The 72,089-nt window shown below is 37.2% G+C and overlaps 1 protein-coding gene and 1 pseudogene across 1 annotated transcript; one reads left to right on the top strand and one right to left on the bottom strand.

The window, feature by feature from the left end:
* Positions 1 to 27,233: 27,233 nt before the first annotated feature.
* On the bottom strand, positions 27,234 to 62,262 carry LOC132108472 (prostacyclin receptor-like). The gene is made up of 3 exons (XM_059515175.1): positions 62,150 to 62,262; positions 60,220 to 61,146; positions 27,234 to 27,717 (listed from the first exon to the last, which is right to left on the bottom strand). The coding sequence occupies exons 2-3, from the start codon at positions 61,042 to 61,044 to the stop codon at positions 27,424 to 27,426; spliced, it is 1,119 nt and encodes a 372-aa protein (XP_059371158.1). The 5' UTR covers positions 61,045 to 61,146; positions 62,150 to 62,262; the 3' UTR covers positions 27,234 to 27,423.
* Positions 62,263 to 65,135: 2,873 nt separating this feature from the next.
* LOC132107622 (uncharacterized) lies at positions 65,136 to 70,180 on the top strand (annotated as a pseudogene).
* Positions 70,181 to 72,089: the final 1,909 nt, after the last annotated feature.

Below are 72,089 nucleotides of genomic sequence, written 5' to 3'. Positions count from 1 at the left end.
GTGGCGCATCCACAAAACTTCTTGAATCATTTTATTAAGAAGCATCTCCAGTCTTCCACCAGATTCCAGAATTTGATTCCAAAATAAAATGCTAAATTTACTTTTATCTGAAAAGAGGACTTTGTGCCACTGGGCAACAGTCCAGTTCTTCTTCTCCTTAGCACTAAGATGTAAGATGCTTCTGACATTGCTTGTGTTTCAGAAGAGGCTTGATAGCCCTTTTCCTGAAGACATCTGAGCATGGTGACTCCAGCTTCAGTCCACTCCTTGTGAAGTGTTTGGATTAGCTTTGCTTGACAGTATTCTCAAGCTTGCAGTCATCCCTGTTGCTTGTGCCTTTTCCTACACAATTTCTTCCTTCCAGTCAACTTTGCACTTAAAATGCTTTGATACAGCATTCTGTGAACAACCACCCCATTCAGTAATCAGCTTCTGTGACTTACCCTCTTTGTGGATGGTATCAATGATTTTCTTCTGGACCATTGCCAAGTCAGTAATGATGGGAAGTTCGGATCATTTTACCGACTAAAGTGTTACGTGTTACTTCCCCAACACATCTACTTACGCAAATGTTGATCACACTACAAACAATACAAAACTAAAATGCTATAAAAAAACAGAAAAGATTCATTAATTCTTTACCTGGGTCTTCAGTCTGTGATTAGCTCACCTCACCTCTTATCTGACAAGTCTTCGGGTTTAAGTCATTCCTTAATCAAGTGACAGCCCCATCCACTAAACCAATGCAGTCTGAGCCGGAAAGTGAATTGATTAGTTAATCTTTCGGGTTTTTGACTCCTTCCTTAATCACATGACAGTAACAAAAACATAGTGACAGAGATGTCAGAAATAGCGTATGGGTCTGTTACTTGAGGATCTGTGGTGTGTTATTATTTTATAAATAAATAAAACCCTGTTATAAATAAAATATTGATGAATTTGTCTTTTGACTGTCTATCAGTAAATAAACACTAGGCTATATAGCTAATAATATAATAATCCAAGCCTAAAATGCAAAGTATTTTTAGCCTAGTTTGTTCTTTTTTTACTCCAATTTTGAGTTTGCTGGTATATAATGTATTTTCTGAGGCAGACTTGACATATTGGTCTAAGATGACTGCTCAAAAAGGACATAATGACATAAATTAAAAGCAAATAACATTTTGAATCCTAAACAAGTAACACTACAGTTCTGTAGTCTAATCTGAAGCAATTTTGGACAAGTGGTGGTGCTATCTGTAAGCCAAATTTCTATGGGCCGCTATAGACTTCCAGAGAAGCAGCAGCAGAAGAAGATTAACAAATACAAAAGGGAAAGAAATCGTGAGAACTGACCTATCGGTAAGCCCCTCCCCTCGAACACTATGAGCCAATGGCAGTTGAGTATCAGTTGTTCGGGGAGTGGAACTCTTGACTTCTGTAGGTTTCAGTGTCATAGAGAAACATTGGAAGAGCCAAAGCTCACATTGTTTTTACAGGGTTTATGCTTCAAAAATAGACGTGCCTGGGGTACTTGTAAGAGTTATTCCAGGTATGCTCAGAGTATAGGCAATGTAATTTATTGTATTCTATTTCCTAAACCCAAACAAAACGAAGCGAAATGTCCCAAAGCATTCACCCCAATTGATTATTTGCACAGCCCTATTTCTTATTTAGCATTGTTTAAGTGTCGAAGGTTTGGGTGAGTTGTGCTTCATCAGTGTTGCCATGAATTCTCACTCCTTCTTGCCTCCCTGTAACTGCTACAGTTTGGTTCAGGCTTGTTTCAGTTTGAGTGAGATAGACACTTTTTCTATTAGTAAACATTGTGACGTTTTACTGTTTTATATATATACTCACCTAAAGGATTATTAGGAACACCAGGGGCGCTGCACAAGATCCCGGGCCCTATTGTAACGGATATGAAGGTCATTGATTCATGGGTTCTGAACTAATGAATCATGGTTCGTTGAATCTAAAACAATGCAAACCCAACGCTTGTAGATTTTGAATATATATTGCAAACCCAACTCTTTCTAAACTAAATGCCTGGCCTGGCGCCAGCCTGGCTGGATTTAAATTTTACGACACAGGATGAGACATTCCAAAGTCACGTGAGCAGCCTCAAAGGAGAAACAAAACACCCACATTCCTAAACACACACACACCCACAAATGTTTTATCTTACACTCATCATGTAAGTCATTATTAAGATGTATTGATAGGCATTGCAGTGTTAGCCTGTTGTGCGATGGTTATGATTTTCTGATTTGTAACTTCTGATTTGGAAATGTTCATCCTAATTGATGTTCCCAAATAGAGCCCTGTTGGTAACCCTTCCCTTCCCCCAAGTCATAAAAACTTTACGGCCTCATCTGGGAGAAACAGGGAAGCCAGCTCTCGCTGGGATTTTTGTAAAGAAAAAAAAAGTACCTTTTAAAGGTATTGAATGTATCTCTTTTTGTGCTTAGATGTCTCCCCATATCAAATTGGAGTATCTGCAATTTTATCATGTGTTAATCGAATTTTAAATGTGTGTAGTTCTACACAGAAATGTAACTTTGTGTTCTGTATACTTTTATCTGTCGTGTTTGGTATCTACTTAACCGTTTTGCTTTGAATCAAACATTCATAAATAGGAAATTACAGTAAAATGTATTATTCTGGAATTACCAACTTGCTGGAATAAAACTGCTGAACTCGACTGTACCATAACTCACTCGAAGTGGGTGTTTCCCCAGAGACAAAGGAACTTTTTCCGCTTCAGAATGCGGACGTTCATTGGTTGTTCACGCGAACAGAGGCGTGAACCAGTCAAGCTATAAAGGACTGACCCAGGAAGCACCGCACGTTCATCTTTCGCATACACAAAGAGAACCAAATGGAGAAGGACTCTGAATCACTTCTTTAAAACTTTGCGCGAGTCTGCTCGCCCGGAAGACACGGAAGAACATGCCCAGTCACAAAGATACCACATGCAAGTATCATTCTCTATGGAGATTTAAATGCTGCTTAAAGTTTGTCTATGATTTGATTCGTTGTTGTCTTTCAAGGGTTACTGTCTGGGAGTTTGCATAACTGAGCACGTGATTCTGTGATCACGCCTATTCTCTCATTCATCCTATCTCACTCAATCTCTCTCTCTCTCTCTCTTTCTCTCTCTCTCTCTCTCTCTCTCTCCCTCTCCCTCATTTGGATTCCGTTATATCTTGTACAAAGTTTACTGTCTATATTGTCGTACGCGTATTTACTCTGTATAAATCGTAGTTTGATGTATTATTAGTTTAATTATTAAATTCCATATACTCCAGATTGTCTGTCTAAGTTGCTCATGTTACGAAGTCAATGAAATGTCGATCTTAGCTACAAAGCTCATTTGTTACTTTTAAGTAATCTAAATTTTATAAGGACAGGAGAATGGTTTCATGGCCAGAAACTATTTGTCCTGGAATTATAAGAAGTGATAGCGTTACTGAGAGTTAATAAGTTAATCTTACGGCCGTTTGCTGGACGAACCACGTTTGATTTACATTAATTTCTAGTAAAAGATATCACAATAATTGATATGAAGAATAGAATATTGAAATATTAATGAGTAAATTACAGTGCCTTGTGATGAGTTATTAATATATACAATTGACCTATTTTTCATCTTTAATAATTTTAATGCAACCGTAATATGATATATATACAACCTGAATTCCGGAAAAGTTGGGACGTTTTTTAAATTGTAATAAAATGAAAACTAAAGGAATTTCAAATCACATGAGCCAATATTTTATTCACAATAGAACATAGATATGTATATAGATCTATATATATAGACAATGACATTACTAAATTGGCCCAGGAATACTTTCAGAAACCACTGTCGGTAAACACAATCCGCCGTGCCATCAGCAGATGCCAACTAAAGCTCTATCATGCAAAAAGGAAGCCATATGTGAACATGGTCCAGAAGCGCCGTAAAATGGACTATTTCAAAGTGGGATAGTGTTTTATGGTCAGACGAGTCCAAATTTGACATTCTTGTTGGAAATCACGGACGCTGTGTCCTCCGGGCTAAAGAGGAGGGAGACCTTCCAGCATGTTATCAGCGTTCAGTTCAAAAGCCAGAATCTCTGATGGTATGGGGGTGCATAAGTGCATATGGTATGGGCAGCTTGCATGTTTTGGAAGGCTCTGTGAATGCTGAAAGGTATATAAAGGTTTTAGAGCAACATATGCTTCCCTCCAAACAACGTCTATTTCAGGGAAGGCCTTGTTTATTTCAGCAGGACAATGCAAAACCACATACTGCAGCTATAACAACAGCATGGCTTCGTCGTAGAAGAGTCCGGGTGCTAACCTGTAAATGATGCCAGTTTACAGTGACATTATATATAACAGAAACTACTATTTTTGAACTGTCTGTATTTGATTATACTTTCTTACCAGGTTCTTAAAAAGTCTGGACTCAATCAGTTACAACAATGTATATACAATTATGGATGATTAAGCATATGAATTCTTAGTTTGTTGTTTTACACACATGCACACAGACATTATTTCATACACAACATAGTCGTGAGATGCATAAAAAATCTTTAGATGCGTAACACAAACAATAATAATCTATAACAAAAAAGGACAATACTTTATTTAAACTTTTCCGATAAGAATTAGAGCTGTAATCGGGCCTTAAAAGTTAGGCCCGACAGGACCCGAGCCCGACAGATTTCGACCCGAGCCCGGCAAGTACATTTTGATTAACAGCTTTTCAAAAGCCCAAACACGTTTACAGCCCGACATTATTTTACTCTTTTGCCTTTTGAGTCATTTATACATGTTTTAACATAATTTATTCATGACTAATGTAGGCTATATGCCCCTTGGAAGTTGGAACAAATAAAATAAGTCCTCTGTAACATCGTAACATCTCAGCACTCTACGTAAAGAGGCATAGGCATAGGCTCATTTAGCCTATAAACAGGACAACGCACCAATAAAAACGAGTCTTAAGATAAATTCTAAATTACGATGGGTATTTGGCAATAGCGAAATTAAGATAAAGGCTCCGCTGGATTTGCTTCACGACTAGCAGCTGAAATAAGAATAATGCCAACATTAGCCTATATACTCTGTCTACATTATGCATTTAAGACTTAATTAATATTTAGTTATAAATTGAAAAACCTTTACTAACCAAGGTTAGGCTACATGTTTTTGTGGAGGAAAATTATTGAATCCACTGTAGATGGCTTGCGTTCACTGATGGTGCATCCAGCAATATAACCCACTGGATAATTATTCTCATTATAAACATGGTCAAAACTTTTCCACACCTCAGACTTTGCTTTAGTTGCTGTTGCAACCAAAACTTAATCACCAGAGGCAAGCCTCTGTTTCACCTACTCAGCACCTTTTCGCATCTTTCTCGAGCTAATCGAAACACATCATATGACCGCTCATTTACCTCGCAGACCGGAGCGCAAGCACGAGCCTGGGCCGAGCTCGGCCCGTGTAAAATTATATAAATTAAGCCCGAACCCATCGGGTCCCGTTCAGGCAAAGATCTTCAGCTCTAATAAGAAGTGTGTGCTGCAAACGCAAGTATTCAGGTATGTAGTAAAATTTCTAACTGGAGTCTGTACTCTGTTGATTCTTGCATCCAACATCACAACAAGATGATATTTTAAGCTTCTTTTGTATCCCAATAATAGACAGTTTGTATTGGCCACCTCCAGTTTTCAATTTGTTTTGACTCCAGCTAGCACTGTGACATAGGCCCTAAAAGGGTCTATACTCTTGTGGAAAGGTTTGTATACAAGTATTATTCTCTTCAGAGCTCCATGTTATCATGTTGAAGGATTCTTTTTGAAGTGTCTTTGATTAGCAGACCTCCATCTTTGTTAATGGTGGGTGGTGATTGCTGTTTCAATTGTAATTTCTCTTTATTTGAACACCTTTACTGTCTGTCGAGTCAGAAATTCTGCCTCAGCCAGACAGATCATTGACTACCCTATGGACTCACTGGGAGATTTAGGGTAGACATACAAGTCCACTTGGGTGACATGCCAGGGTTTGTTAAAATAGTGAAATCTAGATGCCTGGCCATATCCACTTAAAGGAATCAAATTTTATATATCTGATTCCAAGCCTTTTGAGCTCTGCTATTGGAACAAGCTCCCTTCTGCTCAGTACATGCGTCCGAGAGGCAACTCAAACACTGACCCTGTGAAGTTGGTGCTTAGTGCTTGCTGGAATAGCATGCACTCCCCTCATCATGCCAGAGTGGGTATGTCCGCATAACATCCACTAGAGGATGCAGCATGAGGTCCCTTGAAAGGGAACGTTTCAAGTTTACACATGTAAACATGGTTCACTGAGATGGAATGAAATGTTCCTCTGGTGTCCTTTTATACTATGGTCGCACAGGTAGTGTTTTCATTGGCTGTCAAGCCTGTCTCAGGGAACCATAGATGGCAACAGAAAATGAAGTCAGCAATAAAGGCTTTTGCAATGAGACTGAAAAAAGGGTTGTAAACAAGTTATCATTTATTTTACTTTCAACACCACCTTGTAAGACGTAGCCAACAAATGCACTGAGCAGAAATGTCATCGGAAATCACCTCAGCAGTGTCAGCAAATGGAAGGAGATCATTAGGAGACAAACAGGTAAGTTTTAAGAAGCTTAGTCATAGGATTAACAGTAGATATGGGAGGCAGGCAAGCAACAAGTAAGCAGTTCAAATGAAGATCAGTTCAATAGGCTAAGCTTCAGACTATTAATTATTTGTCCCTTTTCTTTGCAGGAAACACAGATGAAGATGACCAAAGACACATGATGACTGGGCAAATGCAGGTAAGTAGCTTGTAGTAACAACAGCATGTAGGAGTTGGCACCAACAAGACCAGACAGTAAGGGAGTGTAGGGCGACTGATTATGCAACCTCAGGCAAGTTATGCCTAATTTTTATCAACATGTATCCTGTCCAACCAGAGGACTGAATACACTGGATCATTGCTACACTCAGTTTAAGAATGCCTACAAAGCTTGCTCATTACCGGCTTTCGGCAAATCTGACGATGCCGCCATTTTCCTCACACCTAAACAAAGTCTCGTTTAAGATCCCCCAGTGCAGAGGGTGGTGTCACGATGGACCACCCACTCAGAAGCCATGCTACAGGCGGCTCTTGATGACGTAGACTGGGACATGTTTTGGGCAAGTTCATCTGACATCAGCGAGTTCACGGATGTAGCATTAAGCTTTGTAAACATGCTAGCCAAACAAGCTATGGATACAATAACTATAAGGACCTTCTCTAATTAGAAACCGTAGGTGGACAGAACAATCCGTGCAGCAGTAAATAAACGCACTGCTGCTTACAACGCCAGTCTTCTGTTGGGAAACATGAGCGAGTACAAAGCATTGTGTTATGCTCTCCGACACACAGTAAGAGTCACCAAACACAGATACAGGGAACGCATAGAGTCACATTTCCAGCTAAATGACTCCTGACGCATGTGGCAGGGACTAAAAACCATCTGTGCCTTTGGAAACAAATCTCTGCAGAGGTGAGAGCAGATCTGTCGCTGGCTGATGAGCTAAACACTTTCTACGCAGTCTGCCGATCAGCATGTCAGGAAGCAGCAACCAGAGCAGCGATCATCATGTGATCACCTTGTCGGAGGACGAGGTTCGGAGGGCACTAAAGTGAGTGAATGTAAGGAAAGCAGCTGGACCTGATGGGATTTCTGGTCGTGTTCTGTGGTCCTGTGCTGATCAGCTCACTGGTATGTTTACATCCATTTTTAATGAGTCAACAGTAAGGCAAGTTCAAGTATTAGTTATTCCTCTAGCATAGCATTACTAATGTAACCTCGGTTAGCTGAGATACGGAACGCATACTGCATACTTTGCCATGCTATGTAGCTGCAAGACTCAGTTTTCGCTTCAGTCAACGTAATCTGAGGTTCCTACGGTGGAATTCCCGATTTTAAAGCCAGATGACCCCACCCATTCTGGCAGGCTATGTCGCCACAGGCTTGTGCAGCTCCGCTGCTGAACCATTGGTTCGTTTTTTATTCACTGCATGAACCAATGGTCGTGCAGTTTCATGGGTTATTGGAAGGCTTCAGTCATCAGAGAAAAATTAGTTTTTTTCCCAAAGCATCTTAACAGACACAGTACTTATTCAGTATCTCAGCGAACCAAGGTTAGGTTTGTAACCAAGTACAGTTCCACATCTGTCATTCTAGAAAATGCTACTTGTGCTGAATAAATTAATAATAAAATATTTATATAATATTATTGCTAAAATAATACATTCAATTGCATTCTTTCAGCTCAGTTACTATGCATGTACTATCAAGCCTCTGCAACTGATCCAGAATGCAGCAGCGAGGTTGTCTTCAATGAGCCAAAAAAAGCTCACGTTACTCCTCTCCTCATCAGGTTACACTGGCTACCAGTAGCCGCTCACATCAAATTCAAGGTCCTGATGCTTGCCTACAAGACGACCACTGGCACGGCACCAACATACCTAGACTCACTAGTCTTACTTATCTTAACTAATCTTATGTGCCCTCCAGAAGTTTGCACTCTGCAAGTGAACAACGCTTTGTGGTGCCATCCCAAAGAGGTTAAAAATCACTCTCACTGACCTTTTCCTGGACTGTGCCCAGCTGGTGGAATGACCTCCCAATCTCAATTCGAACAGCTGAGTCTTTACTCATTTTCAAAATACATCTAAAGTCTCATTTTTTTTCACTAGCACTTAACCAACTAATACTAGCACTTACCTTACATTTTCTTTTCTTGTCTATCATATTCTTGAAAAAAAAAATACCTGGCTACGTGCTCTGTACTAGATTAACTGTGACTTGTCATGGCACTTGTATACTGTTGTTGTTCTCTTGTTGATCTGACTGCTTCTATTGTTCTCATTAGTAAGTCGCTTTGGATAAAAGCGCCTGCTAAATGATTAAATGTAAATGTGATGTAAATGTAAAACTGAAATTGTCAAATACTAAATCGGTTGCACTTTATTTTACAGTACATGTACTTACATGTACTTATAGTGTACTTATAGTGTACTTATCTAAGAAAGTTCTGGTAATACAAGGTAACTACATGGGGTAGGGTTAGGTTTAGGGGTAGGTTTAGGGTAAGTACCTAGTTATTACGTAGTTATTGTAATTACTATAATAAGTACATAGTATGTACATAAGGAACAGGACTATAAAATAAAGTGCTACCACTAAATCTTAGGTATTATGATGTTATGCAAATATTATATCAACATTTGCAGCGGTTGATTTGGGGAACAAGAATATCCAACAACAGTTTTAGAATTTGGAAGAATTGCTATTTCTTAATTAGATTTTTCCTTTGACATTTGCTTAATGTACATTACTAGACTTACTGTGAATGATTCACCTGAATTGTGATTTTATTTCCTGCCCAAAACCCTGTTCCCTATCATCCCAAAAATCTGGCAAGCATTTTTCTTTACTTTAAAAGTGGTTGTGTTCAGTGCATGTCACTCCTAGGTTGCATTGCCCAGAAACATTATGGGACTAATCAGAGATATATATAAACTTAATGTAATAACATCTGTAATTAATTTCCATAATAACATTTATAGTTATACTTTTGACCCATCCCTTACACCTTAAACCAATACACACTTAAACCTACCCATTCCACCAAACCTGAAAACCAGAAAGACTTGATTTTAAGGTGTCCTTATTACACATTACATGTACTTACTACTATAATACCAACAAATTATGCTTTACATGCAAGTAACCCTAAAACAAACTGTAATCCTAAACATAACCATATAGTAAGTATCCATCCATCCATCCATCCATCATCTTCCGCTTATCCGGGGCCGGGTCACGGGGGCAACAGTCTAAGCAGAGACGCCCAGACTTCCCTCTCCCTAGCCACTTCCTTCAGCTCTTCCGGGGGAACCCTGAGGCGTTCCCAGGCCAGCCGGGAGACATAGTCCCTCCAGCGTGTCCTAGGTCTTCCCCAGGGCCTCCTCCCGGTGGGACGTGCCTGGAACACCTCCCTGGGAAGGCGTATAGAAAGTACTTGTAGTTAATTAATATTACTCATTACTTGCTTGATTGTAATTACACTGTAACAAGGACAACTGTTAAAATAACTTCCCTGTCCCTAACCTTACCCATATCCCACATCAGTAGCTTTTTATATATACATTATTATATTATTAGATTTTTATATTTACTTTATTTAAAAATAAAAAGAACAGTTTCATGTCTGTGCTTGTATTGTTCAACTGTTGGTTTGGGATTAAAAAGTAATTAGTAACAAGTAATGCAATACTATTTAGAGAGTGCAATTAGTGCAGTAATCTAATTACATTGTTGAAGAAGTAATTAGCTTATTCATTTGTTTTAAGTAAATTAACACTGCTGGTTATAAATATTGCTGGTTCTAAAACGTATTATCACAGTACACTGGTTCATATACAGTAAAATAATTTAATAGCAAGCTCATTAAAAAAATAAAAAATAATAATGTTAGCCATTTTAGAATTACTGCAAAATATATTTAATATTGTCAAAGGCTGTGTCATGGCAATTTTCCATTTTAATAAAGGTGTTCCGTACCCCTTTTAAAAAAAAGGTCTAGGGGTGAAAGGGGTGTAACAACGGTGGGGAGAGACTGAGAGAACTGTCGTCTCCACGTTCCAGGGCTGACACACAAGAAAGCTCAGTTACACCAGTTTGAGCAAACAAACAGGTATTTTATTTAACAGAATGGAAAAATACGTAAGGCTTCAGGAGGGGAAAAGGCCAAAACAATAAACAAAAATTTTCCTCTAACTAAGTTTTTAAGTATTAACTTGCATATCAAAAGAAAGAAAAAAGAAACAGAGATACTTCCCTGACTTCCTCTCTAACTGTCACGGTTGGTAAACCGTGATCTCTGGGTGTTTGCACCTTGTGGTGAAGTCTGTGTGTTTTGCATCGGCACTGATTAGTTTGTGGGCGTCTCCGTTAATTATCATCAGCAACAGCTGTCACTCATTACTCATCTCCTATATATTGGCTTGTCTCACGTCTTGTGTTTGTGAGATCGTTGTTTAAATGTCGTTTATCATGTTTGTCGGCTTCAGTGTTGTCTGCGTTGGATGTCTGTGCTTTCCCAGAACCTCATCCACTCTACGCACTTCCACTCAGCTACAAACACTTACCTTCGGCTCTATTCCCCGCAGTTCCTGTGCCATCCTCTCCTGCTGCCTTCTCACCGTCATCATCCGGATTCCTAACCTCCTCACCACCACCTTGGATATTCGTCTTCCCAGCCTCATTGTTCCCTCGTGTTTGTTTGTTTGTTTAATCTCATTAAAAACTGTTAACTTGCATTTGCTTCCAGCCTTTCCTTCACCCCACCGTCACAGAACGATCTCACCCATCATGGAAGCAGCAAGCACCAACATTCTCACAGACTTCATGCACCACAGCGTTAAACGCATGGATCACCAGCAGGAAAGCATCTCTAACACCGGACGCGCTATCCGAGCGCTGGTGGCACAGGTGTCCGAGCTCACCCAGCGGATCCATCAGCTCACCTCACCCACTGCGCCCATCGCACTGCCTGCGCTGCCCGTCCCCCGGGAGACCACCCAGGATCACTTCCGGCCAGAGCTGCGACTTCCGGCGCCTGAAAACTATTCTGGTGAGCCAGCAATTTGCAGAACTTTCTTAACCAAGTGTTCAATGCATTTCGCTCTACAGCCCCGCACCTTCGCCACCGAGGAATCAAAGGTGGCATTCACCCTAACGTTATTGTTGGGCAAGGCTGCCCTATGAGGGACGGCGGTGTGGGAGAATCAAGATCAGTGTTGTGCCTCGTTCCACACCCTCTCAGCGGAAATGAGAAGGGTATTCGACCGAGCCGCGGCCGGCAGGGAAGCCGCTCATCAACTCTCGGAACTCCGTCAAGGCTCATCGTCAGTTACTGAGTATTCCATCGAGTTCCGCACCCTGGCGGCCTCGTGCCAGTGGAACGAGGCCGCGCAGTGGGATCGATTCCTGCATGGGTTATCCGACCGTGTTCAGAAGGAGATCTACCTCCTCGAGTTGCCCCCAACACTTAACGGACTTATAGACTTGGCTTTACGAGTGGATGCAAGGATTAACCGCCTGGGTCGCCAGCCTAGTCCCACACGCCATACCACCACTCCTGCCAGGGGGCGCTCGAGTCGAGAGAACACGGTCGGTCCCGTCGATGACCACGAGCCCATGCAGGTGGGTATAGCTCGGCTGTCCCGGAGGGAGAGGGAACGGCGGAGGTCCCAAGGACTGTGCTTATACTGCGGAGGATCAGCTCATAACATCGACTCATGCCCAGTTAAAAGAGCCAGCCCGGTAGTAAACTTGAGGCTACTATCGGGTGGGATCTCCGCTGGGAAGTCCTCAACTACATCAATCGACCCTCCTTCCGGTGAAACTGCGGTGGAGGAATCAATCTCATGAATGTCTCGCCCTTCTGGACTCCGGAGCCGAAGGTAATTTCATTGATTCTTCACTGGCACATCACTTGAACATTCCTGTCCTTCCTGTGTCTCTCCCCATCCATGTCACCGCACTCAACGGCCAGGAACTGCCTCACGTCACTCACCATACTGAACCCATCACACTGCTCACGTCTGGAAACCATCGCGAAACCATATCCTTTTTTCTCATGGACTCCCCTGTTGCTCCCATTGTGTTAGGTCACCCCTGGTTAACCAAACATAATCCTCGAGTGGAATGGGGTTCAAACACTGTCACATTGTAGAGTGAAAGTTCTCATGAGTCTTGTCTGGTTTCTGCTTGTCCTGTTGTCCCTGTTTCTGTCTTTCAGAAGGAGAACATGGTTTTGCCAAACATGCCTGTAGAGTATCTGGACCTGAAGGAAGTGTTCAGTAAGTCCCATGCTGCTTCTCTTCCTCCGCATCGTCCCTACGACTGTGCCATAGATTTAGTGTCAGGTAAGTCTCTGCCTAAGGGCAAGTTATATTCTGTCTATTCCTGAGAGGGAGGCCATGGAGAAATACATTTCTGATTCCTTAGCCTCTGGGTTCATCTGTCCTTCCTCTTCTCCAGCGGGGGCGGGATTCTTTTTTGTGGGTAAGAAGGATGGTTCCCTGTGACCTTGCATTGATTACCGAGAGCTGAACAACATCACGATAAAGAACACCTATCCTTTACCACTCATGTCTTCAGCTTTCGTGAGGTTGCAGGGAGCATCCATATTCACAAAACTGAATTTACGTAATGCTTATCATTTGGTCCGCATCAGGAAGGGGGATGAATGGAAAACCGCCTTTAATACCCCTAGAGGGCACTTTGAATACTTGGTGATGCCGTTCGGGCTCTCCAACTCGCCCGGGGTTTTCCAAGCGCTCGTTAATGACATGTTGAGAGATATGGTAGATCAGTTTATATATGTTTACCTGGATGACATACTGATTTTTTCTTCATCTCTCCAGGAACAGGTTTCAATACTTCAGACGAGTGCTCCAGAGGCTACTTGAAAATGGGCGGCTTTTTTTCAAGGCGGAGAAATGCGTATTCCATGCACAGTCTGTTCCCTTCCTAGGATATATCGTCTTGTCCGAGGGAATAAGTATGGACCCTGACAAGGTTAAGGCTGTGATAGATTGGCCATCCCCAGATTCCCGTAAGGCCCTACAGCGGTTTCTGGGGTTCGCCAATTTCTATCGGTGGTTCATTCGCAATTTCAGCCAACTAGCCTCACCTCTGACAGCCTTGACCTCCCCTAGTACTCCGTTCAGGTGGTCGGACGCAGCTGAGGCTGCGTTCGCTAACCTCAAGACCCGCTCATTTCAGCTCCCATCCTTGTGGCCTCTGATCCCACACGGCAGTTCGTGGTGGAGGTCGACGCGTCAGAGGTGGGGGTAGGAGCAGTGTTGTCCCAACGTGCTGCTTCGGACGATAAGGTACATCCTTGCGCGTTTTTCTCTCATCGACTATCTCCTGCCGAACGTAATTATGACATTGGCAATAGAGAGTTGTTGTCTGTCAAATTAGCATTAGAGGAGTTGCGTCACTGGCTGGAAGGTTCAGGGGTTCCTTTTATTGTTTGGACCGATCATAAGAATTTAGAGTACATTAGAACTGCCAAAAGACTCAATTCCAGGCAGGCTCGGTGGGCACTTTTTTTCGGTCGTTTTGAGTTTACTTTATCGTACCGCCCGGGTTCCAAGAATGTAAAACATAACTCTTAACATGTCTTTTTGATCCCTCCGCCCGCCCGGTGACTCCCGAGTGTATTTTACCTGAGAAGTTAGTGGTCTCAGCACTCATATGGGAGGTCGAGTCGAAGGTCAAGACGGCCTTACAAGGGCTAACGCCTCCGTCCGGTTGCCCACCCAACTGTTTATTTGTGCCGGAGGAGCTAAGGTCCGAGGTTGTCCAGTGGGGTCATTGTTCTAATGTAGCTTGTCACCCAGGGATAAGTAGAACTAATGGGTTGGTTAGACAATGATTCTGGTGGCCACGTATGGCTCGTGACGTCCGCGATTTTGTTTTGGCTTGCTCCGATTGCGCCAGGGGTAAGTCATCTAACCGACCTTCTGATGGGCTTCTTCAACCGCTGTCTGTCCCTTTGAGACCCTGGTCCCACATCGCTCTAGATTTTGTTACCGCCCTCCCGCCCTCTAATGGCATGATGGTCGTTTTGACCGTAGTGGACCGGTTCTCGAAGGCGGAGCATTTCATTCATTTGCCCAAATTACCCACAGCCAAGGAGACAGCGGTCACTGTCCTAGATCACGTCTTTCGGCTTCATGGCCTCCCGGTAGACGTGGTTTCTGACAGGGGATCTCAGTTCATATCCAAATTTTGGAAAGAGTTTTGCAAATTGTTAGGAGCGTCAGTTAGCTTGTCTTCGGGTTATCATCCCCAAAGTAACGGACAACCTGAGCGAGCCAACCAAGATTTAGAGACGACGTTGCGATGTCTGGTCTCCAAGAATCTTTCTTCCTGGAGTCAACAACTCTCTATGGTGGAGTACGCCAACAATTCGTTGCCAGTGTCAGCTACGGGCCTTTCTCCGTTTCAGTGTAGTGTAGGGTACCAGCCACCAGTCTTTCCCAGTCTGGAATCTGAAGTCGCGGTCCCCTCCGCTCACGCATTTGTCCAGAGGTGCCACTGTACCTGGACCAGAGCCCACGAGACTCTGCTCCGGGTGAAGGAGCACACTAAGGCCAAGGCCGATCGTCACCGGTCAAAGCTTCCCGTTTACGTCGTGGGACAAAAGGTGTGGCTTTCTACTAGTAACATTCCTCTGCGTTCCGTTTCTAATAAATTAGCTTTCAAATTTATCGGCCCGTTTACTATCACCAAGATCATTAGTCCGGTGACAGTCCGCCTCAAACTACCTCCTGCGTACAAGAGGATACACCCCGCCTTTCATGTGTCCAAAATTAAACCCGTGTTTTATGCACGTATTAATCCGCACGTATTAAATGAGACAAAAGTCTTTTGAATATACCAAGAAAAGGTGACAGTCACACAGTCATTCAAGCTGACTACAGAGTAAGACCAAAATGGGAACAACTCAACATTTATACCTTCATCAAAAGTGGATGCTCTGATCTCATCCAATTACAACATATTCATCATATATTTCCCTTTAAGGTGTTCAACTATGTCATCCAGATGAGTTTCTAAGAATTTAATGCAAATCATTTTCTAAGTAGCCAGGACGTCTATGAAACTAAAATAAATTTTTTGTCTCACACTTGTCTTGCACACATACACAAATAGAGTTCCTGTTATCTCTCAGCTCATCACAAACTCAAACATATTAAAGCAAACTGAAGCACTCAGAGACAGTATAAAGATCACTCTTTAGTACAGTGAAGCGAATAATATTACTATTTCAGATATAAATAACATTTTCTCAACAGCTGTAAAGTATATTTTATTATTATTATTTTGAAAGGCAGGCAGTCAGGTATATGCACATAGAGAAATGTCAACATGATATCAAAATGAAGTTTATTTACATGTTCCTGCTCTTATTGTCAATCATCAATTAGTGAAAAAAATTGTCCACAGACTTTTATTAAATATGTATGACATTATTTTTTTTTCTCTTTTCCATTATCCTGGCTCAAATTTCCCCATCTAACCAACTGCCAGTTAATAAAGTTTGTTTCGTTCTGAATTGCATCACATCGTAGAAGAACAATGATTTGTAAATGTCAGTTTGTTAGTTACAGGTTGGTAATTGTGTACAGTTGGGTTCTTGAGGTTGTATGGGCTCACTAAGTGAAAATGATGCCAAATATCACATGGAAGTTGTGTCCTAATGGTTAGAGAGTTTGACTCCCAACACTAAGGTTGTGGGTTCGAGTCTTGGGTCGGCAATACCACGACTGAGGTGCCCTTGGGCAAGGCACTAAACCCCCAACTGGTCCCCACTCCACTGCTGTGTGTGTGCACTTTGGATGGGTTAAATGCAGAGCATGAATTCTGAGTATGGGTCACCATACTTAGCTGTATGTCACATCACTTCATATGGTGATATTTAGTACAGTGTTTTTAAAATTGCAATTACCATGCTTTAATTACAGAGTTACTTCCCATAATTTTCAGGTGTAAGGACATTTGTAACTACATTTACAGTTTTTCTCACTAGCTTTATTAAATTTTCTGATCATCTTTAACTTTTGCTAACCAGTAAGCGAATCTGTCAAAACTATTTGTGCAAACAGCAGAACACAATGCATTACTGTATCTTGCTTAAAATCCTTAGTTCATCTTTTAAAAGTATTTGTCATCCAACATACCGCTCCCATCAAAAGGACCAGTCTTTTTGTCATTGTTCACAAACAAAATAATATAATAGTCATAATAGCCATATTGTTAATATAACAATGTAATCTGTCTGGATTTCCTAATGTAAACTATGACCAGAGCTGGGTAGTAACGGATTATAGTACAGGTAATATGGATTACGTAATCAAAAAGAATAATAATAATAATAAGTACTTGTATTTAGGTTCAATTAAATTGTAAAATTTTCTGAATAGAATAGTTACTTTTTTTATTTTTACTTTTTTTTTTATTCATGCAATAGCAATATTTTTTTTAAATAAATTATTGATTCTTCCCAATTCCCTTTTTCCATCTTTTAAATGCTCCTTTCTTAAATACCACTTAAACACTCAAAAAGTCTTCCGGTTTTGCAGACATTCACACAAAGACCATACACTAGTCAGGTGACCACTGGTTTCACTTACATTTTAAGGCGTGTTCATTGCTTCAACTGATGAACATGTTCATTTTTATTTGAATGATCATTTAGTCTATTTTTTATTTACATGTAATGCAGGGATTTACAAACTTTTTTTTATCAGCCAAACCACTTTCACCTAATATATTTACTTGTACCCTTTAAGACTTTAAGGCAATAAATTAAGGTATCTCTAGTTACTGTACTTGTACTCTGCCTTTGCACTGTCTGCAAAAAGTGAGAAATCACACCAAGACAAAAGGCAGTAACTTCCACATTATCAATATGTGGTTGCTGATCACCTTTTACAAAATCATTTTACAATAGTAGTAACACCTGTATAAAATCTAGTGATCATGGGCTGACTCACAGGCAATTGCATATTGTAATTTGACTGTATTAATTGTTTTTTGACCATAACAAGCAACGAGAGGACTTAATGGTAAACGTGATACTGTTTTGCAACCAATTTATTTGCTTGGTTTAGAAACGTAAAAAAATTGCTGCCAATGTATCTAGTCTTTACAGTTCTTGCTATATGGAGCTGTATGGTAGATTGCGATCTTTTTAATTTGTTTGTCTAATAAAATGCTTCAGTGATGGATTAGATGTATGAAAGAGTATACTTTAAAAGTATATATCGTTTTTTTTCTTTTTTTTTTCTGGACTCCTTTTTAATGGTTAAATTAAATTGAAATCAAAAGCATGTCTAATTAATTAAAAATATGAAACTTAAACAATTTAACATCAATTTAATAAAAGTTTAACAAAAAATTATGTTTAGGGCCCTATGAAATGTTTTATTTTTTCCAACCTTATGTTTAATTGTTACCAAATTCAGTTTTAGCGTGTCTAATTATTTGAAAGCATAAAAACTAATTTCTAATTTCTTTCAATAGCCTTATGATTTGTTCCCCCTCAGAAAGTGTTTTAAAGCATAAAACATTCATTTAATTGATCTTTTATTGGAAAATAAAGGATATTTAATATTACAATTAAAATATTGAAAAAGTGTATGATTATGACAGAAAAATAAGGTTTTAATCATTTTAGTAGTAGTAGTAGCCTATTACGTAGATTCTACTGAACAATAGTAATGTATTTCTGTCATAAGGTCTTCAAATTAAACCAAACTTTTAATTTGACACGTAGCCGCATTACATTATGTATAATATGAGGATAGTTTTACTCAAATGAAAGGGTCAAATACTCTGAGCAGTTCTGGAGATGTTGTTCATGTATTTATGTCATTTAGTGAGACTGCAGACATCACATCAGTACAAGTAGTTAACAAAACTCAATAATAACCGCGCTTCTGCGCCATTCATTAACACAGAGATATGCAGAATATAAATATAAATATAAATAGTCGTTTTGCTGCTTAATATTTACAAATACTAGTGGGAATGGGAGTGTGCACACATGTGTGTGCACACACAAGGGTGGAACTATTTCGGAAGCACTTTATCATTGTGACGTATCAATTTAAACAGTACAAATGTATACTTTAAATGGGGTATTGATTGCAAGAGGACAGGATTCACATCTATCCATCTATCCATCTATACACACATCACAGTATATTTCAGTATAATGTATATTTACTGTATAAAGTAAAATGTATATGGACTACTGTAATATTGAAGCATTACAATTACAATACATATCATTTGATTGCATACATGCTCTGTCCACAAATGTTTGAATGTCTGAGGACACAGATGTTTTCCCAGCATTGAGCTCTACTTTTTGACTCACCCCAGCCATTGTAAGGTCATGATTGAGAACATGGACCCACAATCAGGAGCCTCATTTCATCAGAAATGTGCCTACGTCCTTGGCCTCTTCTGCCTCTTTCTCTTTTGCCTCACAACCCTTCCACCTTGCTTTCATATGCTTTGACTTCTGGCTGTTGACCCTGTTCATTTCCTTTTTGTTCTCTCCTTTTGTCAGAAATTATGCTCTGTCAATATATGTTTTCCAAATGAAGCCTCATGACAAACTAAAACTAATGCTTTACATTTCCCCTTCATTGGTGGAATTAAAGATTTACCTGTGCAGTTCATAAATTCAGGACACATTTACAAAAATAAATAAATAAAAAAGCCTAGTAGAAATGTATAGAATATATGCTTGACAAATTTTACTAGTTTAACCATTTTTTATTTAATGACTTAAGCAGTATGTTATCAGGTTTGCCTGACAGATCAGTTCTTGATTACATAGTGTTATGTTTCTTAGCTCAATTTCCATTAACTTGAATTCAAGATTGTAAAGTATTTAATGACACCCGAGCCGCTTCTTCACATGAATGAGTGTTAACAACAGACTGTCTGTTGATTCATACTGGAGTGCTCATTCATTACATAGAGGGACTTCAAATGCAGGACGGTGGCCCACATCTGTCACGCTTTAAACACTAACTGAACCATTGCAGCATTACAATAGGCTAGATCAACAGCACAGAGCAAACATACATTTGCTCTCATAAACACACAATGCCAGAATGCCTCTGACACTCATTCACATTATGAAACCATTATCTATGCAAGTTTATTATCAACAGGGAGATTTGTTAAAATCGGCATAATGCAATCAAAAGTGATGCTATTTATTTTCTTGATTGCACCTGGTTTTATTGTGAGTGATTCACTGGTGCATTGGTAATGGTTAATCAGAATAACAAAATTTGGTCTCCCTGTGATATGATTCCTGTGACATTAATCCCATTAGCAAATGTTTGGCAAAATGGTCCATTGTTGTTGATCCCTTGTCTGTTTTCAATAAAGCTCGAACCGGTTTGCAAAATCTGAGTGGGTAAATACTTTACACTCACTTAAAATACAGAATCATGTGGAATTATATTCAAAAGACTGGATTCCAATAATGAAAATTCACAAGTCAACTGTAAATTTGACCAAAACTTTTTTGAAGTTTGTGATTCTGTACCACAGTTGAACCAGTTCTCTTATGCAACGGCTACTTTTCTATATGGAAGCATATGGGTAGCAATATTCAATTTGGGATGTAATATGCAAAATGACAATGCAATATGTAAAATTACAATGCATTTCTGTATTTACATTTACATTTTCCAATACATTTGTGCAACGTTTGGTGCAAAATGAAAATTAAATTACATAATTTTCATTTGCCATTTCATACACCAGTTTTAATATGTAAAATGAATACTAATTTGAATGCTTTATAAGTTGCTAAATTAAAATTAAAATGTATTACAGAAATGATTAGATATGTATAACATGTTCAAGCAAAAACTGTGGCAAAATTATCATTTAAATGCTATTTTTCTTAAATGCATTAACACTCACAGTCAAGACACTAACGATTGCATTCATTCAATGTCCCGCAATGAATGTAGCAAAATTCAATGTGCACATTGAAAATGCATTTCGAGCCGATCACGTGTCCGCCCCCTTCCACCATGTCAATCATTGCGTGAACAAGATGGGGCTTGCAGAATATTTAATTCGCACTTGTGGGCGGAGCTGAAACGCTGCTTTCATCTGATTGGTCGAATCGCTCCACCTTCAGCTCGGTCTTTTCATTCTTTCAGGCAGAATAAGAGTCAGTGCGAGTGCGGCAGTGTAATGTCTGAAACCACCGCTCACTGTTAATTAGCATAATATTTGAATCAGATGTAGCTGGGCACATAATTCGTGCTGCTGTGACCTGCAAATTATTTCTAGGTTGTAGTATTGTATGAATATTGTCCCACTGATAAATACAGTGCAAATAGTTCTGTCTCTTTGGATAACAGTGAAGTGGAAACAAAAATCAATAATAGACTGAACAGTTTCATGTCTGTAACATTTACCACTCTCATCTTTTAAGTCATAAGGCACTAGGTATGTGTGTGTGACATTAATAAATAATTGTAAAAATTAATATAGTTACATTTCTGAAATAAAAATTGTAAAATTAGCTCTATGCTGCTCAGTGCTCCTGTAGCCTACCCCAGAGCGCCCTCTCGGGGCTGTAGACGGTAATGTTTTCCCTTGGTTCTAAATAAATGCGACTTATAGTCCAGTGCGACTTATATATGTTTTTTTCCTCGTCATGACGTATTTTTGGACTGATGCAACTTATACCGAAAAATACAGTAACATTATTATTATTATTTATTATGAGAGTAATTGACACAGACCAGAACTTTAATGTTTCACCAAATTCAGGTCAGATCTTCAGACTCGTCTGACTCATGTTGCTGTATAACTGGCCAGACTTACCTTCCCAAAAAATCCTATTTAATTTTATTTCATAAATTTAACTATATTTATTTCCACTTCACTGTTATCCAAGGAGACAGAATTATTTGCACTGTTTTTATCAGTGGGAAAATATTCATACAATACTATAACCTAGAAATAATATAATTTAACTGGCCAGACTTACCTTCCCAAAAAATCCTATTTAATTTTATTTCATAAATTTTACTATATTTATTTCCACTTCATTGTTATCCAAGGAGACAGAACTATTTGCACTGTTTTTATCAGTGGGACAATATTTATACAATACTATAACCTAGAAATAATTTAACGGGGTCTCTTGCAAGTCGCAGCAGCATGAATTATGTGGCCAGCATCATCTGATTCAAATATTATTCTAATTAACAGTGAGTGTAGTTTCAGACATTACAGTGCTTCACTCGCACTGACTCTTATTCTGCCTGAAAGAATGAAAAGACCAAGCTGAAGGTGGAGCGATTCGACCAATCAGATGAAAGCAGCGTTTGAGCTCCGCCCACAAGTGCGAATGAAATATTGAAGTCATAAACCGAAATGATCAAAACGTACACGGGCCAACGGTCTTGTCCATGTTCTCTCACTTGAATCCTCTTCTTAAGATTTGAGTCTGTGACCTTCTGCAAGCCCCGCCTTGTTCACGCAGTGATTGACATGGCGGGAGGGGGCGGACACGTGATCGGCTCGGAATGCATTTCAATGTGGACATTGAATTTTGCTACATTCATTGTGGGACATTGAATGAAAATGCAATCGTAAGTGTCTTGACTGTGAGTGTTAATGCATTTAAGAAAAATAGCATTTAAATGATAATTTTGCCACAGTTTTTGCTTGAACATTTTATACATATCTAATCATTTCTGTAATACATTTTCATTTTAATTTTGCAACTTATAAAGCGTTCAAATTAGTATTCATTTTACATATTAAAACTGGTGTATGAAATGGCAAATGAAAATTATGTAATTTAATTTTCATTTTCATTTTGCACCAAACGTTGTACAAATGTATTGGAAAATGTTAATGAAAATACAGAAATGCACTGTCATTTTACATATTGCATTGTCATTTTGCATATTACATTCCAAATTGAATATTGCTACCCATATGCTTCCATATTTCTTACTCAAACCAATGGAAAAAATAAGTTCTGTAAGTAAGCCACTTAAGTAAGTCTGACTAGTGAATTTACTCAATATGTTAGTAAAGTCAACTTATTTTAGGCAGTTTAAAGTTGATATGAAACTATGCTAACAATTAACTAGGTGAAAGTATACACTATGAGCTAAAGTAGTTTGTTCTGAATTTTAGGATTACATTCTGATCTCTTTCTATATCCATTTGCGCTCATCTGTTTAATTTACATCAAATTCATATCACTGATATATTTGGCTGTTGACCATTTTTAAGCTGATACTGTAGTATCAGTTCTGGGTTTATTTGGACATTTCAGTATTGATCATGTGATGTGAAACCAGAGAAGTGCTTGTATTGGAGGTTGTGTTTCATTTCTCTCTGAACCTCACTTCAGAATCCAAATTTGTGCAATTTATGTTTTCTATAAAATGGTATATCGATTATCTGAATTGCATGCCTGAAGAAAAGGACAAAGACTGCATGTTTGTTTTGATAGGGTGTTGTGTTCTTTACTAAGTCTCCATTGTTTCTAGCTTGAGTCAACACTGCATGAACAAACCCAATGTACACCAAGCACTGTGCAACGAAACATTAAAACACACAACATCATGTCACGACAGGGCATGCGATTTACATCATGCATGCAGACAATACACACTTATATCAAATATGGTGAGGAAGTGAATTTAAACTGCCACTCTACAGACTTTGTCAAACCTGTTACGCTGTCTACCACGATGCTGCATGACCTCAGTTAATTAGTTTGTTTAGTTAGTTAAACCTACTGATACTCCTGAACACTATATAGACTGTTTGGTCATTCTCAGGAAAAAAAAGTTGTTTGTGTGATAAATGTGATCCCATGACAGGATACTGAATTTATTAACATTATTTTTAGTTTTAGTTTTATTAGTTTTACCTTTTTAGAGCAAACGTAATAAAAAAATAAATAAAAATAAATAAATGATATATATATATGAATTTGAATGATCCCATTCAACACTGTTAGTTTAAAAGAATAAAATGTTTTGCTTTTATTCAAAAGAAAATATAATCTATGTAGTTTTCTAAAATGCTTTATATATTTTCTGAGAATATTTTCTTATTTGTCTTAGTTTTTTCACAATAAAATACTAATAATATTAATAATATTACAACACTAATAATATTATTAGTATTGCTAGTCCAGCTAAGGCTATTATTACACATATTGCACTTCAACCCTGAAACATTTTCTCTGTAACAGCGTTAAACAAAATAATTATTGTGTGGGTTATTACTTTTTTTTTCTCAGTGTAATTAATGTATGATTTATCTCAAGGCACAACAAAACTGAGCAATACTACCAGAATATATTCAGTTATTTATTGAAACTGTAAATAAATTGCATATGTACTGTGATTAGGTTCAAAAATAATGTATTGTATGTATTCCATAATGTATTTAAAGTGCTTTATTTTTGCGCACTCATTTTGTACTTAATATACTAAAAATGATTCTTTAGTACTTAAAAAAGATAATCTTATCATCTAAGTGTACTCAACTGTGCTATTTTGTAACACCATGAATATGAACTAAAATCCCATTTTAACATACTATCTCTGTATTTAAAAAAATTATTTAGTCACCACTTGTATTACACTTGAGTGGGAACTAAAAAAATTTTAAATACAGAGATATTGGGCCCTATAATACACCCAGCGCAATGCGACGCAAGGCGCAGCGCAAGTGTGTTTGCTAGTTTTAGTTTGCTATTTTAAGGAGCTGAAAATAGACTGCGCCATAGACCAACTCAAACCTGGTCTAAAGTCTAGCGCAATGTTTTTTCTTTGTTATTTAAAGAGCATGTAAGTATAGGTGGGTCCGCAACACTCGTACATGCTGCTTACAAACATGCCAAATATAAAAAATTAAAGGATTGCAATGCATAATAATTTTTTGTAGGCTAATTAAATATATATATATATATATATATATATATATATATATATATAGGCATCAAAACTATGAATTAACACATGTGGAATTATATATGGAATTATATACATAACAAAAAAGTGTGAAACAACTGAAAATATGTCATATTGTAGGTTCTTCAAAGTAGCCACCTTTTGCTTTGATTACTGCTTTGCACACTCTTGGCATTCTCTTGATGAGCTTCAAGAGGTAGTCACCTGAAATGGTCTTCCAACAGTCTTGAAGGAGTTCCCCGAGAGATGCTTAGCACTTGTTGGCCCTTTTGCCTTCTGTCTGTGGTCCAGCTCACCCCTAAACCATCTCGATTGGGTTCAGGTCCGGTGACTGTGGAGGCAAGGTCATCTGGCGCAGCACCCCATCACTCTCCTTCTTGGTCAAATAGCCCTTGATGCCTTCGGTGTGACTCTACAAGGTGTGTCCAAAAATTTTGTTCTGTACTGTATATATATATATATATATATATATATATATATATATATATGCCTACATGTCATAATGGATAGGACAGGTCCGTTTCATCTTGGAGATATGTTCTGTCTTTGCGCTTGCCAAATTCCGCCGTGTAAATAGCAAATCCGTCATGGAACAAGTGCAACTGGCTCTTAAAGGGAATGGAAGATGAGACTCTGATTGGTTTATTGCACATTACGCCCAAAAAACACCCATTACTCTTTAAGAGAATAGGGACAACCCATTTAGACCATGCGCGCCAACTGTTTTTCTGTCGTTAAACTAGCAAAAGTGGATTTGGACACGCCCTGAGTGCACCTGCACCGTGCACTTTACACTTTGCATTTAGATCATTAAAATAAGTCCCATTATGTTAAAGCTGCATTTTAGTTCATATTCATGGTGTCCCAAAATAGCACAGTTTAGTACACTTAGATGATAAGTTTATTTTATGAAGTACTAAAGCATCATTTTCAGTATATTAAGTACAAAATTAGTGGGCAAAAATAGAGAACTTTAATAAATTATGAAGTGCTCTTTTTTTCACCTGGGAAATAAATTATCACTTTATGGTTAGCCATAGAGCTAGTAAATAATAAATAACTAATAACAATTTGACAAAATGATAACTAAATAACAATTCGGGTCTAAGGTGGAAAATTATGATTTCTTTAAGGTTCCACAGTAAAATTTTCAAATTAAATGAAAATGTATTTTCCTGCAATGTTTCCTGAGAATGACCCTAGTAAAGCATGAAACTGTCCGTTTTTGGTATCCATGTTTTGTAACAGACCAATGTACTAAAGCGCGGCAGTTTTAGCTTTAGATAGCTTCAAACAGAGTATATAAATGTTTTCAGTAATCATACACCGTACCGTACTATGTATATATTTTTAAGACAGATATTCATGTTTGTGAATGAAACATTTAGGGTGATATCAGTAGCGTTGAAAGCAAGTATGAAAGAAAACATGCATTGTGTTAAGGATAGTTTAAACTGTATACATCAACTGAATTAGAAACATACTGTATGGTCAAATGTATTTACACTATACAGAAGTCTTTCCTCTAACATTGTATACTAACATCCATGACATGCTAAAGAATCTAGAGATAGAAGCCATCTCTTTAATGTAAAATTTTGTTCTAATCAAGCTGATCGCTTGTTTTCTATTTTAGGGGCTGGGGAGCCCCGCCCACAGTGCAATCTTATTGGTCTAAACTCCTGAACGACACAGCTATTTGTTAAAATCACACCTGGTTATGATCTTACAGTCATTTATTTTTATTATGTACATTACATTATTACAGTTAAATTAAAGGAGCTGTTCATGCATACCTCTATGAAATAAGTGGAATTTTTTTTTTTTTTTTAATTTTTAACAAATGCGCTCTTCCAAAAGCACTTGGTATTATATCTAATATGAGTTAATACCAAATATTCTTTTAACATCTGAAATTGTTACCTGGTATTAATAATTCAATTGAAATCAAGTTTATTTATACATTTCTACAATATTTAGTAGTTACATTCAACTTTGTTTCTCACTTTTTTATGTTGAATAAATTCTGAATTGTTCATGTTGTACATGTCATCTAATTTGCTGAAAAATGTATGAACAACAATTAATAAGCTGTTTAATAACTTCTGTGGAAATGTTTCTTCATGAGTTAATGCAATCACCTTCACTGTTTGATGCTTTAACTGCTTCCTTCAGATTATGAAAACAAACCACGCTGTATGAATATTTAATGAGACAGCTGTAACAGTCCAGCACATATTTTGTCACAGAGTAAACCCTTGGCACTGCAGTTTGGGTTTGCATAAAAGTGTGCTGGTTTTAAAAGGACGTTAACCTTTAAAGCGTTAAAGTGATATATGCTAAGTGTTTTCCACCCCATATCTTGTTGCATGTGGTTATTAACTTTTAATATATTCAGTGGCTCTGCTATAAATTAAGGCTTCCCCTTCCATTAGTCTATTACTGAGCAAGTTGGTTGGCAGCTTCATCTTCTCATAGTTCATGATGTTCTATGCTTGGTGATTATTGGTACACTTGTGGTATGTGCCAGTTCCCCAAATGGACATTGATCCATTGGACATTGGTTTTTTTGTCTTTATACTATAACAAAAGAGCCTGTTTAGTGATGAGCATCGGTGCACATTTTTACAAAATATTTCCCATCCATCGCTAATGGAGAGGAAACAGGTCCTTTGACATCCATGCTTTTATATAGTACCACTAGCTACATTGAAGCAGTGTTTTCAGGCTTCTAGGTCTCATCGTCCTTCTTATATCTCATTACACGCCATCATACTGTAAGTGCATCCATGCTCATCAAGGCCTCACTGGGGGAGGCTGCAGTAGACTAAGTTTCTTAGTCTGGATGTTGGAGCTGTGTTTAGCATCTCCAGCTTCCATGGGGAAGGACAGGGAGTTTTGAGCTGTGGTCTTCACTGAGTCTCTAGGGAAGCAGCAGCGGAAGAATGCCCGGATGTGGTGAAAGATCGCCTTACGGAAGATGATAAAGATCCAGGGGTCCAAGATGGGGTTAAATGCAGAGAACCGGAAAGCCATTAGGTTCTGCTGATCATTCCCAACCGAGCTAATAGCGTTCACAAAGCCACAGATCTGAGGAGGAGAGAGAGAGAGCGCATTTAGAACAGTGGGAGATAAACAAGACCATTGCCAACTATCACGTATTGCAATGTAATTGTGTCAAGTATCGGGAAGCAGTTTGTCACGGATTTTTGGCCTTATACCCAAACAGCTGCAAACACTTCAGTATTTTTTGCACGTTTAACAGTTTTGCTATTGTCAAAGATTAAAATGACAGATCAGAATGGACAATAAATTGTAAAAGTTGGAAATCTGATGTTCACAAGTCTCTGAAGTCAAGCGTCAAGTCTTGTTTTTTTGTGACGAGTCCAAATGTACAAATCTGTTCCCAGTCACAATTCTTAAGTATTTGCAAAGTAGACGCCAAACTGGTGTGTCTAACAGTGGTTGACACTTTAGTATGACATTAAAAGGATTTAATTCTATTCCAGATGGCATATGTGGTATAATGTGGAAATGTAATGTAACTTATTGTCCTCTCTAAAAGTATCAGACTACCATAGTCTACAAGTAATCCAAAGACAAAACAATAACTATATATGTATAATAATAACAACCACATGATTTCAAGAAGTAGATGTAGAAAACATATTCTTCTGTGTTGTTGTTTTTTTCTTTTTTTTTGTAGCATGGTTTGTACTTTTTTCTGGAAAGGGGTCAAAAGTAAACAATTTCAAGACAAAGCAAGTTTTCACTGAAACCACAAGGAATGGCACAGCATTCCTGCAGAAACTCCTTTGAATGACTGTGTTTTTATCAGTTCCACATTTTCTGCAATAAATATTCAGCAGGTCACGAGGGTTTGGACTAAATCTCACAATCCAACACTACAGCTGTAGATGAGAGGAAACACAGCAGATGTGGAGCGTCTCGTTTCACTATTCTCAAGAGAACTTATTCCCACCATTACACTGGCTCTGATTTTAATTGTTGCGTAGGATGTATAAAGATCATCTATCAAATGCTAAACAGCAGTCATTAAACTTTTGGCAAAAAACCTGTTTTGTACATTTCAAGTGCACGAAAATGAGCCATTTCCTCAAATCTGACATGTTTTCTTCAAAAGAGGAAATCAAGGCATGTTTTAAATTCCAGACATCTCATTCCTTAATCAAATTCACATTAGATCTCACATCCAACCAAATTAAATACACCTTTGTTTCAAATGTAACATCTATGACACTGAAAATGAAAACGAGAGTGGCTGTTAAATCAAATTACCATAAATTGAATGGCTACCCTCACATACTGTGTATGAACCTTCATTATGGAAATGCCATATACAGATTTTCATCATTATACTGTAAGCAGAACAGCATCTGCTGATACCAATATTGCAGTTTGATGGTTTGGCCTTTTTTCTGCCACCTTGTTTTAAAACTTTAAACTGATTCATTGCACAACTGACCTGCATTATTATTTAAGTTACTAATATTATTACTAGTATTATTAATACTATTACTACTACTACTATATTTTAAAATGATTACATTTACATTTCTTCTAAAACATTTCTCTAAAACTCAATTACTGTACTTCATTATGAAGATCAGCTAAAAAAGTGCCTTAATAGTCTAGTATTGTCACATTATTCACTTTTGGTGTATAATTTATCCCGAATTTAAATTATATTGCTTTTCATCCTGTCAACAAAAGTCTTCGTTGAATTTTTTTCCCCAATGCCTTTGGACTGACAGGACATAACTGACTGATTGTTTTATCTGACATATAATCTGCAAATGTCCAATAGAAAAAATGATTTCTATTATAGGCTAGCAACAATGTTTAGCCAATAAAATATAATTTTATACACAAGCATCAACCATCAATGCCAGGAAAATTATTTTTAGTCACTCTAAATGGTCGTTAGCCTTCTGAACATTTTGTTGCTCTTTTCTTGCCAAGAGATCGATAGCAAATGATATGTTGGCAATTTATTTTATTTCCCATATGTGGCTTTGTTGCTGATAAAATATCAAGATTAGAGAGGCTAAAGTATCAGCTAATATTTAAGGTCCAGATGCTGCCTTACTCTAACTGAGATGACATCTTGCTTCAGAGCTTTAATATACAGCCAGATTTAATATACTTCAGTTAGTTTTTATGAAAGTAATGCATTACTTTACTTTTGCATTAATTTTTTTTTCACCTGGGCAGGACTTGGTTATTTGCCTTTTAATAACGTCCTCCCACAAGTTAAGAGATTTTAAACAAACACTTGCGGTTAACCAAATAAAACAATACACATTTTAATGCTATAAAAGTGTGCACATCGAGAGAAATAAACAGCAGATGTTCATGGTAACAACTTCTTTAACTTGAGCCAACGCTGCTAATACACATATACATTTGTTAATAAAGTAAATAAAATTAAAACATGAATGCTTTAATGCTATTGAATTAAAAAGAAACGATCCAGTTGAAAGTCTCTGCTCATCATGACAGGACCTGGATCGGTGAGCTGCGGCCGATGACGTCATTTCCTGGGAGGCATGTTGTACACGCCCCTGTCCCTTGACTCCGCCCCCATGTCAAAACAGTGCCACAAAGAGAGATGTGCAGAAAAGTGAAGCGCAAAGGGAACACGGCATCGCAAGCTCAAACTGTATTGCCACGCAAAATAAAAGCAGCGTTGCAGATAAATTAATAGATATGACCATGGAAAATATGTATTGCAAAATCATTGCTTTCGCGCTGTTTCATTTATGTTTTCAAATTCTTTGTTTTTGTTTGCAAAAAGCTAATGTATTTTCCTCAATACTTTAATTTTCGTTTTGCAAACCTTTTTTTGCGTATATATACGGCGTTAAATTGGCTCCATAATAAGAGGTTAAAAAAAACAATATAAATACTGTTCAGTTTTTTGCACAGACCAATCGTTTTGTGTCTTTATACATGTCAAAGTGTCATCACGAGCTGCAGGGTTTAATTTGGTTTTGTCTATGTTTTTGTTTTATTGTATGTTTTAGTGTGATTTCCATCCACTTACATTATAAGACTGAGAGACTGCAACGGTTTCAGTTAAAAATCTAAGTTTTTGTTCTATTGAAAAAACAAAGTCACCTACATCTTGGATACCCTGGGGGTAAGCAGATAAACATCACATTTTCATTTTTGGGTGAACTATCCCTTTAATATCGGTGCATCTCTACTTTCATAGTGACACTGGGTTCATAATTTCAAGTGTAAAAAGTCATAAACTCTTAACAGACATCATATCTGAACCCAGATATATGAGAAAAACATATCCGGGAAGATCTGCATAGTTTCTCTGTTAACAAGAACTGCTACTGTTTGTTTGGAAGAAATCTTCAGCACGGTCTATAGCTGCTGAACTGTGATGATGTCATCATTTATATTCCATCATCACAGATGTGTTGAGACTCAATACTTGACAACTGAAAGTGTCCTGGATGCCGAAGGAGCCAAAAATCCTTGATAGATCAGCACATTGGCTGTTCTTTCTGCTGTTTCATCCAGCAATTATGATATAAAACGTATTAGTAAGCCATAAGTGATGCTAATGACCCTGTCACTGATGTGTCAAACAATTCATGGTAGGTTTTTATGTCTCGGGGCGCCACCCGGTACCACCAGCTCTGGTTGTCATCACTTGTCAGCATCTCTCGTTGTCAAAACACCACAGCAAACACACCCCGCCACATTCCCCTACATGTCCTTAGGACCTTATATGGTCTTCCAGCACTTGTGATAATCACTCCGGTAGGTCGCAAATCATGCCATGTGTGGCATCCAAAAGGCAGAGTCTGTCCTTTCGGATTTACCATCCAAACTTTTCACACACACAGTGCCATTTGTGTTTGTGAGAATGCAAGTTGCTCTCCAAAGGTCATTTATTTGGAGAAAAGTGTGGCCAGGAGCATGCAAATTATATGTGAGCAGTGATGATTAATTTGTTTGGAAGAACTTCACATGAACTGCATCCCAAAACAAACAACAAAATTGGCTTAGGTCTGCATCACTACTAGAGCTGAAACAACGAATCGATTTAATAGATTAAAATCGATTATTAAAATAGTTGTCAACTAATTTAGTCATCGATTCGTTGCTAAATAACTTTTATTTGCCGTAAGCGGCTCATTTCGTGCATATTTCAAATCTGCGGTGACCAAAGTGCGGCAGTAATGAGCCACCGGAGTTTTTACTCAGCCAGTACAGCAGGAAAAGTAGCGAATAGCCAATAGCTGGCCTCGTTTTATGTCACGTGCTTCCCGAACAGCGTCTCTGCAGCATTCAGCGTGATGTGGGAGTACTTTACTTTGAGCCTTCAAAAAAGAAGAGTAACCTGTAAACTCTGCACTACTAAACTGTTTAAGGGGACGTTCACATATCGCGTCTTTCGCGCGCTCAAGTTCGTTATTTCCAACACCGCACCGCATCGAGTTAAAACATTTCAACTTTTCAGAATGCCGCAAGCGCACCGCGGGTCATGTGACAAGAACTAACCAATCAGCTTCATCCTTTCCCATAACAACGTTAAAAGCTCAGTCAAGATGAAAGGAACAGCTGATCATAGTTGTATATGGATTTCCATTTTGAAATAAATTTAGTAGCAGAGCTACTGCAAGCGATTTTTTGAGCTGCAAATCCATTTATCCTTTGCTGAAATTTCCGCGTCTTCAAGGAGAGAGCACGTCATGGTTGCTTAGCAAAGGCAGACGCCTCAGGGGCGCTTCTGCCCGAGCGCTTTGGAAAGAAGGAGATTAATCGATTATCAAAATAATCGTTAGTTGCAGCCCTAGTCACTACCATTCAAATGTGTGGTGTTATTTAGATTTAGTTTTTTTGATTAAGGAAGAAGTCTCTAAGGCTTACGAGGCTGCATTTATTTGTTATGCATTTAAGTAATATTGTGAAATATAATTTAACCCTCTTATTTGTATTTTTTGTTTATTTTAAATGAAATGAATACTATATCTAGAGTCGACAATGTTTTTATATATATTTTTTTCCGAGGGGGGATGGGGTGGGGGTTATGGTACTAAATTATTTTTTAGTAGACACTTTAGACACTTTGCAGATTGTTGCTGAAGAAAAATATTAAAATGTAAAAATAAAAAGTTAAAAAAAAAAACATTATGTAAAAAACTCAAAAATAATATTTATAAGTTCTATATAAAATATATATTTTCCAAAACATTTATCACTCTAAAACTGAATGAAAATCAGATCAGTTGTGGTCCAAATTTAAGGTTGATATCTTTAAAAATGAACGTTCAGTAAGATTTTGATTGCGTGCAGTACCAAATATTCTTGTCAACAATTTGTGCTCCACAGAAAGTTAAACATACAGCATGAAAGTGAGTAAATGATGGCAAAATTTTCATATTTTAGTGAACTATTCATAAAAACCCTGAGGACAAAGATCACTTACATAAGAAAATCCACTAATAATGAAAAATCCAGCCCTCTCTCAGACCCATGAGGTTAACAGCTGCAACATTTACTCCTCCACAGCACTTTGTTACAGTTTTATTTATTTATTTATCCGCTACTTAAGTTTCAGGTATTCGCCGTGCGACTTTAGAAAGGACAAAACATGGCAGCATCAGATCTTTTTATCAGTGCGTAAAACAACTGAAGTGCACAGACTGTTAAGGAAGAATCATTTCCCACAAGCAGTTTATTAAAAAGATCAGATCATTTTAAACACAGGAGTCTGACCTCATTGAACCTGTTCTCAAGACAGAAATGAATCCACTCATTTCACTGAAACAATCAAAGAAAAAACTCCCACAAGTGTTTATTTCCTGTTTTCATATATTTATGGCCTACTTTAAACTACATGGCTTGTCTTTCACCTATGGACTTATGAACTTGCAGTTCTTTGATGTGTTATGAGGACAAATGAGCAATTCTGAAAGTGTGAGCATTGCTAGAGCAGACATCATGACAAATTAACTGAATTTCCCTACAACTGAGAGTTAGAATGCTGTGCTTATTGAGATTGCCAAAAATAACCTTAATGCACGAATTCCTCAGGGTTTTTACCATTCAATATATAAACACTTCCAGAGTCATCCATCAACCCGCCCAGCTCTAAGGAGTGTTTTTCCATCACTCGCATTAGATATCATCATTTCCCTCCACTCTCTTCTGCAACGGCCTACTGGCATCTGTGTACTTTCCCTTGTACTCTCTGAGTCATTAAAAATGTGTCACTAGCAGGGCTTGATATTAACACCCACCAACCAGCCAAATGCGGGTGGATTAGTAGTGTTTAAACTGTTAAGCCCTATTGCAGTGTGACACCTACGACACTACAACTCCCATGAGTATTAACACAAGTGAGAGTTTGAGAGAGAGAGAAAGAGAGTGAGTGAAATGATGTGCTACCTTTAAAAAATATTCTTTGTTACTGTCTAAATAACAGTGTTCCTATGGAAGTCTTCAGCTTTTAAGAACTGCTGGGTTTTCCGGTAGTGGGTGGAGTTAATGCGCAAATGACAATCTCATTGGCTGACACTCACCTATTATCGTCCCTGTTTTGATTTCAGCAAATCAGTTAAAGCGAACGCACAAAACCTGATTAATATTCATGAATCCAGCAGCTCATTAATCCTTAATAATGCTTAGTGTGTTTTATAGTTCTTATTATTAGAATTCATATCATTATTATCCTATCAGTATTTTTGTTAGTTTTTTCCCATTTTTTTTTTTCAGAGACATTGAATGACAGAAAAAAACAACCACCTCTCAAGTTGAAATGTTCAGTTAAAATGACTAATATGCATTCAAACATGGTTATCAAATTTACTGCTAATTACTTAAGTTATATTAAATAATACTTGATTATTATAAGGCTTGACTGACTGATGTTAAAAGTGTACTGATGTTAAAAGTGTATAAAAAAAAACTGTGCCATTTTGAAGTATCAATCAGTCTGGCGATTTACTAGCCAATGGCAATTCAATTGCCAAGGTGTCCATAGAGGGTTGTCAGCCTAACCAGTAGTCATTATTAGGGCCTGAGCACAAAAAAGACACAAACTGAAATGTGTTCTTTATGATGATTGTTCCCCTCATATTTTGATGTAGATAAAAGCAACTTTGTCCGAACTATGGCATGCATTTTTCGTGAGGTTTCGAGACTGACCTACTTTCCATTGCAACTTGTAACAAAGAATTTCCCAGTGTGGTTCAATAAAGTTATCCTGAGTCTGATTCTGATATTTAAACAGACAGTGTTTCTAATGCTAAAGTTTTTTTTTCTGTTTAGTTTTTAATAGACCTGTATTGTTATACATTTATGTAGTCTTGATTTGGCTGTGTACAGTGGTTTTACATTTGAAAGGGTTGTGAATCTAGTTCAAGTAAATATTAGCACGCCATAGTCAACTTTTATCAGGTAATTTCACAACAACAAAAATGTGGCTAGTAAAAATGCTGTGTAACTTTTTAAAACTACTAGCCACATTGGCCAGTGAGCATTACATTTACATTTACATTTAGCTGACGCTTTTATCCAAAGCGACTTACAATTGCTATATATGTCAGAGGTCGCACGCCTCTGGAGCAACTAGGGGTTAAGTGTCTTGCTCAGGGACACACTGGCGGTTCACAGTGGATTCGAACCCGGGTCTCCCACACCACAGGCATGCGTCTTATCCACTGCGCTAACACCACCCCGTCCACCCCGCAAATAAGTTAATGTCAAGCCCTGGTCACTAGCAAACCTGACAACACAAAGAAAAACATGTATGCCATGCTTTCAGAAAATGTAGAGTGATGGACACGATTTAATAAACACATATAATGTATACATCATTATTGCATATACAGTTTGAGGTATTGAAATAATGTCATAAATTCCTCTCATATTTGGGACAGAGGATCACCAGGGGTCCACAAATGGGTGTTTGGAGAGCTTTTTTAGGGCTGTCAAACCAAAGAAATTAATATAATTTTTTTTACATAATTTATATAATATTATGGTGCATATAAATGTTGAATGCAATCATTTTATTTATTATTTAACATTTTACTTCAATATTATTACTGTTTTTTTTTTACCTATTCTATGAAGAGGTTGAATGCTATTCATATTATATCATTCTCATAGTGAGCAGAAAGAAAGCATGCTGTCAACTTAAGTAAATATTTCCAGGTAATATAATTATATTTTTTTTCTTTAAATATTTATCTATTTCATTATAAAAAAAAAATTCACACATGAAAATGTATTAATGAAAATATATAGATGCATTTAGATTTAGGAAGGGGGTCCTGCATGGGATCATCGCAAATAAATAAATAGTAAAAACTTAGCAGTGGCAGTAGATGCCATTTACACTAAGTGCAAATAGCAATTAGATGTTATTTAGACTGTACTACTTATTGCAAAGAGTGCCAATTATGTGCACCTCAGTATTGTAGTCCATTATAAAACAAAATTCTTTTCTGACATGAAATTAGATTTTAAAAGGGAAGAAAAAAGTTTGGCAAGATGCACATTCAAACTCGGATTGATGGTGTCCAAACCAAAGCCTGCATGCCAAAGTTGGCCCATGATGGCCTTTCTTTTGACCCCCCATGACAAATTTTGATTTCTAGTTTATCTTTTGTCTTAACATTTTTTGTTTTGTTTTTCATTTGAAATACAGAGAATTCTAATAATTATACAGTTGGATATAATGCAACCTTCTGCCTCGATGTTCAAAGACAGTGCAAAGGTGACTGCACATGTTTTGCTTCAGTATTACATCTTTTCCTGAAAAGCCTTGGTCATAACGAAACAGCTTGCAGCAGTTAAAAGAGACAAGTCAATACCTCTTATACCACAAGTTTCTGTGTAAGTGTTTAACTGCCTGGAAGTGCACAAGCCACATTTACGCACATAGAACATCTTATAAGTCATTTGACTTTTCACAAGTTCAATATGAAACACAATAACATCTAACCTACTTTATGCATCTCACAGTTCCCAAAATAGCAGCAAGTCGGTAACACATTATGCTTTTCTGTCCTTGATAATTAGATAATGTTTCACTATAAAATGAATTAAATTATTAAAAAGACATTTACTGCAGAGTCAAGTGAGAATTCAGGTAATACTGACACAAATGAAGGTGGATGAATGGTCACGTGCAAACCTCAACATTAGCCATCGGCAAAACAGGAACGTGGCATAGTCTCATATCCTCCCAGGCCTGTTCGACCACTTAAAACGAGAAAAAAATAGAAGAAAGGGACGACCATTCATTTCACAACCCTCCCTGTCTATGACTCCTTGCGCAACATTGCTTTCTTTTTTGTTCCTTCACTTTTTTGTCAGTCCATATGTGCTAAGCCATTCCTGGCACCATTACAAAAGTAAAATACATTTCTATTTCTGTGTCAGGGTGAGTCTGTTTCACTGCAAGCAATTTGAAGTGCTCCGAATGAACCTGTCGCCCAAAGTAAGAAATCACACTTTCTATTTTTGCTGCGGGACAATAAAAACAGGTGAAAAATCCTATTGACGTGCACTGAATGAGGCAGCCAGGCAGTCATAATTATCATAAAGAAATGCTGCTAGTAAGCAGCAACCATATAGCAAACCCTTAGTAATGCCCCAAACATGACTCAGAACAAGCAACCACACAGTAACCAGAGATAAACGAGTATACATTGCACAACACTCAGCAAACACATGGCTGCATGTTTTGCAAAGGCAAACATATTTTCTTAAGAAAATGTGAAAATCTAAATATTTTTGTAGGTTTTGCAGTCAGTGACCTGAAAAACCTGCTAAACTGTTAATGGTCAATTGTTCGTAACATTTGTGTGGAAATTACCATTTCAGGGCTGTAAACTGTGTTTGCTTTAATTAGAACTCTCAACAGATAAAGTGTGTGATTTATAACAGTATTTGTTTTCTTACCACATTTCTGAAAGCAGTCATCAGATTTGGCAAGACGTGACCTAGACAGCAACCAGTGTCGGCCCAGATCCGGCCCAGATTGGCCCCGGTTCTGGGTCAACACTATGTTGCTGTCTGGGGAACTAATAAAAGTCACTTTGGAAGGAAAAAAAACATACTTTTTCAAACTGTTAGCCATGACTAATGAACTGGAACAAGGTTTTATTTTGTTTTTACTAATTTGCATAAAGCTGGACTAAAATGCTGCACTGAGAACCATTCATGTTTTACATTGAAGTGTAGATGAACCTCCAACATATTAAGAGAATGAATTAAAAGGTCAGCTCTGAACTTTTTACACGAGACTCCAATAAGGCATAGTGTCATTCGAGAAATTATCTACAGAAAACAAGAATTAGAGGATGGAAATGTTGAATAAACACACCAAAACTAAATCATAAGTGTATGCAGATTGCACTGTAGAAGCTCATTTGCTTTAATGTGACCTGTGAAATATTAGAAAAGGAGACTGGAAAAGATTGGGAAAACCTCATTACAGATTATCTTCAGAAAGCACCTCGCTTTTTGATTGACAGTTCACCTTGAGACAATAAACAAACCTCAACCATGAACGTGGTTTTTGGATCATCATTACACATTAGCATGTACCCGAACACAAATTTCCATGTGGTTTCTTTGTTCTTGAGTCTTGAGATGACTTTAAATGCAGACCTTTTAATGTAACACAACTGAGTAGACTGCTCCAGATACTATGTAAAAAAATATGTCAAGCTTCTGTTCTAATTTCAGTGTACTTGAGTTATAGTAAATAATGTATTTGATGCATACAGAAAATTTACACACTATGCACAGCACACATACTGGATACTCCAAAAATAGTAATGTTCTGTATGCATGGAATGCCCGAATGACCTGCTACATTTGCTGAAATTTGATGTATGCATCTGAAGACACTGCATGGGATACTGTTTCCCAGAAACAGTTTCATCTTCAAATGTGTGACTGAACTGGAGATGGGGAATAGTAATTATAAAACACTTTTATGCATACATGTTACTGTAAACTACAAACTATCACTGTGTATCTAAAAACAATATCGCAAGTAGGACATAAATTGTACTTTAATCTCTACAGTACGTTTCCGAACAAGTCAAATGATGTCACCTTTATCGCTATAGTGCTTTATACAGTACAGTTTATTTCAAAGATATTGAAAAATAAAAATATTGAAGTAATATAATATATAAAAAAAATAGTGATGGGTTGTTCTTGAACGATTTGTTTCTTTTTGTACAAATCTTTAATGTGACTCGGAAAGATAGAGTCATCTCGGAAAGTGATTCGTTCAGTTGCGCATGCGCAGAATTCTATAGTAGTAGTAGTGTAGTAGTTCGCCTTTGTCAGTCAATGCAGTCTTGACCCAGAAAGAGAACGGATTAGTTCAATTAGTCTAAATTAGTCTTCGGGTTTTTTGAGTAGTTCGTTCATCACGTGACAGACCCAATAAATACACACCTCGTGTTCTCTGTTTGTGTTTGAGTCCCCTCGCGCTGCTCCGCCGTGGTCTGTGGATTGAGGAGGATGCTGAAAGACTGTGAGGGGACAGGTCTGACACCGGTTTCATAAGAAATTTAAGGGCACTGACTCTGAGGCGATAGCAAATTTGTGTACAGTTTATGGAGCTAAATGCTACAGCCCTACTTAAGAAAGCCTAGCGATGCCCATGCTTTTTGTGTACATTTCAGAGAACAAGGACAAATATTTCAATCGATCGCTCAGGCATTAAAGAGGCACCGAAATGAGGCACCGAAATCTGCATTCTGATTCGGTTCGGTTCATACCGGTTCCATATTGGCACTGGGTTTCGGTACCCAACCCTACTCATAGATGAACTAGCCAATTCTCTTTCCGGCATAGACTGCATAGGTTGAAGCTTATGGGGTTGTAACGTGATGAAAGAACGACTCAAACCCGAAGACTTGTTAGATAAGAGGTGAGGTGAGCTAATCATAGACTGAAGACCCAGGTAAACAATGAATTAATCTTTTCTGTTACTTATAACATTATAGGTTTTTTTATTGTTTGTAGTGTGATCAACATTTGAGTTAGTACTAGTAGACATGTTAGGGAAGTAACACGTAACATTTTAATTATATTTTGATAAAAATGAACAAAATGACTCGAAAAAAGATTTGTTTATTTTGCTGAGCGAGTCGGTAAAATGAACCCTGATAATGATCATTTTGCATTTAATGTATATATATATATATATATACAGAAAATGTAAATATTTATATCATTTCATATAGTAAATTAATATAACACTAAGAGTGCTGTTTTTTCTCTCTCCAAAAATCTGCATGATTAAATATAGATTTTTTTACAACAGTTAAATAAACAAGAAGTTAATTAAGAGACTTGAGTTTTAGATACCAGATTGCCTATTTTTGCATATTCTATTTCCACAACAAAAATAATTCCAAACACAGCCACCATAGCACAGTTTTGCATCTGAGCAACGTGATGGTGTTTCGTTCCCCAATGAATCAACCATTCAAGTAATTTATATATATATATATATATATACAACCCGAATTCCGGAAAAGTTGGGACGTTTTTTAAATTTTAATAAAATGAAAACTAAAAGACTTTCAAATCACATGAGCCAATATTTTATTCACAATAGAACATAGATAACATAGCAAATGTTTAAACTGAGAAAGTTTACAATTTTATGCACAAAATGAGCTCATTTCAATTTTGATTTCTGCTACAGGTCTCAAAATAGTTGGGACGGGGCATGTTTACCATGGTGTAGCATCTCCTTTTCTTTTAAAAACAGTTTGAAGACGTCTGGGCATTGAGGCTATGAGTTGCTGGAGTTTTGCTGTTGGAATTTGGTCCCATTCTTGCCTTATATAGATTTCCAGCTGCTGAAGAGTTCGTGGTCGTCTTTGACGTATTTTTCGTTTAATGATGCGCCAAATGTTCTCTATAGGTGAAAGATCTGGACTGCAGGCAGGCCAGGTTAGCACCCGGACTCTTCTACGACGAAGCCATGCTGTTGTTATAGCTGCAGTATGTGGTTTTGCATTGTCCTGCTGAAATAAACAAGGCCTTCCCTGAAATAGACGTTGTTTGGAGGGAAGCATATGTTGCTCTAAAACCTTTATATACCTTTCAGCATTCACAGAGCCTTCCAAAACATGCAAGCTACCCATACCGTATGCACTTATGCACCCCCATACCATCAGAGATGCTGGCTTTTGAACTGAACACTGATAACATGCTGGAAGGTCTCCCTCCTCTTTAGCCCGGAGGACACGGCGTCCGTGATTTCCAACAAGAATGTCAAATGTGGACTCGTCTGACCATAAAACACTTTTCCACTTTGAAAAAGTCCATTTTAAATGAGCCTTGGCCCACAGGACACGACGGCGCTTCTGGACCATGTTCACATATGGCTTCCTTTTTGCATGATAGAGCTTTAGTTGGCATCTGCTGATGGCACGGCGGATTGTGTTTACCGACAGTGGTTTCTGAAAGTATTCCTGGGCCCATTTAGTAATGTCATTGACACAATCATGCCGATGAGTGATGCAGTGTCGTCTGAGAGCCCGAAGACCACGGGCATCCAATAAAGGTCTCCGGCCTTGTCCCTTACGCACAGAGATTTCTCCAGTTTCTCTGAATCTTTTGATGATGTTATGCACTGTAGATGATGAGATTTGCAAAGCCTTTGCAATTTGACGTTGAGGAACATTGTTTTTAAAGTTTTCCACAATTTCTTTACGCAGTCTTTCACAGATTGGAGAGCCTCTGCCCATCTTTACTTCTGAGAGACTCTGCTTCTCTAAGACAAAGCTTTTATAGCTAATCATGTTACAGACCTGATATCAATTAACTAGATGTTCTCCCAGCTGAATCTTTTCAAAACTGCTTGCTTTTTTAGCCATTTGTTGCCCCCGTGCCAACTTTTTTGAGACCTGTAGCAGGCATTACATTTTAAATGAGCTAATTAAGTGGATAAAAGTGTAAAATTTCTCAGTTTAAACATTTGCAACGTTATCTATGTTCTATTGTGAATAAAATATTGGCTCATGTGATTTGAAATTCCTTTAGTTTTCATTTTATTAAAATTTAAAAAACGTCCCAACTTTTCCGGAATTCGGGTTGTATATATGTGTGTGTGTGTATGTATGTATATATAATTTCAGTATTCAACATTTTATGTCTTATATATCAAAGCATTATTTCTGCATTTGTAACTGCTGGTTAAATGCATTCTTGTCCTGCATTAAACAGTGTGTAATCTAAATGCCACTTCAGATGAAGCTTCTGTATTTCCTCTTCAATGCAAAGATTAATTAATGTGGTTACAGCCCAAATGTCTTATTATTCTAAATAACTGATTCCTTTAATTAAAAACAACTAGTTTGAGATTTATAGGCCTGTCCCAGAGGTGTCAAACTCCATTCCTGCAGGGCTGCAGCCCCGCAGAGTTTAGTTCTAACCCTGCTCAGACACACATAGCATTTAGTTTTCAAATAAGCCTGAATGATTAGATTAGCTGGATCAGATGTGTTTATTTAGGGTTATATCTAACTGTGCAGGGCTGTGGCCCTCCAGGAACTGAGTTTGACACACTTGGCCTATCCGATTTTTGCCTCACTCCCACTGTTAAAATGTAACTAAGTAAGTTTTAAATGAGCTACTTTTTACTTATACTTCAATAGATTTTTTTTAGACTGGTACTTTTACTTGTACTTAAAGGGATAGTTCACCTAAAAATGAGTGGACCATTGACACTCCTAATTGAGATTGTAGATAGTGTGTCAGTGGTCCATTTGAGAGATAGGTGGCTGTAATGCACTTATAAGTCTGTGATCTGCCATAAAGCAGAAGAAACCGAAGCCTCACTCGCCTGCTGCTGTGAACGCACGTTCACAAGCATTGTAACTAAGGTTGCACGATATTGTGAAAAAATGACATTGCGAAATTTTATTTTTCTGCGATATATATTGCGATATGAAATCTAATCAAATTTTTTCTTACAAACAAAAATGGGGTAAGCAGATTTACATTCTCATTTTAAATGATTTAAACATCGACACCATCGTATCAATTGATTAATATGCGCGAGGGAGAGAGAGCAAGACAGCGCTCGTGTTGTTTGAAGCGCTCTCTATCTCTCTCTCCATCTCTCTCTCTCTCCATCTCTCTCTCTCTCTCTCTCGCGCGCGCTCTCTCTCGCACTCTCTCGCGATCTCTCTCTCGCGCGCGCGCACTCTCTCTCGCTCTCTCTCTCTCTCACGCCCTCTCTTTCGCGCTCTCTCTCTCACGCGCTCTCTCTCGCACGCTCTCCGCGAATCACATTCGTCAAGGGCCGGGGAGCAGCTGGCCCGTACAGTTAATGAATAACGGATTAACATTGCACATCCTGCGATGTGACTATCGTGGATTCGTACATCGCGATATCGCTGCTTTAACGACACATCGTGCAGCCCTAATTGTAACAGTTCGGATATTGCATGAATAAGAGGTAAAAAAAAATTAAACTAAAAACTATACAAATACTGTTCATTTTCTTGCACAGACTGTTTTTACTCTCATAGATACTGTTACCATTTGCTATGCATTGTACGGCTGAGAGACTGCAACGACTGAAGCGAAAAATCCTAATTTGTGTTCTACTGAAGAAACAAAGTCACCTACATCTTGGATGCCCTGGGGGTAAGCAGATAAATATCATATTTTCATTTTTGGGTGAACTACTATGCAGTTTAACCCACATTATCCATTTCAGTAAAGGAAAGAAGTAGAGCACAGAAGTTTAATACAAACTGAATTCGACTGAAATTTCAGCCACAGTGCAGCAGATAACAATCTTAACCAGCACTCACAGGATAAGTTTATAACCACACAAGCTCAAGTGTCTGTAGGAAAAACCTGACCCTGTGTGATAACATCAAACAAAACTGCTTATATCAAGCCAAGAAGACTTGCCAACTGCAAAATGTAACAAACAAGAGAAAAACAACAGAATTATCATGTCATGAACAGATAATATAATCTTATCTAATATAATATAAGACTTCAATATAATGAGATGCACTGGAACATCCAGCAGTTTGAATTTCAGACAAGAAAAGTTTCCCAGATTTGATTTCAGGCCAATCAAATCTTTTGACAACAAGAAACCAGATATCTCACATTTGTCTCCTAGAGTTTCGGAATGCTCACAGATCTCAATATGAACTCAAACATTTCTTATTTACGAGAAATGTGTTAAAGTTGATGCTTAAATGGGACGTAGCTGTGGGAATGTGGGAACAATGTTATATTAAAAACGAAAACGGATTTCCTTTGAATTTTTGAAGTTTCGCATACAGGCGGCAATGTTGTCAAAATCTTCCCCATTGACATGGATCAGCAAAAATTACGAATAACACTGTATTATACATGCCTGCCTGATACATATTTCTATAGACTGAACACATGATGCGTTTGCGCATGATGTCACCGCTTTCACAAATTTTCGTTTTTATAGTTCACAGATAACGACAATTTTTTGTAAAAACTTCCATTTTGAAATCATTTTCAAAAGTTGCATTTTTTTGTTGAAAACAGTGTTGTGTAAACACCTCTTGAGAACGCAAGTCTCTTGAGTTATGAAAGAGCAATAATGTCCTGTGAGTTGGCTGTTTTGGTTCACATGGAAGTAGAATTAAATGGCTGTAGTTCAGGTGGCTTTTAAAAGTTAATTAAATCTCTTTGTATGTATTTAAAGAGAATGAGACCAGGGCTTGTAAAATCCATTTAACATTCATCCAGTTTCCATCTGTTACACAACACCTGAGATAGGACACGAGAACAAAACATCCACACAATATCAAAATATGCATGCTTTCATGTTAGGCATTATGCAAAATTGGTACGTCAATGGACACTTTAGAGAAGTCAAAAAGTTGAGTTCACTACATACTCTGAAAGCATGGGAATTTGCATGCAGCCTCAGCCAACTGAAATTTCTGGAACAATCCACATGGTATTCTATTGTCTCATTAAAAACATATTTTGAAACCCCCAAAACTGAAAAAGTGCCAAAGGTTGTAGGTGAAATATTGAAAATTTCTAAATTCCCAAGAATCTTTCGTCACTCCCAGGAAAACAAAGGCAGGACTATGTCATAATATACTTTACAGTAAATGCAAGATTTTTTAAAACTTCCACAGAAAGCATACCACAGGCCCCAAATGTCTAGGGATGCACTGAGGCACACTGTGCACTTCAAAACAATTCTGTTGACGCAGTTCAACTTATTTTTATTATTAAGTCGTGTTATACAGTATACTAACCACATGCCAAGATAAATCAACTTACATAGTGTTTTATATAGCCTCAACATCCCTCCTAAAAAAGAAAAGTTCCCATAGGAAAGTAAAATAAAAAATTAGATCTCTCCACTGTCGCTGACAGCAATGCAAGAAGATTTGTGTCTAGACATGTCAAAGTCTTAAACTGTGAACGAATTTGTCAAGAAGTCAAACAAAATAGATTTCAATATAAGCACTTCTCATCAAATTCTCCAAATAATACACAAGCTAAACTACACATTCCACATACATCTATCCATGCATCTGCATCACAGACAAAAACCTGTAATGTCAACCTTTAAGGCTTTTGCATTGTTCAGGCAAGCCAAAATTCAAAGCTTGTTTAGATGAACGTTCCTTTTTAATTATTGTATCAGTGTTCCTGGAGTATGAATGTCTTGAAAAACACATCAGATCAAAGCAATTATGCAGTCACACTTATAAAAATTATGGCTGTATGTATGGGATTTTGTTTTCAGAGAATGAGAGATCAGAGAAACAGTTGCTGCTGATCTGAAACAGGCGCTCAATTCCATGCATTCTCTTGTTTTGAAACATGTCAGAATGCAATTTACTATCCAATGCAAGTATGCTTTGCATGCTCAGTGTTGCCACAGGGGGTGCTATGGTAGATGCTGATATTTCTTCAAGAACAGAAGTTCTTGAATTTCATGTGTTGGAAGCAAAAATAATAATATATTTTTTTCAAAGAACAAAAAAAAAAGAAAGATCTGATTGATTCTGACAAGGGCCAAATAGTGATTGGTAGATGACTGTGTCAGAGCATCTCCATCTCTTATGGGGTATTCCTGGTATGCAGTGGTTACTACAAACCGAAAATGTTGCAAAGTAGGACAAATGGTGAACCGACATCAGGGTCATGGATGCCAGAGGCTCACTGATGTACATGGGACGTGAAGGCTAGCTCATCTGGTCCAATCACACAGAAGATCAACTTTAGCTCAGATCGCTGAAAAATGTAATGCTGGCCATGAATGAAAGGTGTCAGAACACACACGTGAGCATTAGAATTGGAACATGGAACAATGGAAGAACATTGCCTGGTCTATAAATCACATTTTCTGCTAGATCAGGTGGATGGTCCATGTGTGTCATTTTCGATGCACTATGTGAAGATGGCAGACCGGCAGACATAGTATTATGCTTTGAGCATTGTTCTGCTGAGAAAACTTGGGTCCTTTGATTCCTGTGGATGTTCTTTGATACGTACCACCTACCTTAATATTGTAGCAGATCACTTAGATAGCGTTTCCTGATGGCAATGGCGTCTTTCAAAAGAATAATGCACCCTGACAGTACAATTTTTCAGGATTGGTTTAAGGAACATGTCAGAGTTCAAGGAGTTTCCTTGGCCTCCAAATTCCCCAGATCTCAATCCAATGGAGCATCAATGGGATGTGCTGAGCCAACAAATCTGATCCACAGAGGCCCCACCTTGCAACTTGCAGGACTTAAAATATGTGCTGCTAATGTCTTGGTGTCAGAGACCACAGGACAAATTCAGAGATCTTGTGGTGTCCATGCCTCCACACATCAAAGCTGTTTTGGCAGCACAAGGGGGACCTACACAATATCAGGCAGGTGGTTTTAATGTTGTGGCTGCTCAGTGTATGTACGTTCAAATTCTAATTTCACTTTCTCAGTTAGTCAGTTGTTATAATAGTGGTCAAAACAGATGAAAGCTCTTCCAACAGAAACTATTTTCAGAAAGACATTCTACAACGAAAAGTGAAACAATGTGTTAAGGAGAACGAAGTTTAAAGGAATAGTTCACCCAAAAATGCTGTCATTAATGACTCACCCTCATGTCTTTCCAAACCCGTAAGACCTATGTTCATCTTCGGAACACAAATTAAGATATTTTGGAGAAATCCGAGAGCTTTCTGACATAGACAGCAATAAAACTGAAACGCTTAAAGTCCAACTGAAATCCAAATTTACCATATTTACTTTGTTTGCCTAAATTGATCGTTTTGTGGTGAACAATTCATCCATGCAAGTCAATCCACACAAAAAAAAAAATTGGCTTCGTAATCTTTAATCAAAATCTGAAAATGCCCGTCGCCTCTGCATTGGAGGACCTTCCTGGTGGCATATGTTTGACGGTTTGGGTGTCTGCTTAGCTTCCGTAACCACACCCCTCCAACTGACAGTAGACAGGCTTCCTGTGTGTTTGCGAGCATTGACAGCGTGTGAAAGGAAAGATGGCGAGGAGGTGCATTTTTGGTTGTGGCACTCACAAAACACTTTTCCCATTCCCTAAAATTCCCTCGTTACGGTCCAGATGACTCGAAATTTTACATTTGGAGGAAGGAGGGATAACAGAGAGGTCACGGATGAGCTCCAAGCACTTCACGCATGAAATCTTCAAAAATTGGACAGAACACGAAATGGGGTTTGTGAGATCCAATCAGGTGCTAGTTGGAAAATAAAGCCACACCCAATATTTTTCCTCATTTAGTATTCCGTTTCTCTCGGAAATACGTCACAACACTGGAGAAAAGTCGTTTGCAACTTCCGGTTCATGCGGACTTTAATTGCTCAGAAATGTTGTTAGGATATTGATAAAATAGTCTATGTGACATCTTTGGTTCAACCGTAACCAGCTCCAGCGTAATGAATGGCAGCAGAGACTGACACAGAAGAGAATAAATTGTTGAATAAAGTCATTGTTTTTGTTTTCTTTGCACACAAAAAGTAGCTTCTAGTAGCTTCATAAAATTAAAGTTGAACCACTGATGTCACATGGAATATTTAATTATGTCTTTACTATGTTTCTGGGCCATAAAACATTTCAGTTGCATTGTTAATTATGCAGAGTCAGAAAGCTCTTGGATTTCATCAAAAATAACTTAATTTGTGTTCCAAAGATGAACAAAGGTCTTACAGGTTTGGAATGACATGAAGGTAAGTAATTAATGAGGGTAAGTAGTTAAAGAAATCTGTTACCAACTTCTATTGCAATAGTACCGATATAAAAAAAGTTAAAACTTCAGTCTCATTACTAAAGGGAAATACTCTAAGTTATCGCCTTTGAAAATCAAAATTTAGATGTTCAGAAAGTCCACAACCTCCATCAATATGGTTTCTCACGGCTATTTTTGTTTCTACAAACTACTGAGACTTGTTCTGAGAGAGAGAGAGAGAGAGAGAGAGAGAGAGAGAGAGAGAGAGAAACAGCATCCTGATAACAATCAGGGAGTATTGAGTCTTTGAGCTGTTGGCAGTATTTCAGTCAGAGATAAGTGGGGCTGAACGTAATAAACCTTTAAAATATAAGATTTAATTTCAGGGCTTTATATTTTAAATCATAAAAGATCATTCAAGAAAATAAAACTGAAAAATGTTCGAACTCCCAAGAGGTAAAAACAGCATAAGCGTACGGTTCTCTTCTAGTCTCATACTTTCGTGATCTTCCATACAGGGCATGTCATGAGGTCAAGCGTACCACACAAAGAGTACTAAACAAAAACAAATTAATTTGAAAAGCAAATGAATGAATCCTTCTCACAGAATCCAAGACAAATATCTAACATTTGAGATCACTCCATCAAAATTCAAGAAAAACATGTTTGCATAAGACAGCAAGAACACATTATTCAGTTTTTTGTTGTTGTGGTTTGTAACAGCAGCTGGTGTAGTGCCACAAGAGACCATACATTTGGAAGGTCTGTTATAGGTATACAAGGCTGCTGGCTATAGACTCTGATTTTTAATTTGATAAATCTTTTGAATTACAATGAGAGTCAGCACATGATCTTTGTCCAAGATAAGGTCACAGACCTGCTTTTCCCATGTACTATGAAACTCGCGCACAGATATGCACTTTGGATGCCCTTAAGGGTTTCAAACACAAGTAATATTTTGCTAATCATATGAATCAATTCTCTTTGTTGCTATAAATTTTATGCATTATGTTCCTAAATAATCCAAACACTGTAAAAAGATTGATACAATTTTTTTTTTATATTAAGGAAAACAAAAAGAGTGCTGTAAGGATATGATTATGATGAAGTAAGGGTTTTTTAAGCATATTTTTGATACATTTTTGAGAGAGTTTTTATAAATAAATAAATAGTTTGAAAACTTACAGGTCTCTGGTGTTTTGAAGAAGCTCAACAAACAAAATATGTCTTATGAAAATAAATTTATAGAGACTCCAGTGACCTGGAGCTGGTTGGCTCTTGGTTCGGAAGTAACTGAAAGCACTTTATGAAGCCTTCGAGGGTCATCCTTCAAAACTTTAGAGCATTCAATCATGAGCCACAACACCACAAGCCACAATATTTGAAAATCACAAGCAATCAGAGTACAATAATGTTCACTTTGTGATTCTTAGCTGGGTAAGACAGGAAACACGTCTTTTGACAATTTGACCATTAAATCATGAGCTTGTGCCGATGTTTCATTCTTTTACATGGATCATTTGTTGTGCTTTGAATAGATGCTTCATCTAGTAAATGCTGAAGAAAAATTCTGAAAAATATAATAGATTTTTTTACCTACAGTTAGAAAGTTCACAAAATGTCCAACGTTCAGGAACACAGCGGTTGAGCTGGATTAATGCTTTTGTTTGAGTTCAAACAAGTCTACATTGAAAAATGGTTTTGTGGCTTTCACTCCCACTTCTCCTCTACCCAGCATGCAAAGGGGCATGAATAGTTATGGTTGTCGTGTTTGACTATTTGACATTTTGCTCTCAGACATATAAAGTACATTTCTCAGAGGAAATATGGGATAAAGCTCATAATAACAAATAAGTTATATCTAAAAGGGAACAATTTACACAGAATTTGCTTTTTTTGTTGTTCAGCCTAGAAATAATAATAAATTAATTCAGCTTAACTAATATATCCCCATACTTCTCAAGTAAGACAAGTTTACATGCATTTGTATATATACATATTCTGAAATATTATGTTTATAAAAAGAAGGCAAGGCATGAAGTTAAGTCTGAAGTGAAAAAGGCTAAGATGAACAAAATGTAGCTGCAATTTTTTTGAAGTGTTTTAAATGTATCTCTTTTTTCATTTGTGCACTTTTTTTATAAACCTATTTGTTGTTGCAGCTGTTAATATTAAGATTTTAATGTTATAGATTTTTCATCATTATTCAGTTAGGTTTTTATCAAATTTAATATCAACATAACACGTCACTTTATCAGTTGTTTTGAAATGTTATGTGTGGATTGAGTAAATATTACTCATCATCTATGCTATATGCTTTTTTGGTTTGTTAGATATCTTGTTAAATATGTTTGTTTGATAATATGTGTTAATAAGTATTAAAAAATAATAAATGCATTTTTACTAATTAACATAACATTAACTTGACTAGACCAGATGAAAAAAAATAATAAAAAAATAATAATAATAATAATATTTATTTAAATAATACTATTAAACAGTTACAAATATTAATAATATTTAAAAAAATATTTTTTACATATAATTATGTTTGCACTACGTTTGGGTACAATTTTTAACAAATATATATCACCATACTTCCTGTGTTTTGTAATAGATTGTATTAAGTTCTTAATAAATTAGAGATGAAGAGACGCTTTTCTGGAGTGTATAATTTCAAAATGTTTATACCTTCCAAATAACACATGAACTGAATTCAAATGAAGTTTTACAGCTTGACCTTACCGTTAACTAATGTAATTAAGAAAAGAAAAGAAAAAACATCTGTGTATCAGAACTACAACTTTAACAAAAAGTGTCCGCTTCACTTTTTACAGTGTATGATCTATAAATATCTTGTTTCTCCTTTCCTAATTAAGGCTGTGATCATAGTGTATCGCTAATGACCAGCTCATCCTGATATATCCCTCAGACCACAGGGAGCCAGATGAGCTCATGATAACTAATACCAGTGGTATTTTAATAATTGATTATTAAGAAAATGGCTGGTTTGAAGACCTGAAGAGACAAACAGGAAAGCCGCGATCAATTCAGCCATGCAAGAGTATTCATTTCACATCAGTTATCTGCGTATTTTATGAGTTGTGGTGCAATGAAAACCAGTGATCCATAAATCTGTCTTGACTGCATCATTGACCTGAGCAGAAAGGCATCCCTCTTTTCATCAAACTCTACACAAGAAAAAAACTGCAATCAAAAGCTTCCTGTGGAACATGGGCCCTCCCAAAAACATGATAATTTATGAACAACTTTCCAAGAGTTATTACTCTTGGATAAAAAGCAGAACCAGCGCTTACGGAGTAATCCAAAAGTTGGTTTGGCTATTAAATCTTGACCTTTTCCCAAAGGAGACCTCTGCATTTTCTTTGGTTCACATTTCCTTCAAAGGTTTGGATCAATAATCTTGACAATGGTTTGTGCAATTTATCACCGGGCTTGTACTCAATGGTTCTATCTTGGGCCTTGTTGAATATCTGAGATCTATGAATAACTATGAATAACTATGATAACGCAGGTTTCATATGACCCTATTTGGTGTGCATAGACATGCTGATATTATTTGATTTGTATTCCTCAGTTGGTGCAGCGAGTCTCAGGTATCATCGTGTTCTTCACTGACTCCAGGTCAGCATCTCTGGAGACTTAGTAATGTACAAGTTTACCTCACTATTGATCTCAATATTGATCAGTGCTTTCATGGTGGCCTTTACTTCCTTCAGCTCAGATAATCAAGAGACGGGGAGAATTCAGAGATGGATTAAAGATGGTGATTACTAATTAGGAAAAGCGAGACTTCCAGCAATTATAATCCATCAGTTTAAATGCTTCGACAACATACTGTATGTCCAAGAAACAGCAAACAGCCCAAGAGTGCAAACCACAGCAAAATCATATTATAAGAATTATTCTGGGCTCAGTACAAGTTAAGGTCGTCCGCATAATTGATTACCACAAAAAAATTATTTTGGCTCATCCCTCATTTTGCCAATTTTTGGAGGATGTAAAAATTCAAAAATGTGCAGCTTAGTTTTTGATAAAAGTACTTACATTATTTTGATTAAAAATTGATTGAAAGAGTTACAAAGTCACTGAATCACTTTGAAACCCTTTCAAGGTAAATATAATTAATCTTGATGTTTGTTGACATTAAAGGGGTTTCTAGGTTCAATACATGATATCGACAGCACTTGAGGGATAATGTTGATTAAAACATAACATAATTACCACTGGTTACAGTAACAATGTTTCCATCCACATATGAAACCAACTGAGGCAGATCAGTTTTTATTTGATAAGCAATGCAAAACAAAAAACCTTTGTGACTTTATTATTTTATTACATCTCAAAAGTTAGTATAATGTTTTAGTCATTCTAAAATATATATATAAAAAAGGATGGTATAATTACCTTCCACAAATGCCTGTTTGTGTTCCCAAACATCAGGTATTTGCCTCTAAACACAAGATAACATGACAGTATTTGTCATTTATTGAAAAAAGGCACAGTGGCCTCCGTCCGCCGTTGAAGCAACTTTCATTTGATTATTTATGCTTTACCTCAGTTTTCCAATAAGTGATGGTTTTGATCTTTTAAAGACATGGAATGGAAACAGTGCTTTATTCACAAATATTCAAAGGTTAAATTTGAAACTTTGGAGATAAAATAGTGAGTCACTTACAATTAAAGGAAATGAGGCTAATGTGCAACACTGTAACCGAGAAATTTAATAAATAAATACATAAATGTATCAAATTTTTGACCATTGGCCATGTCTAAAGCTGAGATGATTAGCAGGACCTTTACAATAATATTAAGAGATTCATCTTATAAAAGTACTGTGTAATCTTGCAACATTTATTTGTCTATCATATATATTATATATTTAATTAATTAATATGAGCGAATGATGAGTTAAGGCGTGTGCTAGTCAAGAATCATATGAACTGATGTGAGAATAACACCCATCTACATGTTTGTTATTGCATTAATTATCACTTTGGGGTAAGTTTTCACACATGCATGACTCATGTTGTAGTTAAGGATAGTTCTTGATTAGTACCTGCCTTACTTCATCTTTAACTCATATTAAAGTAATATTTAATATTATCAGCCCATGAATAATAACAAACTGTTATTGTAAAGTGTTACTGTTTCTTTTCAGATTTCAAACATGTAAGTGTATTGACAAGCCCATTTGTGTCATTCCCAAAAACGGTCAGGACGATATTCTTGCAGGCACACATGTTAAGCATCTCTATCTGTACACAGCTCAAGAAAGAGAGACTGAGCACATGGGCTAATATTAAATAACATCTAAATAAATTATTTTCTCATAAAAGGAAGGGAAATTATAGTAACTCTGTAAAAAAAAAAAAAAAAAGTGCAGTTACTTCAGCCAGAACCAGAGTTTCAGATCTCTGTTGGGGTTTTAAAAACTCATTGCATGTAGGTCAAAGAGACCTCAAACAAAAAGACCGTCTGTTTAAATTTGTGACATTACTGCACACAATGATTAGTCACGCAGTAACGCAATAAGACTGAAGATTGCTATAGTTGTAAACGATAAAAGAGGAAAAAAGCATACTTTATATGAGTCTAAACCTTAAACAGCTGGCAGATTACAGTTACAATGAATTAACAGTGAATTAACAGTGAAAAAGTGCGTGCAAATGAAATTCAAGGACTACTGTATATTTATTGAGCAAACACTTAGGCCTGATAGCTGTCGCACAATAAATTAAATTCAGATGACAGAATGATCAAAGGCAGCGTGTCATTTCCTGCTCTGTGTGCTGCGGTAGACATCACCAGCTTTGGCAAATGCCCAGTGCTATGACTAGGTTATTGTTAAAGCTGCTCATATTACAGACACACACGGATGTTTCTTCTACTATGGGATCTTTTGCAGTTTTAGAAAATAAACTCTCTTAAAACAGTCTTCACACTCTCACTTGTTAAATTTACCCACTAACAATGTTCAACAGTTTATACAAGTTTATATATAGTTTTGGAAATGGAAATGGCAGTGGCGGAAATTATAAAAAGTTAATGTTTTATATAATTTACAGCAATGATACAGTGATACAGTATATAAACCCCAAAAAAATTTTGGAAGGAAATTATGCCACAAATGAGGAGCAGTTATAATTGTAACACTTTTTTCACTCAGTAAATACTTGTTTAATAATGACACATTTTTTGTTTTATGATTTTGTAATTACATTGATAACTACTTAAATGTTTTATAATTACAGTTATCAACTTTAAAAAAATAATTAATTTATCAATTATTTTTATAATTCTAGATTGGAAGTTAGGGCCTAGGAGACAAAAAAGCAGCAGAATACATAAATAAATAAATAATGAAAGTGTATATATGTATATATATATATTAAAGTTAAAATATTTTGGTTTTGATGAAAATCAACCCCTGAAAATAACTGTCTACAGCTGAAAACCTCCTATGTATGCAGTTTAAAAAAATATAATATATAATATAATAATATTCTAATATATCAGGCCTTGAAATGTGGTCAGACACTCGTATGCAAACATATACATTGGCCTATTTTTACACATTTCCTTCCTCCTTTATGAATGCAGTTTCTCTGACAAGAAATGTCCTGCTGTACCTTGTGCAAGCTCTGAACAGAGACATGCCTTGCAGTTTAATGTTAGAAAGGTTATATATGACATCTGGGTGGGTGCAAATACATGTGATTCTGAGTGTGGAAAGAAAATCACAACGGTTTGGTTGTGTAAACTATTTGCTTTGGATTAAGTAACTAGTGTTTATTTCCAGGAGACAAACAGAGCATCTCATGAGACAAAGGTAATGCCATTAGTGTCATCAGTCATCTTTTATGCAGAAGTGTACAAAACGGCTGGGAGGTCATGATAAAAGTTCAAAATACATGCGCGAGAGATATTAAAGTGCACTGTCAATTTAATGCATTAGGGCCAGATTTACTAAACAGGGCAAATTAGCGTGAGACTGTAATCCCATAGAAGCACCAATGGGAATGGAAAGTTCTGCGGGTGACTTACTGACAATGCACAAAAGAAACGACGCAGATGCAGACAGACGCAGCTGGTGCATTTCTAAAATGCAATCTACTAAGAGCAGCCCAAATTAGCAACAGTTGCAGCCATGTAAAGTGCAAGGTGGGTTAAGACACGCTTTGGTCCATTTAGTATAGGCACAAATACCAGTAAATTGTCTACGCAAAACCATGGTAAATCCAGTTGAATTATTTATTTAAATACTCCCTTACCATAAATTTTGCATCTAAAAGTAAAACTCTTACAAATGCAAAGGCAAATGCAACAAAGCTAGCCACAAATAACTGTCCATGCCTTTTTGTCACTATTTTTTTTGTGTCTTGTAGTTTGTTTGTCTGGTTTTTTTTTAATGCCAAAAAGGTTTGTGATGACACAAGCTGGCCCATAAATTGACTAATTGTATATATATATATATACACCACCATTTGACAGCCTTAGTTATTACTTTCTTTAGAAGGTTTCTAACAAAATCTTTGTAAATCCTAATGCAAATAAGAGCAAACATCACTTAATAAACTCCTAATAATTAGGAAAATATATTTAAAATTATTTAGAGCCACAGCTTTTATTGTAAGCGATTTTATTTTGTGCAAAAACAGAAAAAAAACTATTCTGAGAACTGAACTGTAAAACTCTTTCACTATAAAACAAATTCACTATATTTGTTTCAAAATACTGCAATGAATATTATTAACACTATAAATAAAAGGGAATTCTATAACTACTAGATTCTGACTGTTCATACTAGACTGAACTGAATGCCATTTTTGTCATATCATATTTACATTCAAAGCTTCTTTTGAGGTTTTACATTGAAGCTTTGTATGTCTGTTGTTATATTTTATGACTTCATCAACCTAAAATATACTATATTTTTGGTAATATTTAATTGTGTAAGAGCTACGTAGACCTCTCCCGAATGTGCCCGTCTCGCTTTGTGTCCGGCAAGCAAAGGTTTTTCAACGCAGTGAAAATGTTGTATTTAAAAGCCTAAAAATCTAAATGCCAACAAAAATGCTGAATATTTCTGTAGATAAAACATGTGATTTTTTTTAATGATTACATACATCTCTTTTTAGATTAGATTTTTAATTTTGTACTTTACAACACTTTGGAGTTATTGGAAATGTTTGGATCAGGTGAATTGGAAACAATTCTATGCAACCACCACTGGAATCATGATCCATGAATAAATGGATCTGTTATGATAGTTAGGTAATAATAAACATTGTCACTGTTGCAAAGAAAAAGCCACAATATCAGTCTTTCACAATATCAGTCTTGTCTGGGCTAAAATTAGCCTATATGCATTAGCTATAGCATTACACTAGCATAAAAATTCAAATTCAAATGCCATTATTATTATTGTTATTATGGCTATTTTGTCATAACATTGAATAGGATATTATTGATAACAGCCAGGTTATAGTCTTCCAGCCAAACATAGCCTACCTGGAACCGTCACAGATTGAATGACAATAGTTGTTGTATTGGAGGTGTCCACCTGGCTATTTACGAACAGGAATTTTAGCTTAGCAATAGAATATAAAACAACTAGAGCAAAAGTTGCTAGGCAACACTGACGTGCATCTTCAAACTAGGAAATAGTCGCAAAAGCAGAAATTATGCACCTGTAATGCAAACGGTCAATTTGACCACTTTGGCCATTCAAGGTAGAAATACTCACAACTCTTTTGTGTTTTGTAATTTTAATAAAATAACAATGTTATAATAAATTATCCACACATTTAGGAAAAGTCAAGGTATTATAGTTATATGGGTTTTATTTCAATAAAGGTATTACATTTTAAAATTTAAAAATGGTCGAAATGACTGCCTTGATAGTTCTAGTGTTAATTTAATTCAACACATTAGAATTAATCAGAATTAATCAAATGAAATGCTAAAAATTAACAATTAAAAATGAGTGAAATAGCATGAAAAAAAAAGTAAAATACAACCATCCTGTTCAAAAGCTTGTTTTCAAGCCCCCAAAACAGAGTCATTAAAGACACCGGATGTTAACAAACAGAATCACTGAAGGAGAAAGTCAAAGTTTTTAGGTAACCATTATAGTGGTCAGTGTTTGCTTTACTTTGGCACTTGACCCTTGAATTTGTAAACACTTTTGTTTGGCCGTTGTAGTCGACTTATAGCAGCTGCTTAACAATCCAATAGACAGTGAGATCAGGTGGTGTTGGTTATGTTTTAATATCATCATCTGACCTGAATCTCTAAATTAGGTTTATTTATCGATTACATCCATCCTGTGATTGCTCAGTATAAGGGCTGGAATTTTCAGAATAATCAGAGAGATATTTAAAAGCTCTTCTGATCGAACATTACAAAAAGAAAAAAAAATTCTAATTTACAAAGACATCAAGAATTAGTGTGGGAATCTCAACAATGGTCAAAAAGCATGTTGCAGCACATTCTGGGTGCTTTCAATCAAAACTCATCTATGGCTCCCATCATGCACTGCGACATGAATGAATTATGAGCTGAATTGTCTGATTTGTCTTATTCTTACTATTTTCTTTTATTTTTGCTATTTTCATGTGATTCTACTAGCTTGTTTTGTGACGCTCAGAGTTGATCTCTTCATCTGAATATGCTGTATGCCACCTTTCTTGAGATTCATATTCTGGCTCTTGATGTCAGAGTGTGTCAGAGTGTATTTTTCCCCCTACATTTTTTGATCAGAGCAACTATAAAAAAAATAAAGAAAATCTCTTTGGACCGTACAAAAAAATGCAGGTCTTCTACTGTAAAATCACAAGGCTGCTATAATGAATGTTAATCTAACTCTGAGATTAGTCTCTAAAAGAGTTAATTGACTCAAGTCAAATAATGATTACGTAAAACCATAACAAACACCACCTGATTAGTTTTTCTCTAGGATTGTCTAGCTGCTATAACTCAGGTACAGCAGCCAAACAACTATTAACAACTAAAGCAAACACTGATCACCATAATGGTAACCTTGGTAGTGGTAACTAATGGTAAAACTTAGATTTTCTCTTTCAGTGATTCCGTTTGTTAACATCAGGTATCATCAATAACTCTGTTTTGGGGGCCTGAAAACACAAGCCTTTGAACACAATGCCTGTATCATCTCCATGTAAACAACACGAATGGGAATTTGTGTAAAAGTTAGAATCATGTGCATGTGTGTTTTGTTTTTGTGTGGTGTTTCTTGATCGCCAACTGTTGGCCTGGGATGCATATAGTATTCTTTAGCATAGTGTTTATTTTTTATCAATGAAACCATTATTTTTTTATTAATTCTAAATAATTCTAATGTGTTAAATTTAATTATTAATATTGCTTGTAATTTTTTTACATTTTGAGTAAATATAGTTAATATTTTTTTTACAGTATACTCAAAAAATCCTGCCAATCTATTTTAAATTGGTGTAGAGAAAAAACACGTTATTATAATCCAGTCTTCCAGGGTTGTCAAGTTTGTAACGTGCATCTAAATTAAAAGATAACAGCAACAACACATCAACTGGTATTTGGGAATGCAAACCAAGAATAATAGCCTTTATTATGTAATACATGCCCCAGCTCCCCCGCAGCACGTACACACCCAGTGATGGCTACAGGTGACTCAAAGACTACAACCAAACCTCACCTACAGCTCACCTTCAATGGGTTAAAGAAGGTAAATATGTGCTATGTTTCACTGAAGCAGGCTACTTTGTAAAATGCAGACTGCTTTAGTCAATCACATAAAATAAATGATTAGTATGTGTTAGCATGAGGCAAAAGATTTTCTTTCTTATGGAGATCTTAAACTCTGGGAGCTTAGACTAAACAACTGTGAATAATTTGCCACCAAATTGCAAAGATAAACTACATGACCTTTTAAAGAATAATCATTTGTTTTAAAAGCAATTACAGTTCAAACATGGCTATTTCCACTTTACCCCATCTATTTAAAATGATAATTAAATAATAAGGTTTGGGAAAGTACATTCACATGGACAGGGATTTGCAGCAACAAAGACACCGGAAATTATAGTTTTAATGAGGTGTTGATTTCCAGAGTAACAAGTGACATGGACTGTTGATGATGTGACAAGGTTGAACAAGGTTAAATTTTAAGCAAATAAGTAGTGATATAATTCAATAACTACCAATGCAATTTGCATTTGGATGACTTAAATGCAAGCACAGCAACACCAACTAAAAGCCATCAGCAAAGTGACTCACTGAAAGGTCACTAAAAACGTTTCTTGAAAACAAAAGCTTAAAAAACAATAGTTAACAAAAATAAATGACATTGTGGTGACATCATGAAAAGAGTTTGTGCATGGTAACAGTTGTTTAAAAATATTGGGTATGCTTTGGAATTTGACATAAAAAAATTTGACAGTGATGGTTACTCTTATAACAATTGCTTATTCTACCTCGTCATCTGTTCTCATTTGTAGTGATGGGCGTTTTCGAAACAATGCTTAAAAAATGTACGAGTCTTTTGTTTTATATTTGTGGTTTGGAGTTTGTTTCCGAATTGCCAAGTCTCTTGGTTTTAGCAAATGAGGCTTTGGAATGTCAGTTTTAAACCTTGATGGTTTCAAAACATTTGCTAGATGACATTAATCTTGTTAAACGATAAAAAAGTGTTAATGGTTTAAACCAAAAATTTTGTCAGTTTTTAAATTAATTCATTTGAATACTCACTGTGTATCATATAATAATGTTTAAAACATTTGCAATGATTTTTTAAAAGGTATAATTATACATGCTTGGCTTGAGTTTTTGTTGCATTTACATTGTTTTAACCAGCAGGTGTTTTATGTACCTGGTGAGCAAATGGTTCTGTCGATTCAAAGTTTGTAAATGTTCAGTTTCTCCCATTTATTTCACCAACCTGATGTTGTTCGACATCAATAAAAAGGAACGTAAACTAGCATTGCCCACACTGCTCTTATGAGGTTTTCAAAGTTCAAGCCACAATAATGATAACTATTGGACTATGAGTATTGTAGAGCCTCGCAGACAGAAAGATTTTCTAAAACACTGTTGGTTTTCTCACTCAAGAGAAAATGAGAACTCATTCCACTCACATACTCTGGTCTAGACCAATATAATAAAGGAAAGCACTTGACCAATAAAATTAGAAGGACCAGAACCTAACTGTTGTAAAATCAGTGTCTGGAAAACTAAAAACAGGCTGGAAAACAGAGATTTAGCTTTGAACTATAACATTTCACAGTGATATAATGTCCCATACTTACAGTCAGCGGCAAGGAGCAAATGACAAAGATGAAAGTCATGCAGGCCAGCAGCAGTAAGTGGTCCATTTCCTCCTCTCCCTGTCCAAACCAGGTGCTCAGCCTCCTCTTTCGTCCAGCCGACACAACTGATCCCCGACGTGTCAGCTGGCTCCTGTGCATGCGGCATAGGCTGACGATGACCGAACCATTGCACAAGAACACAATGGCGATGAGCAGCGCCATAAGCACAGCATAGGACAGCGAGAAGGTCAGTGTTCTCCTCTTCTCATCCTCACTCTCTCCTTCTACCTCCATCTTGATGAAGCACCATGTGCCTGGGCAGTACTGCTTATGCTGTCCATATCCAAAGAAAGGCAGCAAGCAGAACATAAAGGTAAAGAGATAGATGAGGAAAAGGACGATCTTGGCAAAGCTTCGCCGCACGTGTTTAGAGTAGAAATATGGGTGACTGATGGCAAGGCACCGCTCCACCGCCATTGCACACAGTATGAGCATAGAGGCCAAGCCGAAGAATGTCATGGCAAAGGCGAAGAGCCAACACAGCCACCAATCTCCCGTAAGACCAACCAGGGATTTTCTTTGGGCATAGCAGATGAAAACCGGTGGACTGAGCAAACATGTTCCCAGCAGATCTGTCAACGCCAGACCTGTCACAAGAATGCAAAAGACCGAAGACTTGGTGCGATGCTCTTTTCGGTGGACTCCCAGGATAGCCAAAGCCATCAGGTTGCCCACCACCCCAGCGATGAACATCACAGTGCTTAACACCGGATTCCCATTCACATCGATATTGGTAATGTTCTCGCATGATTTGTTTGAAAGCATGTTCAGACAGTCCCGCCCTTGAACCCTGAGCCCAGGCACAGGGATCGGGCAACAGCAACTTTGTTTATCGTGAAAAACTTGCAGTGCCTTTGCTTTGAGGATCTGTAAAAACAACAAGCATTTCTTAAGGATCAAAAGGTCTGTCAGACACCTCACCTACAGTTGCTTAATGACCACATGAAGTGCCGATGAACTTTTCTGTGTAGATGTACTTCATATTAAAACAGGAAATTGAGGCAGAATATATTGTTCATTGTTTTAAAAAGAATGTATGCTTTACTTTGCTATTGCTTGTTAGTGGCGGGTGCCTTTACACAGAGGGGGATCCTCATTGTAGAAAACATTTTTTTTGACAAATATTTTATATAACTGAATAAACCTCAGCACATTCTGTTGCAGAAACAAAACACATTTTAATCGTCATCTCAGGTAGAAACAGCTCCTTGAAGTAACAGCTAGACATTTCTTTTTTAGAGCTCTATGTGGTGATTATCTAAAACATATTTTTGTATGTGATGTACAGTGCGGAGCAAATGGGATTTTAAATTATTACCTTTTTTGTCCAAACCTGAAGTAAACAAATATTTGGCGTTGGTATTATTTCTAGGTCACTAATAAAGAAGCAAGTTTGGCAATGTGAACTCCTATGTAAAGACTGATGCATAAGATGCTTTTTGGACCATACTCAAATCAAGCTGAAGAACATGATCATCAGGTTTTATAAAACCTTGTGGAGTTAAAGATTAAGTCATTAAAGGGAAGAACATTAACAAACCAAATTAATTTTTCAGTTGACTTTTCACTGAAAAAATAAATGCTTTGTTGATAATGCAACTTTAAAGTAATTGTTTTTTAAAATGAGAAAATAAGCATTTTCAAGTATGGTCTTAGAGTTTTAAAGACTAATGTACAACCAGATGTTTTAGAAACTCAAATGAGTGCAATATTTGTATGATTTTAATTTATTACGCGTTTGTCATGCTTTATGTATCATTTATCAAGTTCCTTTGCTGAATAACTGAATCAAACTGCAATTATTTCACAATCACTAAGCTGTCATGACTATAAAGCATCAGTTTTGAATCACAAGTCAGTCAGCACGCACCTGTCCACAGAGTATCCATCACTGCTGCGCGCGTCCATTCCTCCCGACCACAACACTCTCTAACCAACATAGATGGATTGTTTCATTCACTCCGAACATAATATTTAAAAGCGTTTCCGTTTCTTCAGTAGAATTTTGTCGTTTAATTCATACACAGTTTTTAGTTGAATTATTAGTCTATACAGTTCTGGCCAACCACCAGATTACGCGCAAAACAATTTTCGATTACAGCTCATTACGCTTCGAGCTAAACAAAACTGTAAGAAACGCGCTGACTCTCTTCACTCCTCCCGCTCGTTGGGAAGGTAGACGGGTAAATCTACTAGTGAGACTTCCCTCCTGGGGTTGATAAAGTAGCCGTGAGAAACAAAATAGGAGGAGCATCTGACAACTTCGTTCCTCCTCACTTATTCAAAGCGTGAATGATCTGCATAACACACAGGTTGTTTCCTGACAAACAGACAAAACGCATAGCTGGGTTAAGAACTATAATAATGATAATAATTAAATAAATAAGTGAATAATAAGTTTAAGTTAGACTTTAAAATTCACATAATGGTTTTGCATCATCCTATATAGACTAAAATTTATAAAAAATTAAATTAGTGTATAATTTAGTTGAAAATGAAGATCGTCCAATTTTCAAAACTATATTAATATATACAGTAATAATATGCTTTCACAATATTTTAAATATACATTATTAATTGAGGAGAATGTAAAACAAAATTAGTTTAAAAAGTTAAAAAAATAATAAAATTGGGATTTTTGTTGTTATTTGTTTGTTTGTTTGTTTGTTTTCTGCTGTGATATCAAGCTGTAAAATGTTTTTGGTTTTCAATGGAAAAATTATTTTTAAGAGTCTATGAGAGACATGCTGTAGAGGGAACTTAGATTTATGCCCAAACTGATTTAATGGACTTGTGCAAACTCAAGGAGGGTAGATGAACTCAAACTCTATAGACAGCATTTAAACTGCATTATCATCCATTAATGCAAATGAAAACAACTGAGTCTGAAAAAAATTATATTTGGGTACATCTGTTGTCCCTTAGCTGTTGTGTAAGTGTGTGTGTGTGTGTGTGTGTGTGTGTGTGTGTGTGTGTGTGTGTGTGTGTGTGTGTGTGTGTGTGTGTGTGTGTGTGTGTGTACAGAGTGCAAATATGGGAATTGCCTAAGACGTTAATTGTTGCTGTCCATTATGAATATTTGAGTAGTAGCCTGGAGCCATGAGAAATAACTACACAGCACTTTTCTAAAGGAAACAAATGGAATTCTTAATTGCCTGCGTTATCAATCCATCCCAAACACTTATGTGTTACACATTTCCTGGGAGTATTGGTATCATATTCTCTTGTCAATGTTGATGTCGCCTTAGGTTAAAAAAGTAGGAAATGTCTTCCAACATGAATCTTCAATTTTTGTGTGCTAAAGTGTATCAGAAACAGGACATATATGTATATATTATTTATGTAGATGCATCCCCTGTGTACAGAGTGCTTCAAATCTTTATTTTAATTTGGTCTCTAACATTCTAAAGCACATGTTAAGTTCTTGATTATAATTTTAATTAGTATGTTATTTGATATTACGTTAATATATTTAAATATACTAAACTGCAGCCTCATTGTTTCAAATATGTAATTAGAAATATATTCAAATACACGACAACAAAAATGGCATTGTTATATTTTACTTTACCATGAATGATTGCCAGTAAATTTAACCATACACTTAATGCTATTTCAAAAACAACAGAAGTAAATGTGAAATTAAATATGTACCTCGGTCATACCTTTAGTTCTGTTAAATGTAACAAAATGTGACAAACATAAAATTAAATGTAACAAAGTTTTATGTATGTGTTGTTATATGACTTTTCCCATTGCATTCAAAACATCTGTTGAAGCACATCTGTTTAGATCATATGTGTCTATCGCCTGAGTCACTTTCAGGTGCTGATATCATGTTGTGTTTTGCTGTAGGCTTGTCTGTTCAAACCCGACAGACTCGTGGCTGGAATTTCGTCTTGTCATACTCTAAACACTGACGTCCAAATGACTGTTGTTACCACACTGCCCTTAGCAAAGCATGCGCACATATCGAGTGGTTATGATTGATCCCTGAGGAACTTGTAGCAAGTATATGTTAATCAAACACATTTTTATTGGAAGTATTAAATGTTTTCAGGTGGAAAACAGTCTGATGATTAATTCAGACAGGCTGCATCATTTTTAATGTTGCATTACCGGAGCATGAAGGCTTCATGAACTAAAACACTGTGGGGATTTTAAATAAACAGAAGGACAGCAGTCAGCACTTTGTGTCTCATGACTCTGAAAGCTTTAGTATCCTGGGAAACATTAAATATTACAGTAAATATCCCATTCATCCTTAAGTGTAGCCAAAACTGTTGAGCAATCTCACGCTATATCCCTATCAATCTCTCCAGGGTGTTTATTTAAGCAAATGCAGAAGGTTAATATTTTATACTTCATAACATAAGCATAGCAGCTAACAAACAATGGTAGATGGCTGTACTATTCTCAGCGTTTAATACATCGTCAGGATTAAGGCCAGTCAAATCAAGTCACCTTTATTTTTATAGCACTTTATTGTTTCAAAGCACATTATTCAATAGGAAAGTAACAAATCAATGAGGCAAATCCAAAATTCGGCGATAAAGCTGCTTTAGCAACACAACTGTGTCCTTGTTACGTTCCGTTCAGTTCAGTGTTGGTTAAGTTTAGTTCATCAACTGTGTTCATTGTCATTCATTATCAAACAAGTTTAACTCGACAGACAGCAGTGTCATTACTCAGCTCGAATCAGCTCAGTGTTGATTCAGTTCAGACTCTGGTCTTAATGGACACATGTAAACATAATGTTTGTGATGAGGTGGCCTATTTTCTGTTCAATATAATCAGATTTATTTTAGATCTAGTTTGACTGAGGCTACTCCTGCTCAAATACCTATAGACTGAACATGGTGTATGTGCATATCTTGACGTCATAGTTTTCAGAAATTTGTATTTTTCTGAAATTTGTATCTATCTTTACAAAGTGATGTCATCATCTACTGGCCTGGATCTACTCCCGGATCTATGTAAATGGGGATCTTTTGAAAATGTTGTTGTCTGTATGTAATACTTTTTTTGGTAACACTTTAGAATAGGTAACACTTGTTAACTATTAACTGCGACATTTCTCTCAATAAATCCTTAATTTGCTGCTTATTAATAGTTAGTAAGGTAGTTGTTAGGTTTAGGTATTGGGTAAGATTAGGGATGTAGAATAAGGTCAAGTAGAATAAAGCATTAATACTGTATGTTCTTAATTAGCACTAATACATGGCTAATAATCTAGTAATATGCATGCTAATAAGCAACTAATAGCAGTAACCTATTCTAAAGTGTTACCTACTATTATAATAACACTAAATTGTGCATAATTATATGCAGTGTTGGGAAGGTTACTTTGGAAATGTAATAGGTTACATATTACAAGTTACCCTGTTTAAAATGTAATAGTAGTGTAACTTTTTCAATTACTTTATTAAAGTAATGTAACTAATTACTTTTGAGTACTTTTTGATTACTTTTCTAAATTTGTGAAAATTAAAGAATAATAAATAAAAGCATATATATCAATTCAAATACAGTTATCTAATAAGCATGTGTCATATTCTGTATAATAAACTCCTGAAACATTGGTGTTTTTTTAAACTGCTGTCTCTTTGTATATGATATGATGATAGCCTATGTGTAGTAAATGAAACCATGTCTTTGCCATTAATTTACAGGAGGGGCGGACTGGGAAAAAAATTCAGACTGGAAAATTCAAACTCATACAAACAAATTCATGGACAAAACAATTTTTTTTTTATGGACCTGGCATAAAAAAGGTTTAAATCTTTAATTTGGGGACATGCAAAATAATTAAAAGTTATCTCCTGAACTGCACCTTCACTTCCATTTTTCTCTTCAGTCTCTTTATTTTGCCCTGTTATCCATCTTTCTCAGGACTTTAATACTCAAGATTGAACAAAACTATACTTTACAATACAATACTCTACAATACTACAATATGTTTATAGAAAAATCCTAATACTGTACACGAGTCATGTTTTTCCCTTGCAAAAATTGACCATGCTTTTATTAGCCTATATAAAAATACAATAACCTTGTTTTGTTTTTTATTTTGCAAATGGATTTGTATTTATTTTTAAATAAATACATTTGTAAAATAATTTTACATTTTTGGTTACCACAGTTAAACAATAGTAGCTAAACATTTTCTCTGGGTTTATAGTAAAATAATAAAACGTTAATAATAACGTTTATAATAATGATGTCCTTTAAATAGTATTTTGAGTGATGACTGATGAGCAACGTGCTGCTGCTTGATCAAATAAATAAAAAAACAAAGACAAAAAAGCATCTTTACAGATGAAACTGACCTGAAACCCTGAACAGTATAGTTCTGCTTCTATGCTCCAGCTGTGCGCTTCCACACTCCACTCTATTTTCTCTCTCTCGCATTGATTACTCTGAGTCTGATCCAACCCGTTTGGCGGAGGTGCGGAGAGCGCGCGAGTCATGACTAACACTTCATGACTTTTTAGAGATTTAATTATTAAATGGCAGATTCGCAAATGATCGCTTTAGTACATTCGGCAGGCAATTATACAATAATAATATTAAAATAGAGGACCAAATCGACTGCCAGGCCACCGGGAATTGTCCCGGTTCTCCCGGTGTCCAGTCCGCGCCTGATTTCCACAGACACGCGGAACGTGCAGGAGTCATATTGCATTTTTGGAGCTTAATATTCACAGACACTAGTCGATGTCATGTTTTGATTCAAGTGTACTTACCTACTTTTGATTTAGTCATCCAAAATGTGGCACATTCCGTCCGCGTTAGGCATTTCGTTTTTATGATTGGATTCTATAAACCAGACTGTATTTCCGCATCCCGGAAATTATTAGGTCGTATGTCTCATAATAGTCAGTGCAATTTGGGAAAGAAATCAGTTAAATCTGTATGTGGATGTGTGTAAATATTCAAATGTAATCCCCTTTGTAATCGTTAAAAATTTCATAAGTAACTGTAATTTAATTACTCATTTTTTCTTAGTAACTGTAACTAATTACAGTTACATTAATTTTGTAATTAAATTACGTAACGCCGTTACATGTAACTAGTTACTCCCCAACACTGATTATATGCAAGTAACATAAAATTATATGCCCAGCCTAACACTAGCCATATAGTACATACATGTAGCCAATAAATATTACTCAGTACTTAAATGTATTATTATAATGTAACAAGGACACCTTAAAATAAAGTGTCACCGAAATTTTTTTTCTGTTTTTTAGTACATCGCTGTTTTGTGTCCCCATATTTTTTCTAAAAAGAAACAGCACTGCATGGTTCATTCGACTGCGACTTGGAATTATTTTCATTATTTTCACCAAACAGCTCCTCGGACAGAGACGCAGCGGATGCTTAGTCTGTGCAAAGGAGGATGTTGAGCAACACCTTCAAAACACTTTCAGAGACCCCACCAGAGACCAAGACCTAGGACAGTGTGATACCGTGTTAAGACCACCAGAGCCAACGGTGGCATTCGATCAGAGGGAACCTCTCCTGAAAGAAGTTCAAGATGTGGTAAAGAGGGCAAGAACCGGGTCAGCACCAGGACCAAGTGGAACCACTTACAAGGTATACAAGCACTGTCCCAAGTTGCTACACCGGCTTTGGATCCCTAAAGAGGAGGACGCCAAAGAGATCAGCCAGTTCAGAATCATCTCACTACTCAGTGTTGAGGGGAAGATCTTCTTCAGCATTGTGGCAAGGAGGCTGGCTGACTTCTTCCTTAAGAAATGGTACATTGACAGCTCAGTGCAGAAAGGCGGCATTTCTGGTGTACCGGGGTGTTTAGAACACACAGGCGTGGTCACGCAGCTCCTTAGAGCAGCAAGGGAGTACAAGGGAGATCTGGTGGTCCGGTCTGGTTAGATCTGGCCAATGCCTATGGCTCTATGCCCCACAAGTTGGTGTCGGAAAAACTGGAGAGAGGCACCATGTTCCAGCTACAGTCAGAGACCTCATTCTGGATTATTACAGCGAGTTCAGTCTGAGAGTCTCAGCAGGGTCAGCAACATCGGAGTGGCACAGATTGGAGGTTGGAATTATCACAGGCTGCACCATCTCCGTGATCCTGTTCGCACTAGCAATGAACATGTTGGTAAAATCTGTTGAACCAGAGTGTAGAGGCCCCAAGTCCATGTCCGGGATCCGCCAACCACCAATCCGTGCGTTCATGGACGAACTGACAGTAACCACCGAGTCAGTGCCTGGAGCCAGCTGGATCTTGAGAGGACTAGAGAGGCTGTTGGTATGGGCCAGGATGTCTTTTAAGCCAGCAAAGTCAAGATCCTTAGTCCTGAAGAAGGGCAAAGTGGTCGACAAGTTCCGGTTTTCGATCTCAGGAACACCGATGCCTACCATCTCCGAGAAGCCTGTAAAAAGCATAGGGAGGTACTTTGACAGCAGCCTCAGGGACACAGCTTCAATAAAGAACACCTGTGAAGAGTTGGAGAAATGGCTGAAGAGCGTCAACAAAACAGGCCTACCCGGCAAATTCAAGGCGTGCATCTACCAGCACGGGATTCTGCCGAGGATACTGTGGCCACTGCTTCTATATGAATTCCCGATTTCCACAATTACAGACCTGGAGAGGAGAGTCAGCCACTATCTGAGGAGATGGTTGGGTCTACTGCAGAGCTTAAGCAACATCGCACTCTATGGAAACAGCTGCAAACTGACACTACCTCTGAAATCTATCGAGGAGGAGTTTAAGGTTCTGCATGCAAGAGAGGTGCTGCAGTTCTGGGAATCAGCAGACCCAAAAGTCTCTGGGGCAGGGGTGGTAGTTAAGAGTGGCAGGAAGTGGAGAGCAGAGGTGGCAGGGTTCAGGCAGGGTCCCGTTTGCGCCATGGAGTCCTAGTGGGAACTGTGGCCAGAGGAAGGGCTGGACTAGGAGCCGTTGCAGCCCCCCGTTATGACAAAGCGCGGGGGAAGGAGCAGCGGCAACTGGTTTAGAAGGAAGTCAGAGCAGCTGTGGAGGAGAAGAGGACCAGCAGAGTGGAGGGGATGAGACAGCAAGGTGCATGGACTAAATGGGAGCAAGTTGTGGAAAGGAAAATCTCGTGAACTGTCCTGTGGAGGGCAGAACCACACTGCATCAAGTTCCTGGTCCAGGCGGTCTATGATGTTCTTCCCAGCCCATCTAACCTGCACTGCTGGGGCTTGGCCGAATCACCAGCATGCCCCCTCTGCCAGAAGAACACGTATTGAGTTGTTGTCCAAAAGCTCTGGGGGAAGGCCGATACCGCTGGCGTCATGATCAGGTGCTCAAGACTATCGCAGAGAGCATCTCTAGTGCTGTTTCCATCTGCCAAAAGTCCAGACCTAGGAAGCAAACCATCAGCTTCATTGGAGCTGGAGAAAAGCCAGGTACAAAGAAAGGAACAGCAGGGCTTCTCCAAACTGCACAGGACTGGCAGCTGTCAGTAGACCGGGGCAAGCAGCTCAAGTTCCCCCAGCATGTAGTCAAGACCTCACTCAGACCTGACATCATCCTGGTATCTGAGGCAACAAAAAATGTTGTCATGCTAGAGCTCACCGTGCCATGGGAGGAGCGAATTGAGGAGGCCTTTGAGCGGAAAAAGGGGAAATATCAGGACTTAGTCAGCGACTGCCACAAACAAGGCTGGAAGGCAAGGTGCTTGCCTGTAGAGGTAGGGTGCAGAGGCTTTGCTGGACAGTCCCTCTGCAGGGCATATACTGCACTCGGTATCACAGGTGAAAGGAGGAGAAGAGCCATCTGTAACAGCACAGAGGCAGCGGAGAAAGCCTCTAGGTGGCTCTGGATTAAGAGAGCGGAACCGTGGTTGAGCTGCCAGGGCACAAGCTGAGGCTTGATCAACCTCAGCTGGGTCGCCTGAGTGAGGGTGTCTGATGTTCGAGAGACCCGAAACACCCGATGACCTCAGGATACATCACTGATGATGTGCCCTGGTGCATCAGAAGATGTATCAGTGCAACACTGGTGGTGCAAAAAAGAGACAAAATCTAAATTCAGAATATTTTGTGAACACAAGCAGAATGGTGTCATTCATAATGAGTGGTTGGTTATGACAGATCAGTGTATTATACAAATTTAGCTCTGACTCTTACTGACAGTTAATGGAGATCGCCTACAAATGCCTGAAATCTGAGGCAAATCGATACTCATATGAGTTTACTTTTAGTTTGCTTTTTAAAGATGATATCTAAGAGAAGCTAAAGCGTAGCAGATGCCTGAGAGAGATGCAGTATTTAGCAGGTTAAATAGTTAGTGTCACAAGTGTCTAGTTGGTGTGTATAGCCACCAGAGGGCATGCTTCTTAGTTTTCTTTGTTTATCTTGACTTCAGTTCCCATTACCCTTTGCTTTGACTATCAAGTGTCTTTACATTCAGCCGTGTCTCATTTACCTTGCTAACTCATCCACATATAAGCCCGGTTTTCTTTGTCTTTGGTTGCTAGTTTATTGTTTACTGTGATATGTTTGCTGTTGCTCTGTTTTTGCCCTGATGTGGATTACTCTGTTTGTTTTTGGACTCTTTAATAAATGCTGCGTTTGGATCTTCTTGTTTTGGAGCATTCCGTCCGTGACAGTTAGAACTGTCTGTGTAATGTTTTGACTGGAAATGACAGTTTGTGTGGAAAAATAAAACAGTAATCCGACAACTTTGAAACTGGTATCACTTTCCATCAGGCAGGATTGACATTTGAGATACTTATTAAATTTATTAAAAATGCTTTTATTGAAATAAAATGTTATAGTTTCCGCCAATTCAGTCTTTTTTGCAGTCATCATTTCTGTCATCCCTTTTCTGAGGAGTCTCACCACATGCCACTACAAAATTGAAAGGCAAATACTTTTGAGGTGACAGTTCCTTGGCTCTTTATACGCGTATCTCAGTTCATCCAGACAGTCTCTTTCTAAATATCTGAAGTTTAATCTCTTTAAACAGTATGGGGAAGTTTGGGGTAAACAGTGTGTAGGAAATTCCGTTGTCTCTTTTTTTCCTGTATTTCCTTTTTTTCTTGTGTGTGAGGAAAGTAAAAAATAAAAAAATTCTTAAGATAAAGGGAGAGAGAGCAACCCTGCAACAGCATCTGGATTCCTTCCACAACTCTTCCTTGATCCAATCTTCTTCTTATAGACTGACAAACCAGATTCCAGTTTGCCTGGTAACCACTACCAGAACAATACAGCTATAAACAGAATATAGGGAACCTCGCAATTAACCTTAATGCACAAAGATATGACTTGATCTTAGAACTTTCATCTCAGCGCTCCTAAAAAACTGGGATTAGACTGTCAGCTTCTTCAGGAATATGGCTTCACCTTAAAGCTTTTGTGGAACTGCTTCTTTGTGGGCAGAATAGTGAGCTCAAGGTAGATTTGGAAAAGCGGATATGTGAGTAAGTCTCCCTCAGTGGGGAAAATGTAAGCCAGTGTATTAGTAACACACTCAAGGCAAAAATCATGTATACTGTAAATGTGTCTCATAAACTCTCGGTTTTGTTCAGACAGGCTTATTTTTCTTCGTAGCTCCATTTAGGTCATGATGTGCAGATTAATAGAAGATTTTTTAAGGATGCATATTTATTTACAATATATATGAAATTTTCTTTGGTGCTATTAAATTTGCTAAACCATATGGGTCTTTTTTCTAAAAAAGTGGTTGAGAAATGAATCATTTAAATAAAACACAAATAATGCTATTGTAATTAAAATGTATGATTTATTACTCCGTTTTGGCTGAAATGGTCTTTTTTGAACACGTGCATTATCTCATTCGCTAAAATTGTTAACTC

Source organism: Carassius carassius, chromosome 28, assembly GCF_963082965.1.
Source record: "Carassius carassius chromosome 28, fCarCar2.1, whole genome shotgun sequence".
NCBI classification, from domain to species: Eukaryota; Metazoa; Chordata; class Actinopteri; order Cypriniformes; family Cyprinidae; genus Carassius; species Carassius carassius.
This window is presented reverse-complemented; position numbering and strand designations above follow the sequence as displayed.

Bases quoted from the DNA above. Each gene is read 5' to 3' on its own strand.
- LOC132108472 (XM_059515175.1), bottom strand. From the start codon at position 61,044: ATGCTTTCAAACAAATCATGCGAGAACATTACCAATATCGATGTGAAT. The intron at 27,718-60,219 runs GTAAGTATGGGA...TCTCCTCCTCAG, and splicing joins TTTGCTCCTTGCCGCTGACT to ATCTGTGGCTTTGTGAACGC.